This window comes from Oryctolagus cuniculus, chromosome 16 (assembly GCF_051225735.1).
Source record: "Oryctolagus cuniculus isolate XC-2025 breed Fujian yellow rabbit chromosome 16, ASM5122573v1, whole genome shotgun sequence".
Taxonomy (NCBI): Eukaryota; Metazoa; Chordata; class Mammalia; order Lagomorpha; family Leporidae; genus Oryctolagus; species Oryctolagus cuniculus.
In genome coordinates this window covers 15889438-15961526 of record NC_142882.1, presented here as the reverse complement: position 1 = coordinate 15961526, position 72089 = coordinate 15889438, and the positions used below count along the sequence as shown (strand labels likewise).

Genomic DNA, 72089 nt, shown 5'->3' with positions numbered 1-72089 from the left:
GCAGGTTTACAGAGCTCTGTCCCAGCAGTGCCCCAGGGAGGAATGAGAGTTCAAAGCATGTTTTCCAAAGCTGTTTTTCCCCATAATGGAGAGTGGCAGGTGCATAGCCTCAGGGCAGGGTGATGCCATGAATTCCTGGATGGGACAGAAATGAAGCAATAAAATATATAAAAGCCAGAGCTCTTCTGATCTCAGGGACATTAAGGCAAGGTTAAACACTGTGACTCCATTTGAAATGTCTTCCTTGTGGTTCTAGCTGTGTCCCTGTGTGAACCAGTATTTAGCACACACTATCTACAGCTTGAGGGCATACAGGAATCCTGGGACCAGTTATGTACTACACAGATATCTAGTCTCACTGCAGGGGGCTGAGACATCAGAGATAATACAGACCATTCTCTCCCAATATCAGCAGAGACTTCAGCCTTTAACTTTATGTTTGGTTCACTTGACATGTTGTTTTTTGTGATTTTTCTCAACCCACTCCTGAATTTTTCATACAGTTCACAGGACATATCTCCCTGGAAATGTTTTAATTCCATGAGGCCAAGTGTCTATAGAGATGGAGACTTGGTACTGGGTGGGTTTTTCCCCCTTTACTTCCTGGAACCAGAATCAGACATGATCCAGTTATCTTTTTTATCCAGGCCAATGGATAAAATGGAGAGAGACCGGTAAGTCCAACACTGAGTTATGTGTCAACTGTGGTTCAGACTGTGAGAGAGTGTGTGCTTGTACCTGTGTGTGGTTAATTGCACTTGGGAATTCTTAAAAAAGAACATATAGAGAAGTTGAAGGAATGCATGTCAATGAAGGCTGCTTGCTTCCCTTCTTTTGCCTTTCACAACCGTCCCTTTACATTTTCTGTTTGCTCTCCACTCCTGCAGAGAGTGAGAGATGGACATTTTTACCCACTCTATTGATTTCACCTCCTGATCAGCCTCCAAGAGTCTTGAAATGAATATGCAAGGTCTGAACTTAAGACCTGGCAGCCTTGTGTAATGGAAAAAAGAAGTAAACCTGTCAGCTTGCAGCTGACAACAAGTGCTGTAAGTAACCCAGCAGTGAATAAAAATCCCTGTACCAGGGAATTAATTGCAATTAAGCAAAAATGATTAAAAGCAAGAAACATTTCAGTTCAATGCTCTTAAGTTTCATTCAAATAAGTAAAACTACGTATGGAACAGTCTTCAGTAGCATATTTTTAAAATTATTTACTTGATAGGTAGAGTTACAGACAGTGAGAGGGAGAGACAGAGAGAAAAGTCTTCTGTCTGCTGGTTCACTCTCCAAATAGCCGCAATGGCCAGAGCTTTGTCAATCCAAAGCCAGGAGCCAGGAGATTCTTCTGGGTCTCCCACACGGGTGCAGGGGACCAAGGACTTGGGCCATCTTCTACTGCTTTCCCTGGCAATAGCAGACAGCTGGATGGGAATAGGAGCAGCTTGGACTAAAACTGGTGCCCATATGGGATGCTGCACCACAGGCAGAGGATTAACCTACTACGACACAGTGCCAGCCCCATCAGTAGCATATTTTTTGATTGGTCTACATAGTGTATAACAAATAAACCCTGTTTCTGAAATAAAAAAAAACAACTTTTGAATCACCTGTTTATAAAAAGTAACAAAATTTGACTATTTTAGGTAAAAAAATTCAAATTCTCTTTGTTAGAATAATACAGAATTGTGTGAAACTTGAGAAAAATGCACTTATCCTAAAATCAAACACTGAATTTTAGAAAATGTATAGGCATATTTCATAAATTTAACACATATTGAAATAACAATCTATTAACCTCAACATTTAAAAAGGGATCAATGCACCCAAACAACAGATGACTCCATAAATTGATTTAATCCCACGTAATCTATTGACAAGTATGTATTTGCTTGACATTCAAATTATGGATAAAATATAGAAATAAGAAAAAAGTTTGTAAGAAGAGGTGCAAAGGTATCCATTGTGTGAAAACAAAACATTCACACTCTTGGACAGGTAAAATTTGAGAGCCATTACTAAATCCCAAGAACTCATAATTTTGGTTAAGCTTTCTAGAAACATGCAGAAAATATTAAAGAATAAAGAGTGAAATGGTGAAATGGAATTCAGAGCTTGAGGAAAACAGTGAATAAAATAAAGTGAACATTGTAAATATTCTGACAATTTGACGTTCTGAATGAAATGCTCTTTTTTAAAGCAACTATGTTTGAACAAAATTGCTTCTGTGAATGTTGGTATATTAAGTGGAAAATTACAGAAAGGGCTCATAAAAATGGCTTTGGTGAATAAATTAGAGATGCTTCCAAATGCTAAAATGACTGACAAGTCAGATGGTGTTCAATTATTTCAAAAGGTACTGAAAACAGTGATGCTTGCCTCTTGGGTTCCATCCTTAAGTAGAAGTGAAATCCCATGTTGGGACACATCAAGGCTTTCCTGAAGGGCTTGGGAAGGTGAGTGTGATCATGGGCACGGTTTGCTTCAGAGGAGTCCAATGGCCATTCCATGATCTTCTAGAGCCCTTGGAACCTCACTCACACCTCCTCCATGTGCCAGAGCCTCAGCTCATCACTGAATGGAAGCCTGAGTCTGACCATTGCTGCTTCAGGGCATGGCTGTGGTGTTGCTCTTAATTCCATACTCTCTCCCTTCTTTTTGATGCTGCCCCTCTCTTTAGGTGGCTGTGGAAGAACTACCAATATGTGCTGGCCTTCTTCTTTGCCATCCAGGAGATCAATAAGGACCCCCAGCTCCTCCCCAACCTGACCCTGGGTTTCCAACTCTACAATTCTGTAACCAGTGGTCACTTCACCCTGAGGAGCACTCTGCACTGGCTGACTGGAAAGCATCATCTCATCCCTAACTACACCTGCCAGACACAAGGCAAGACAGTTGCCATCATTGCTGGAACCACATCAGCATTTTTGGCTGAAATTGGAACGATGTTGGAGCTCTACAAAACCCCACAGGTAAATGGGTTGTGAAATCTGGTGAGAAATACTTCCATCTCCCACCAGATCTGTTACATCTGGGGCAAGGTCCTGTGGAAGCCAAGTGACATATTCCACTATTAGTTGAAAAAGATTTTGGGGAATTCCTTAGACTGAGAAAGGGAAGGAACAGTGGAAGCTGAGAGCCTCCACCAAGATACTCTTCTGGGGCCAATGTATCCATCCCCACCTCTTGGGAATATAGATTGTTGACTGTTCACAGGAAATACCCACAGCACAGAGATGTCCTAGGATGACTCCATGTTATACATGGATATATGAAGACCTGGGACAGTACTTTCCTTTGGATTCCATGGAACATAACAGCCCCAATGATCATTAAAGAGTGTTTGGGGCTGAGTTACAGTTGCATGAGATTTCACACCCTTCCAATCCTGACTTCTTCACATTCAGCAGATTCCTTCACAGCATTCCCAGTTCACTTTCCATGTGCAACAAAGAGATTTAAATCTTACTGTGTGTTTCATGAACTGAGAAACAATGAGACACACACAGTGTACACCCATTCACTAGTTTAGTCAACAAATACCCACTATGGTTCTGCTGCTGACTGCCCTTGAAAAACTGAGGGGCCTGGAACTCAATTCAAATCTCCCAATTAGGTGTCAGGAACCCAATTACATAATCCATTCAAGAGACCTCCAAGGGTCTGCATTCACATTCTTAGGATTCTTAAAGGAAACCCACTTCAAACAGGTGGCAATCTACACACATTACCAGCAAACTCACAGTAGAGTAGCATAGGAGGATTCTGGTCTGAAAAGCAAGTTTAAGAAAACTCAGAGATGAGGCCGGTGCCGTGGCTCAATAGGCTAATCCTCCACCTTGCGGCGCCGGCACACCGGGTTCTAGTCCCGGTTGGGGCGCCGGATTCTGTCCCGGTTGCCCCTCTTCCAGGCCAGCTCTCTGCTATGGCCAGGGAGTGCAGTGGAGGATGGCCCAGGTGCTTGGGCCCTGCACCCCATGGGAGACCAGGAAAAGCACCTGGATCCTGGCTCCTGCCAGGATCAGCGCGGTGCGCCGGCTGCAGCGGTGGCCATTGGAGGGTGAACCAACGGCAAAGGAAGACCTTTCTCTCTCTGTCTCTCTCTCTCTCACTGTCCACTCTGCCTGTCAAAAAAAAAAAAAAGAAAAAAAAAAAGAAAACTCAGAGATGGTAGTTGAGTGTTTTCTTCAAGGCAATTTAGGTTATGACAGAAAAATTAATGAAATTCAAGCTATCAAGAAATCAACACAGTAAAAGGTTGTTTGGCTCAGAGGAAACATTAACACCAGTTTCAATGGGGGCTATCTCCAGATGTAACATGGGGTGAAAAGTGGGAAAAACCAATGTCCTGGTCCAAAATCCATGCACTCTTCTTCCCTCAAATGAATATGAAGATTTACAGGTATCTTACACATTTTTGCATGCTGTGAATGAGGATATCCATTCCAATCCTGAAAGCAATAAGCATTGAAGCATGGATTTCTCTGAACCCAGATGATAGAACATGGTCTTCTCTACCCACAAACCTCAGATCATCATGGTTTTCTTTCCATTCAGATCACATACGGTCCTTTTGATCCCATGCTAAGTGAGAGAGACAAGTTTCCATCGCTCTATCAGATGGCCACTAGTGACAGCTCTCTGGCCTGTGGAATGCTCTCCTTGCTACTACATTTTGGCTGGATTTGGGTGGCGATCTTTGTATCTAATGACATGAAAGGAGAGCAGTTCCTCCAGGATATTGAAGCTGAGATGGTAAAGAAAGGTGTCTGCTTGGCCTATTCAGTAAAGCTCCCTGACGCTAAGTCAAGGTATGAAGAAAGTGAAATCTCTTTCCTAGAGGGGATCCGAATTGCATCAGCAAATGTGCATATTCTATATGGTGATGTGAGGAGCCTCTATACCATGGAATTTCTAAGCAAATACTATTTAACCCTGGGGAAGGTGTGGATCATGGCTGCAAAGTGGGAGATTGTTGTGAAGGAGACACACAACATGCTGCACTCTTTTCATGGAGGCTTCTCATTTTCACACCACAAGGGAGTAATTCCTGGCCTCAACCACTTTGTCAAGACAGTGGACCCTTCCCACTACCCAGAAGATTTCTTCCTCAGTCAACTATGGCTTCATGCTTTTCACTGCTTACCTCCTGGGTCACTTTGTGGAACAATTGGAGTCTGCCCACCAAATGCTTCCTTTGAGTTTTTCCCAGGACACATTGACATGCTGACCATATCTGACTTCAGCTATTTCATCTACAATGCTGTGTATGCAGTGGCCCATGCCCTCCATAAGATGCTTTCAGAGCAAATAGAAAAGGGATCTCCAGGAGATGCAGCTCAACCTAGGATTCTTCCATGGCAGGTAAACATCTCCCAGAACAGGACATGCACTGAACACCTGATGGCATTCTCAGGTATTTTTATTGCATTACCATATGACCGTGTTTTCATGTTGAGAATGGCATGATCAGGTATGATGGAAAGTGGGCTCTTTCATACCTCACTGTGTTTAGATACATCTGTAATAGTTATCTGTGTTTGGAGGATTTGTTATCTGCTATTGAACATTTTAAAAAACAATTTCTGCTATGGAACATGTTGAAAATATTTAAAAACAGTATAAATACTATGAAATGCACATAAGTCTACAGATAAATAGTTTTGGACATCTGATCACACTGATAACCAATGCCAAAATATAGAACATAGCATTACTAATACCTAAATAGAGCTCTATATCCCCTACTCAATTTCTTTTTTTACACGTGATAGAGGAGCATATTGTCAATAACATGGTATGCTGCAGGGAAACAATATGAAGATTACATAGACAGTGATCAGACAACCACACCATTTTATACTCTATATATTAACTAGCACAAATAAGAGAAAACAAGATGTTTTTGTAGGCCTGGCTTATGTAATTTACTGTAATGTCCTCCAGTTTTAAATGTCAAGATTTCATTTTTCTCATGGATAAGTAATATTCAAATATATATATATATCACAAATATATATATATATAGATAGATAGATATCAGAATTCCATCACCCAGTCATCAGTTGATGAACATTTAGATGATTCCACATCTTAGGTATTGTGCATTGAGCTGCTATAGAATTGGGAGTGCAAGTGACTCTTTCATGTGCTTATTTGTTTCCTTTGGACGCATTCACTAGAGTGAGAGAACTGGGCCATGTGGTAGAACTAGTATTGGTTTTTTGAGGAATTTCTCTACTATCTTCCATTATGGTTGTGCCAGCTTACAATCATTCCCATCGAATGTATTGGCATATTTTTTTCCAGATCCTCATCAGAATTTGTTATTTTTCAAATTTTGGATAATACTCATTCTTGGCGGAGTGGAGTGAAATCTCACTGTAGTTGTTATTGGCACTTCCCTAATGGTTAGCAGTCCTGATCATCTTTTCATATTTCTCTTGGCCATTTGTATTTCATCCTTTGAAAAATGCCTGTTATTATCCTTAGGTCATTTCTTAACTGGATTTTTGGTTATGTTGTTGTTAAGTTTCTTGAACTCCTTATACAATCTGGAGATTAATACTTTATTGGATCCATGTTTTGCAAATATTTTCCCCCATTCTGTAAGTAGTGTCTTCACTTGGATGAGTGTATCTTTTGCTGAGCAGAAGTTACTTAGCTTAATGTATTTTGTTGCCTTTATTGCCTTTATTTCTTGTATCTTATCCAAGAAATTGTTTCCTAGGTAAATGTCCTGCAGTGTTTCCCCAGTATTTGCCTCTTATAATTTGATGGTTTTGGATTTAGGCTTAGATCCTTGATAAAATATGAGTTGATATTTTTATAGGGTGTAAGGTAACAGTCTGAATTCAAATCTCTGCAAATAGAAATCCAAATTTCCCAACACTACTTATTGAAGAGACTGTCTTTTTCTAGGGAGTGAGTTTAGTTCCATGCAGCATTTTCAACTCAGACTCTATAATGACAGATCATAGAAGAACAATGTTTCTCACTGTAGGATGAAATGCTATAAAGTGTCTTTTTTTTGACAGGCAGAGTGGACAGTGAGAGAGAGAGACAGAGAGAAAGGTCTTCCTTTGCCATTAGTTCACCCTCCAATGGCCGCCGCGGCTGGCGCGCCACGGCCAGCAGGCTGCGGCACCGTGCTGATCCGATGGCAGGATCGGATCCAGGTACTTATCCTGGTCTCCCATGGGGTGCAGGGCCCAAGTACTCGGGCCATCCTCCACTGCACTCCCTGGCCACAGCAGAGAGCTGGCCTGGAAGAAGGGCAACCAGGACAGAATCTGGCGCCCTGACCAGGACTAGAACCCGGTGTGTCGGCGCCGCAAGGTGGAGGATTAGCCTAGTGAGCTGCGGCGCTGGCCTATAAAGTATCTTAATACAGCTCATTACAAAGACTGGAAAGAAGATAATGATCAAAAACTACTCTTTTCTTTGGAATGATTGCAAAGCTAGGAAATATGGACTATGTTGTATCCCACAGCAGCTAAAAATCTTTCTGATTTTAAAATATCCCCTATCATCTCAAAAGGTAGCATTATATGCAATAAAAATGAGTCAAAGTGCAGAGAGAGAAATAAAAGTCATGACACCACGGCTCACTAGGCTAATCCTCTGCCTGCGGCACTGGTACTCCAGGTTCTAGTCCCGGTTGGGGCACCAGTTCTGTCCCAGTTGCTCATCTTCCAGTCCAGCTCTCTGCTGTGGCCTGGGATGGCAATGGAGGATGGCCCAATTGCTTTGGCCCAGCACCCACATGGGAGACCAGGAGGAAGCACCTGGCTCCTGGCTTCAGATCAGCGCAGCACACCAGCAATAGCAGCCATTTGGGGGGTGAACCAATATAAAAGGTAGACCTTTCTCTGTCTCTCTCTCTCACTGTCTAACTCTGCCTGTCAAAAAAAAGTCATGGCACATTATTATTAAACTTTACTAAGGTGAAAATATTTTACAATAAATTACACATATACATCATACATAATTTTATAAGTTTAGAATTACCAAGGGCAGCCAAGGATGTACAAGCTGATTTGGGAAAATGTTTATTAAGAAAAATTATGCTTCAATTTTTAATTCATTTAATTAAATTCAACTGCACATTAGCAGGAAGCTGAATCAGTAGTAGAAAAGCTGGGATTTAAACTGGCACTCACAGGGGTTTTGGGCACAGTGGAAAGTGGCTTCACCTGCTGCACCACAAGACAGCACAAATTTCTTAAATGAAGAAATGTTTTCTAATATAAAAGAATAGATTTTATGTATTTCATTGATACAATTCTAAGAAGATAACCATCCTTTTTTTCCTTTCTCAATCCCCACTACTTCCTTTCCTATTTTCCTTTTAATTTTTGCAATAACATCATTTCCATTTACTTTAAGTTGCAGGGTTAATACACTACTAATCATAAGTTCCACAAGTGAAAAGTAGAAAGACTACTACTCCACAGGAATTTACACAAGGGTGATAAACACAAACCAAATCCAGAGAAGACAGTTTCATTTTTATATATTGTGGGTTTTTCTTCCATTCTATAAATAGTACCTGTCACCAAAAAAAATTATTTGATATTTTCTTTATGGAATGGCTATATTTTGTTATGCATAATGGTATCCAGCTGAATCTATTTTTTTTTAAAAAAGAGAGAATTTCATAATTTTGGGGGGGTAGGATTAAACTTTTAAAAGTGCACACAGTTGCACTCCCCTGTGGAACCATCACAATGATCAAGATATCTCACATACAAAGCCGTGTTGTTCTCATGTGGAAGAACTAAGATGAGCTTTCCTAAATCTCTGACTAATCCTTCATGGTCAGCCACCTTGTGGGACACATTCTGTGATTTCTCTGTTTGGATTCAAATGCTCCCCATCATTTTAATTGGGGAGAGGCAGAATTCCCCACACTTGAACCCACAATATGGTGACCATTCAGACAAAACTCAGCCTTTACCAAATAGACTCTCTGAGGATAGAGAGGAGGGGAAAGCAGGATTTCTCATGTGCACCTCCCACCTCTCATCTGAATGTTCTCCCTCTTTCCAATTGTGCCTCCCCTCCAGCTTCATCCACTTCTGAGGAAAATCCAATTTACCAACAGTGCTGGGGAGGATGTTTCCTTCCATGAAATGAGACACCGTATGGCACACTATGATATCCACAACATTGTGAATTTTCCCGCTGGATTTCGTTTGCTGATTAAAATTGGGGAGTTTTCCTCTGAGAGTGCACACGGCCAAGAGTTGGTCCTCAATGAAGACATGATAGAATGGCCTGTTGCATTTAAGGAGGTGTGGATCCATGGGAATATTGGATACATATGGAGGTTCTGAATAGAATCTGAGAGGAGATTATGTGTGAGAATTTAAATAAGCATTCAACTCTCATTTCACATCTTGGCTTCCAAAGTTATGGTGTTCCTTACACATATAAGAACCAGTGTGTATTAGAAGTGCACATGTGTATTAGATATTGTTGTTTTTTACTTTTGGCATATTTATGCATCCTGAGGTTGAGTGACTAGAATGAGCAAGGTTAAGGAATGGAGACAGAGATCAATATACAGAAATAAATTACTAAATGCATGTATACACAGATTCTAAAATTTTATTTCAACTTTTTTTATTTATATAACTTGAAAAAATTTCATGTATTATATATATATATATATTTATAAGCATAGTGATATTTTAATCACTTGGTGAGAGTCATTATTATGTTTTGATGCAGTATGAACACAAGTAAATTATGAGTTGACTATTTGTAGAAACTATTCCCATTTTCCTTTGTCATTGTGCTTGTGAATCAGTTCAGTTTTTCTTCTGAATATCACCACACAGCTCTGATAAAAAATTTATCATCATTGTGCTGTTGATACACCCCAGGCAATTTTGTGGCTGATTTTTATGACTATCGTATGTTATACCACAAATGCATTGGTAGAATCAGGAATTGATGCTCTCCCTGGGTCTAGACATTTAGAAGTAGATCAATGCGCAATCCATGGTTTGTAACATTTGCTCATCTTTTACTTGTAGGCTTGTCTTTTTTCTGAGTAGCTACTAATAGACGTGTACTTAGTCATCATATTTTTTGGATATTTTTTCTTGCATGTAAAATCTACTCAATAAAGGAAAGAGACATGTAAAATAGTCTCAGACATACACATTCTGAGAATGATTACCACATAAAAACTGAACTGAAAAGATTTCAGAGGAAGCAATTCAATAAAGAGACAAATGCCCAGAAGCATAGATCCAGTGATGAGCAAAATTAAACCCATCAGGTGCCCTCATAATATTTGGCAGTCAATTGACAAACCTGGAATGAGCATCTTAGAAACTCCAATGGGATGTATGAATAAAATCAACAAATACAGACTGGGGAGGACATAATGATGACCTTGGGATGAAAAGGCAGTTAGAGACATCCTATCACAGTGCTTAATGTCATGCAAAGCAATAACCATCACTTCTCTTTCCCCATCAGACTCCTCAGTCTTTGTGTAGCCAGAGGTGTGGTCCAGGATTCAGGAAAATACCACAGGAAGGAAAACATGTCTGCTGCTATACTTGCGTTGTTTGTCCAGAAAGAGACATTTCCAATCATACAGGTAGAAAACATATAACTTACCTGTGAGAACCCCAGGTTCTGAACTGTTTCTTGATAAAAAGTAAACCAAGAATATTTGCGATGAGATAATAGTCTTCACTCATTATTTCCATTCCCTTGTTGTATGCTCACTATTGCCATCTCATTAAGTGTAAGCTGTTGTCTAGTGGTGCTTATCCCCTCAAGCTCAATGCTGACAATAATTCTATCTGTCATCCTTCTTTCCCATCCAATGATGGACAAGACTCTCAAATTGAGATCTAAGGTCTAAACAAGAAATACAATATTTGTGTTTTTAAGGATATCTAGAAGGCTTGAAATCAAAACTTTTTAATAAACAACTGATAAGCAGGTAGCTACTTCACATGAATTGTGATGGGAATACTGTATTACTTTCTGTGCTGCCTCTTTGACATAGTGCATGGTGTGCAGTACACATAATGAATGCAACCACGTTTCCTTTATGTACAAACCAGTAGAAGAGGAAAAACAAGATTCAATATAGAGACACAGCATCCTAAAAATGCTGCAACTTGCTAACTCAAAAAACATTTAAGGAATGTTAAACATCAAATAAAATATCAAAGCCAAATGTTTTGAGAAATGTAAAAGTCTCATTGGTAAATAGTTCCACTGTTCAATGTAGAATAAATATGGTATTAATAATTTGAATTCTTCCAAAGGATGTTTTAATTCACATAATCTTTGCTCAAGAAATATTTTGATTTCAGTATCTTCAAACAAGCTATATATAGTTTCAAGTATAAAGAAGATAACAGAAAAATGACTTCAAGTTTCTGTGAAAACACTCAACATGCAGAAAGTTAGTGAAAGAAAGAAAACTAAAGTATCATGCATTAACCCATTGTACAATATACCCTTGCCTATGTATTCCTGGGGTATCTCTGAGACAGGTGCCAGAAGCACCTACATTCTATTAAAAGTAAACAGTATACATTGAAAAGAATTGAAAGAGAGAATTCCTCTAAATTTTTGCAAATGTTCATATTCCCTCTTTTTACAAAATATATTTATTTATTTGTTTCAATATTAGAGTTACAGATAGAGGGAGAGTGTAATAGAGAGGGAGAGAAGATACAGAGAAAATCTTCCATCAGGTAGATTCACTTTCAAGATAGCTGCAATAGCTGGTTATGGGCCAGGCCAAAGAAAGAAACCAGGAGCTTCTTCCAGGTCTTGCAGAGGCCCAAACATTTGAGTCTTCCTCTGCTGGTTTCCTAGGCACATTGGCATGGAGATGGTTTGGAAGTGAAGCAGCCAGGACATGAACAGGTGCCTGTATGAGATGCCATCATCGCAAACAGTGACTTTAACCACTACATCACAAGTCTTGTCCCAGAAGCTTGTATTTTTGCATGAGCACCAAGGATAAAAGCAAAGTAGGACTCTTACTGCAAGTATAGCCCTACTAATAACATTTTTTTATTTAAAAAAAAAAGATTTATCTATTTTATTTGAAAATCAGAGATTCAGAGAATGAGAGAGAGAGAGAGAGAGAGAGAGAGAGAGAAAATTTCAATCTAATTGTCAGGCCCCAGATGGAAACATTGGCTCAGGCTGGGCCAGGCAGAAGCCAGGAGCCAAGAGCTTCCTTTGGGTCTCCCACATGGGTGTGGGGGTCCCAAGTACTTGGGCCATCTTCTGCTATTCTTCCTAGGCAATTAGCAGGGACCTGGATTGGAAACTGATCAACTGGGACACAAAACAATATCCACATGGGATGCTGGCATTGTAGGTGGTGGCTTTACCTACTATGCCACAACAATGACTCTATTTTTGTTTGTTTGACATTTGAAAGAGAGACATATTCACCAACTGGCCTATTCTTAATGACTTTTCTCATGCTGTAGCAGCAGAAGTGCATTATTTCAAGTGAGACAATGTGGTGTACAATTTGGTGTTCACGTGAGATAAAATGGTGAAAAAGTCATGCTTTCAGGTTAACAAGAATACCTAGTTGTGTTTCGGTAACATGATGAAAATACTACTTACTTTCTTATAACCTCAGAAAGATAAACAGCTACAGTTCTCTTTTATTCAAGCACAGTATCACAACAGATATATGGAAATACTGACAAGATGAGTCCATGTAGGAATTAGAGTAGAGAAAAATGTACGGAGGTCTCAGGAATGACACATGATTTATATAAGTCATCTCCATTTGAGAATAAGTGAGAAAAACCTTAACACTGATGACCCCAGATAAATACTATAATCCATGTGAATAAAAGGATTCTCCTGAGAAAGTAACTGGGGGCTGTAGTGAAGAGGGCTCGGAAGAATCCATGCCCATATGAAATACAGGAAATTCATCATTTTATAGAAATTAAAACACTAAAATAAAATCTCTGTGCGATAAGATGAGTTCACAGAGCCCCATGTGCCTAGGTGCTTGTTTGAATGAATTTCTGCCAAATGGAAATGGGCATTCTCACTGGATTAGGAATGCAGGAATTTTCTCTAGTGTTTCTTGGTATCCATCACTACAGGCTGGACTCAATGTGACATTGCAAAGGTGACCATATTTCTTAACAGGGATAGAGGAGAAAATTATGAAATGGAAACAGAGTCTTCCTTTTTCCCACAGATGCAGAGCAGTGTATCCCGTGTGCAGATGATGAGTACCCAAACATGGAAAGAAACCACTGCCTCCCCAAGCTGGTGACATTCTTAGCTTTTGAGGAATCCCTGGGGATGGCTCTGGCCTGTGTGGCTCTGTGCTTCTCTGTCCTCACAGCTGCAGTCCTCTGGGTCTTTGTGAAGCACCGAGACACTCCCATCGTCAAGGCCAATAATAGGACCCTCAGCTACATCCTGCTCATCACCCTCCTCCTGTGCTTCCTCTGCTCCTTACTCTTCATTGGCCGTCCAAACACAGCCACCTGCCTCCTCCAGCAAATAGCATTTGGTCTTGTGTTCACAGTGGCTGTTTCTACTGTGCTGGCCAAGACCATCACTGTGATTTTGGCCTTCAAAGCACTGAAACCTGGAAGAACAATGAGGCGACTGCTGGTATCAGGAGCTTCTAACTCCCTCATTCCCATCTGCTTCCTGATCCAACTGGCTCTCTGTGGCATCTGGTTGGGAACCTATCCTCCCTTTATTGAGTTAGATGCACACTCTGAGCATGGCCACATCATCCTGGTGTGCAATAAGGGCTCGGTCACTGCCTTCTACTGTGTCCTGGGATACCTGGGCTCCTTGGCCCTGGTGAGCTTCACTGTGGCTTTCCTAGCCAGGAACCTGCCTGACACGTTCAATGAAGCCAAGTTCCTGACGTTCAGCATGCTGGTGTTCTGCAGTGTCTGGGTGACCTTCCTGCCTGTCTACCACAGCACCAAGGGGAAGGTCATGGTGGCTGTGGAGGTCTTCTCCATCTTGGCCTCCAGTGCAGGGCTCCTGGGCTGCATCTTTGCCCCCAAGTGCTACATTATACTCATAAAATCTGATAAAAATTCTTTGAAAGCTTTAAAGAACCAACACAGTTATGCAGGATCCTAAAGCATTTTTTCTTGAGTTTCTTCACATTTTCAAATTTTGTAAACAGAAACCAAAGGATAGTGGCATTCCAACACTGGAAAATAAGCAAAACTAAAAACCATCATTGGTTAGACATTTGTCCTAGCAATTAAGATGGGTTTGTGTCACATGACAGTAGCTGAGATTCCCAGGAAAATAAACCTTTTGAGTGAGTGGTGACAACTCAGAGTTATTCAGTTCCTGTCAGTCAATTTTTTTCTTGGCTTCTGGCTCTGGCCTCAATCCAGGCTCAGCCACTGTGGGCATTGAGAGGTGAAGCAGTGAAAGGTTGTTCTCTCAACAATCTCTCTCCTTCTCTCTGTTTCTCTTTCTGCCACTCAAAAAACACAATTCAGGATAGAAATATTTTCATATAACATAAAAGGAATCACTGTTTTAGTACTGAAACAGAACTGGCCATCAACTTATAAACAGCAATCACATTTTATATGATAGGGCTATCCCTAAAAATGTGCACACTAACTAACTTCCTTTTTGTTTATCAATTTAGATGCTATATATGTTCATATTTGACAACACATTTCAGTTATACATTCTTTATGTTGCTTCTCTGAAGGTCATGGGGAATTTGTCATTTTGTGCTTATAATTTAAGTGGAATTAATTTCCCAAATATAAAAGTCAACTAATCCTTGAACATTCTTTTCTTTGGATGCTGTATTGTTCATAAATCTCTTAGTAAATAATTACTGTCTGGCTAATTGGAAATGGTATATTTATCACTTATGTAGGTAGTTTTCAGGATTACATAGGAGTGATGCTATAATTGTCTGATCTATCATTTGACTGCTAACTTTGCTTAGAGTTTTTATTCCAGGAGACAATGATGCTATTTTTGAAATTCACACACCCCACAAGATCCACTGAAGTAAATAGAGCAAATAGAAAAGGGATCTCTAAGAGATGCAGCTCAACCTAGGATTCTCCCATGGTAGGTAAACATCTCCCAGAACAGAACATGCATTGAACACCTGTTGGCATCCTCAGGTATTTTTATTGCAGTTCCAAGTGATCAGGCATGATGGAAAGTGGGCTCTCTTTCATACCTCACTGGGCATAGATATATCTGTAGTTGTTATCTGTGTGTGGAGGATTTATGATCTGCTATTGAGCATTTAAAAAAACATTTCTGCTATGGAACATGTTGAAAATATTTAAAAACTGTATACATACTAAGAAATGCACGAAAGTCTACAGATAAATGAGTTTTCATCATTGCATCACACTCATAATCAACACCCAAATTCAGCACATATTATTTTAGGTCTGGCTTATATAATTTACTGTAATGACCTCCAGTTTTAAATGCCATGTATACATTCTTTCTCATGGCTGAGTAATATTCCATTATATATATATATATATATACATGTACATATATTTTTATGTATGTATATGTGTATATGTGTGTGTGTGTGTATATATGTCACATTTCCTTCATACAGTCATCAGTTGATGGACATCTAGATGATTCCACATCCTAGCTAATGTGCATTGAGCTGCTATAAACATGGGAGTATAGGTTATTCCTTCATGTGCTGATTTCATTTCCTTTGAATGCATTCCCAGGTGTGGACAGCTAGACCATATGATACAACTAGTATTGCATTTCTGAAGACTCATTCTGCTATCTTCCATTATGGTTGTATAAGCTTACAATCTTTCCCATCAACAATATATTTAGGGACTTCTTTTCAAGATCCTCACCAGACTTTGTAATTATCCACATTTTTCACATTCTAAGTGGGATGGAGTGAAATCTCACTGTAATTTTTATTGGCACTTCCCTGATGATTAGCATCCAAGTGCTTGGGACCCTGTAGTCACATGGGAGACACAGTTGAAGCTGCTGCATCCTGGGTTGGCTTGGCCTAGTCCAAGTCCTTGCAGCCATTGTGGAGTGAATCAGCAGATGCAAGATCTGTCTCTTCTTTCCCTCTCTGTATCTCCCTCTCTCACAGTAACTCTGATTTTCATAATTTTTAAAAGTTTAACAAAATTGAATGAACTATCAGTTGATTTTGGTGTTATGAATCAGAAATTTAAGCATAATTTTTCTTAATAAACATTTTACAAAATCTGCTTGTACATCCCTGGCTGTACCTGGTAGTTCTAAACTCATAAAATCATTTATGCTGTGTATGTGCAGGTCTATTTGTATAGCATTTTCATCTCAGTAGAGTTTAACAGTAATATGCGTGAGTTTTATTTGTCTCTCTGCACTTTGACTCTTTTTTCTTGATAATACCGGTACCTTTTGAGATGATAGGGGAAATATTTTACAACCAAAAAAGATAATTATGAATGTCCTGATGGTAGTTAGGATCTGGACAGTATGTATTAGCCCTGACTTTCTGAGTCTCCTGACACCTTTGTGGGATGGCCAATTCTTTAAACAACTATCATCTTGTCTTCACTAATTTGAACCAAGGACTTCATAAATAACAATAATCTTTGGAAACATTCTTGGCCTATATACTTACTTTTCTAGTTATGAGGCTACCAAATCACAACTGGTGCGTCAACTATTATTGTACTTAAACACAGAAATTACATAATCAAGTAAACATGCTGATGTCCATTTACATATATGTATATGCAGATTATATATATTTCTTCTGTGAGACATTAAATTTATTTGATTTACTCAAATAACTTGATCAGTATATTTTCCTGTACATAAATGGAGAAATTCCTAATTGTGTTCTACAATGGGTATTAGATTTATGTAAGCTAGAGTTAAAATCAAGAAAAATCCATATATAATCCAATGGGTGTACCCTGTGCTTATGTGCATGCTTAGTGATCTTGTAAATAATAATAGGCTCACAACCCTTCCTTACTCTTTGTGGCAGGCTTTCTATATGACATCACTTCCTGTGTCAGAGTCATTTTATGATATAACATTGACCCCACTTCTATTTTCCCCATCAGGGTCTCACAGAGAGCATGGGCTACAGTGTATAGCATTATAGAGGAGATAGCTGCTGTGGGATACACCATAGTCCATATTTCCTGGCTTTGCAATACTTTCAAAGTAAAGTGTGGTTTTGATCATTACCTTCTTCCTAGTCCTAGTAATGAGCTGCTGTATTAAGATATTTTATAGCATTTCATCCTACAGTGAGAAACAGTATTCTTCTATGATCTGTCATTATATAGTCTGAATTGAAAATGTTACATGGAGCTAAACTCACTCCCTAGAGAAGGAGTCTCTTCAATAAATGCACACATTTGGATTTCCACATGCAGAGATTTGAAATTGGACTGCTACCTTACAACCTATACAAATATCAACTCATCATTTATCAAGGATCTTAGCTAAAAACCTGAAACCATCAAATTACAAGAGGCCAACACTGGGGAAACACTGCAGGACATGTGCCTAGGCAATGATTTCTTGGATAAGACCCCAAAACTGGCCGGCACCATGGCTCACTAGGCTAAACCTTCGCTTGTGGCACTGGTACTCCAGGTTCTAGTCCCGGTCGGGGTGCTGGTTCTGTCCCAGTTGCTCATCTTCCAACCAGCTCTCTGCTGTGGCCCAGGAGGGCACTAGAGGATGGCCCAAGTGCTGGGCCCTGAACCCGCATGGGAGACCAGGAGGAAGCACCTGGCTCCTGGCTTTGGATCCCCATAGTGGCCATTTTGGGGGGTGAACCAAATGAAGGAAGACCTTTCTCTCTGTCTCTCTCTCTCACTGTCTAACTCTGCCTGTCAAAAAAAAAAAAAAGACCCCAAAAGTACAGGCAATAATGGCAACAATAGACACATGGGATTAAATCAAGCTAGGTAACTTTTGCTCAGCAAAAGATATATTCATCAAAGTGAAGATACAGCTAACAGAATGGGAGAAAATATTTGTAAAATATGCATTCAATAAACTATTAATACCAAGATCATATAAGGAATTCAAGAAACTTAACAACCACATAATCATCATTCCAATTAAGAAATGAACTGGGGACAGTGCTGTGGTGCAGCAGATTAATGCCCTGGCCTGAAGCACCAGCATCGCATATGGGCACCAGTTTCAGACCCAGCTGCTCCACTTCAGATCCAGATCTCTGTTATGGCCTGGGAAAGCAATAGAAAATGACCCAAGTTCTTGGACCCCAGCACCCATGTGGGAAACTTGGAAGAAGCTCCTGGCTCCTGTATCCTTGCTTCAGAACTGCACAGCTCAGCCATTGTGGCCAACTGGGGAGTGAACCATCAGATCAAAGACCTCTCTCTCTCTCTCTCTCTCGCTCTCTCTCTGCATCTCCTTTCTCTGTGTAACTCTGACTTTCAAATAAATAAATAAATCTTAAAAAAAGAAATGAACTAAGGATATGAACAAGCATTTTTAAACGGATGAAAAATAAATGGCCAAGAGACACATGAAAAGATCTCCCCATCATTTTAATTGGGGAGAGGCAGAATTCCCTACACTTGAACCCACAATATGGTGACCATTCAGACAAAACTCAGCCTTTACCAAATAGACTCTCTGAGGATAGAGAGGAGGGAAAAGCAGGATTTCTCATGTGCACCTCCCACCTGTCATCTGAATGTTCTCCCTCTTTCCAATTGTGCCTCCCTTCCAGCTTCATCCACTTCTGAGGAAAATCCAATTTACCAACAGTGCTGGGGAGGATGTTTCCTTCCATGAAATGAGACACCGTATGGCACACTATGATATCCACAACATTGTGAATTTTCCCGCTGGATTTCGTTTGCTGATTAAAATTGGGGAGTTTTCCTCTGAGAGTGCACACGGCCAAGAGTTGGTCCTCAATGAAGACATGATAGAATGGCCTGTTGCATTTAAGGAGGTGTGGATCCATGGGAATATTGGATACATATGGAGGTTCTGAATAGAATCTGAGAGGAGATTATGTGTGAGAATTTAAATAAGCATTCAACTCTCATTTCACATCTTGGCTTCCAAAGTTATGGTGTTCCTTACACATATAAGAACCAGTGTGTATTAGAAGTGCACATGTGTATTAGATATTGTTGTTTTTTACTTTTGGCATATTTATGCATCCTGAGGTTGAGTGACTAGAATGAGCAAGGTTAAGGAATGGAGACAGAGATCAATATACAGAAATAAATTACTAAATGCATGTATACACAGATTCTAAAATTTTATTTCAACTTTTTTTATTTATATAACTTGAAAAAATTTCATGTATTATATATATATATATTTATAAGCATAGTGATATTTTAATCACTTGGTGAGAGTCATTATTATGTTTTGATGCAGTATGAACACAAGTAAATTATGAGTTGACTATTTGTAGAAACTATTCCCATTTTCCTTTGTCATTGTGCTGTGAATCAGTTCAGTTTTCATGTATTATGTATATATATATATTTATAAGCATAGTGATATTTTAATTACTTGGTGAGAGTCATGTTTTGATGCTGTATGCACACAAGTAAATTATGAGTGGACTTATCCATCACCTATTTGTAGAAAAAATTCCCATTCTCTATATTTTCATTGTGCTTTCCAACCAGTTCAGTTTTTCTTCTGAATTGTACCTCATAGCTGTGTTGAAATACCCTAGACAATTATATGGGTGATTTGTTTAACTGTTCTGCATGATTACTAACTTAAAACCTGAGTAGCACCCTTACTGCAAGTATGGCCCAAGTAATATCATTTCCTTTCTTTTTTAAAAAAGTATTTATTTTATTTGAAAGAGTTACAGAAAGAGAGAGAGAGAGAGAGAGAGAGAGAGAGAGAGAGAGAGAGAGTCCATCTACTTATTCATGCTCCAGACAGACACAATTGCCCAGGTTCAGCATGGCAGATGCCAGCAGCCAAGTTTACTTGGGTTCAGGGGACCCAAGCACTTGGGCCATCTTCTGCTGCTTTTTTCATTTCATTAGCAAGGAGCTGGATTGATATGGATCTACTAGAACACAAAACAATGTCCAAATGTGTTGCTGGTATTGCAGGTGGTGGCTTTACCTGCCATGCCACAATACTGAAGATATTTTTGTTTTTTACATTGACATATGATTGAAAGAGAGACAAATTCACCAGCTAGCCTGTTCTTAATCTTTTAAACAGGTCTTCTCCATTTGAGTATAAGTAAGAAAAACCTTAAACCTGATGACCCCAGATAAATATTCTAACCCATGTGATTACAAGGCTTCTCCTGAGAGACCCTGGGGACAGTAGAGAAGAGGGTTTGGAAGACTCCATGCCCATATGAAATACGGGAAATTCATCATTTTATAGAAATTAAAGCACTGAAAGAAATATCTCTGGGTGACAAGATGAGTCCACATAGCCCTATATGCTAAGGAGGTTGTTTGAATGAGTTTCTGCCAAATGGAGATAAACATCATACCTGGAACAGGACTGCTGAAACCTCCTCTATTGTTTCTTGGTATACATCAGAGCAGGCAGGACTCACCACAACATTGCAAAGGAATGTTTCCTTAACAAGGAAGAAAGAGCAAATTGTGAAATGGAAACACAGAGTCTTCCTTTTCCACACAGATGCAGAGCAGTGCATCCCATGTGCAGATCACGAGTACCCAAACCAGGAAAGAAGTCGCTGCCTCCCTAAACTGGTGACATTCTTAGCCTTTGAAGAATCCCTGGGGATGGCTCTGGCCTGGATGGCTCTGTGCTTTTCTATCCTTACAGCTGTGGTCCTCTGGATCTTTGTGAAGCACCAAGACACTCCCATCGTCAAGGCCAATAATAGGACCCTCAGCTACATCCTGCTCATCGCTCTCCTCCTGTGCTTCCTCTGTTCCTTACTCTTCATTGGCCATCCCAACACAGCCACCTGCATTCTATAGCAAATTACATTTGGCCTTAGGTTCACAGTGGCTGTTTCCACCATGCAAGCCAAGACCATCACTGTGATTCTGACCTTCAAAGCACTGAAACCTGAAAGAACCATCAATTTCTGGTATCAAGCACTTCTAACTTCATCATACCCATATACTCCTTGTTCCAACTGGCTCTTTGTGGCATCTGGTTGGGAATCTCTCCTCCCTTTATTAAGTTAGATGCACTCTCTTAGCATGGTCTTATTATCCTGGCATGCAGGAAATTTTCCTTCCCTGCCTTCTATTGTGTCCTGGGCTATTTGGTCTCCTTTGCCCTGGCCAGCTTAACTATGGCTTTCCTAGCCAGGAATCTGGCTGACACATTCAATGAAGCCAAGTTCAGCATGCTGGTGTTCTTTTTTTCTGACAAGCAGAGTGGACAGTGAGAGAGAGAGAGAAAGGTCTTCCTTTTTCCTTTGGTTCCCCCCCCTCCAATGGCATCTGTGGCTGGCACGCTGCGGCCAGTGCACCATGCTCATCCGAAGCCAGGAGCCAGGTGCTTCTCCTGGTATCCCATGTGGGTGCAGAGCCCAAGGACTTGGGCCATCCTCCACTGCTTCCTGGGCCACAGCAGAGAGCTGGACTGGAAGAGGAGCAACCGGGACAGAATCCGGCGCCCTGACCAGGACGAGAACCCAGGGTGCTGGCACCACAGGTGGAGGATTAGCCCATTGAGCCACAGTGCTGGCCTTTTTTTTTTCATGCTGGTGTTCTGCAGTGTCTGGGTGACCTACCTGTCTGTCTACAAACGGGAAAGCCATGGTGGCCATGGAGGTCTCCATCTTGGCCTCCAGTACAGGGCTCCTGAGCTCCATCTTTGCCCCCAAGTGTTATATTATACTCATAAAACCTGATAAAAATACTTTGAAATGTTTAAAGAACCAACACAGTTCTAGTGGATCCTGAAAGTTTTTTCATGAGTTTCTTCACATTTTCCTACTTTAATCAAAAAACAAAGGGCAGCAGCATTTCAACCGTATCAAATAAGCAAAACTATAAACCATTGTTGGTTAGGAAGTTAGCCCAGCTATTAAGATGACCATGTCCCACATGACAGTAGTTGTGTCTGTAACTGGGCTATGACCCCTCACCCCACTCCAGATTCCCAGGAAAATAAACCCTTTGAGTCAGTGGTGACAACTCAGAGCTATTGGGCCCCTGTCAGTTTACATTTTTTCTGGCTCTTGGCTCTGGCCTCCATCCAGGCTCAGCCACTGCAGGCACTGAGAGGTGAATCAGTGAAATGTTGTTCTCCAACCATCTCTCTCTTTCTCTCTGTTTTTCTCTCTCTGCCTCTCAAAAAATACAATGCATACTAGAAGTATTTTAATATGAAATAAGAGTAATATTTAAAACTGAAACACAGGAGACCAAGTTTTAAATCAAGTTGTAAATAGCAATGTCATTTTATGATAGGGCTATGCCTGAACTTATAGACACTGTTTACTGCTTAGGAGATTTGTCATTCTATAAGACTGCTGTGTGAACTGCTTCCCATGTTCAAACATTCTCACTGTTCTAATTCTTTTTTTAAACTTTTATTTAGTAAATATAATTTTCCAAAGTACAGTTTATGGATTACAATGGCTTTTCCCCCCCATAGCTTCCCTCCCACCTGCAACCCTCACATCTCCCGCTCCCTCTCCAATTCCATTCACATCAAGATTCATTTCGCATTATCTTTATGTACAGAAGATCAATTTAGTATATATTAAGTAAAGATTTCATCAGTTTGCACCCAGACAGAACATAAAGTGTAAAATACTGTTTCAGTACTAGTTATAGCATTAATTCACATTGCACAATACATTAAGGACAGAAATCCCACATGAGGAGTAAGTACACGGTGATTCTTGTTGACTTAACAATTTGACACACTTGTTTATGATGTCAGAAATTTTCCTAGGCTCTAGTCATGAGTTTCCAAGGCTATGGAAGCCTCTTGAGTTCTCTGACTTCGATCTTATTCCAACAGGGTCATAGTCAAAGTGGAAGTTCTCTCCTCCCTTCAGAGAAAGGTACCTCCTTCTTTGATGGCCCATCCTTTCCACTGGGATCTCACTCACAGAGATCTTTCATTTAAGGATTTTTTTTTTGCCAGAGTGTCTTGGCTTTCCATGCCTAAAATACTCTGCTGGGCTCTTCAGCCAGATCCCAATGCCTTAAGGGCTGATTCTGAGGCCAGAGTGCTGTTTAGGACATCTGCCATTCTATGAGTCTGCTGTGTATCCCCCTTCCCATGTTGGATCATTCTCTCCCTTTTTTATTCTATCAGTTAGTATTCACAGACACTAGTCTTGTTTGTGTGATCCTTTTGACTCTTAGACCTATCATTATGATCAATTGTGAACTGAAATTAATCACTTGGACTAGTGAGATGGCATTGGTATATGCAACCTTGATGGGATTGTATTGGAATCCCCGGAACGTTTCTAACGCCACCATTTGGGGCAAGTCAGCTTGAGCATGTCCCAAATTGTACATCTCTTTCCTCTCTTATTCCCACTCTTTTTTTTTTATTTTTTTTTATTTTTTTATTTTTATTTTTTTATTTTTTTTGACAGGCAGAGTGGACAGTGAGAGAGAGAGAGACAGAGAGAAAGGTCTTCCTTTGCCGTTGGTTCACCCTCCAATGGCCGCCGCGGCCGGCGCGCTGCGGCCGGCGCACCGCGCTGATCCGATGGCAGGAGCCAGGAGCCAGGTGCTTTTCCTGGTCTCCCATGGGGTGCAGGGCCCAAGCACCTGGGCCATCCTCCACTGCACTCCCTGGCCACAGCAGAGGGCTGGCCTGGAAGAGGGGCAACCGGGACAGAATCCGGCGCCCCGACCGGGACTAGAACCCGGTGTGCCGGCGCCGCTAGGCGGAGGATTAGCCTAGTGAGCCGCGGCGCCGGCCTTTATTCCCACTCTTATATTTAACAGGGATCACTTTTCAGTTAAATTTCAACACCTAAAAATAAATTTGTGCTATGTGTCCCATGTTAGATATTTAAGAGATGTTTCCAAATACATGCATTTTTAAAATTTATAGAAGGCAATGAACCTTCTGGTAAATGTTTCCTAATGGTTGAAATTGCTTGCCAAGTTTTCCTTTGATATGGGTACTGTCAGTAAGCAATCTGAGACTTCCTTCCACATTTCTCTATTCTAAGCCTGGCTTTTTCCCTCATTTTTCTATTCTCTTCAAGGTGGAAACTGACTCTATGCTAAAAGATTCTCTAAGATTCAAAATTTTTTATTTAGTTCTTGTAAAAGGGATGGCTAACATTTTCTGTAATAATAGTATAGCAAAGGGACAGCTTAAATTATGATTTCATAGCTAGATTTACTTTGCCGTGGGCACAGTAAACAGAAAAACCTCCCATTCAGACCAAATAAAGGGAGTGAAAGTTTTAAAGTGATGACATAGCTTTCCTCATGGGCATTCTCTACCTCAGAAAAACACTACTAGAACATGCTAGTGACTATAGACTTCCAGTTTAGGCCACTGGAGACTAGGGATGGGACTTGAGCACTCCCTTGACTTGCATCCTCTGGTCTGTTTAAAAAAAAAAAAAAACAAGGATCAGAAGAAAGCTAGGTATCAGACACAATGTAAAGATAGGTGGCAGGCCTATTAACAGCGGCTCTCTTCAGTAATCTGCCCTCAAAGAGACCCAACAGGCCAGTCCATTGCAGTGGCTTTCAATGTGGAAAGCTAGGACTTCAGCAGAAAGTCAGCTTATGAAGAGCCTTGACAGCTCTGCCAGCAAAGAGGTGGATCATCGGAAATGGAACTGTCCTGGAGTTGAAAGACACCCAGGTCAGAGCCACATATCTTTCTAGCTCTAAGCTGAAAATCCCTTCACTCAGCCCAGCTTCCAAAGTAACCACTGCTGCTGAGGGGTTGGCCAAGTACAGCCGGTAATAGTGCAGACAGAAATGTAAATTTCCTGTTAGAGTTGCCAACTGCCTTTGCCTGGCCAGCTCTCCTCCCATGCCAGGTAGGTAATAGAAATCAACATGGTGTTTTCCCCAAGGAGGTTCACGCCTCCCTTGGGATGTGCCCATTGGGCAGAGATAGATAGGCCTGGGCCACATAACTGACAAGGCATTAAAGCCCAACAGATTATTATCTGGCCCCTTCTGTCAGTTTATATTTTCCTCCCAATTGGGGGACTTATTTGTGGCTTTGAAAGCACCTTTCTTAGGTTCTCCAATAATGACTATGTCTTTTGTTCTAGACCCTATCTAGCTCATCTGGGGCCTTGTTCCTTTGTAATTATAGCCTCTACTCTAACATCAATGCCTCTACTCCCAACCTGTGTGTATTTATGGTGCTCTAGCCCAATTAATGTTGCATAATTGTTCAGAATTTCTCTACAGACAAACCCCTCTATCCGAAAAAAAAAAAAAAAATGATGAGTGGCTTTTCTCCTGGACTTGGCTGGGATCAGCTTTAAACCACATCTGTCAAACAGTCCTCACAAGGGTCTAGAGACCACTCTCATTTCCTCTTTTATATGAGATCCTCTCATTACTTGTTTAATGCCACTCTTAGGATCATTAGTTGCTTTTCTCACCCTGTCTTTTATATTACCATGTCTGTTTAAGTGTTTACAGGAGGTGATAATGGAATTAACCAGGCCTTCAGCAACCAGGTGGTCAAACAAATGCTGCTACAAGGATATACTGGGCTCTCCACTGAGGAGAAGTGAAGTGGCTTGAGACATCACTCCATGCAGGCAGAGTGTACCTCATCACCCCATGTCAGTGGAAAGTAGCTCTAAACAGATAATCAGGGCCAGCGCTGCAGCAAAATGGGTTAATATCCTAGCCTTCAGTGCTGGCATCCCATATTGGCACCGATTCAAAACCCAGCTGCTCCACTTCTGATCCAGCTTCTGACATGGCCTGGAAAAGCAGTAAAAGATGGCCCAAGTCCTTGGGCCCCTGAACCCATATGGGAGACTCGGAAGAAGCTTCTGGATCCTGGATCCTGGCTTCAGATCAGCATAGCTCCAGCCATTGCAGCCATCTGGGGAGTGAACCAGCAGATGGAAGATTCTCTTTGCCTCTCCTTTTCTCTCTATGTAACTCCAACTTTTGATAGTTTATGAACTTAAATTAATCACTTTAACAAGTAAGATGGCATTGGTACATTCTACCTTGATGGGATTGAATTGAAATCCCCTGGGATGTTTCTAGCTCTACCATTAAGGGTAAGTCCGAATGAGCAGGTGCCAAATTGTACATATCCTCCCTCTCTTATTCCCACTCTTACATTTAACAGGGATCATTTTTCATAAATCTAAATGCCTAAAAATAATTGTGTGTTAACTAAAGAGTTCAACCAATGGTATTAAGTAGAACAAAATAAAAAACACTAAAAGGAATAAAATAGTAAGTTGTTCCTTGACAGCCAGGACAAGGGCTGAACAAGTCATTGTTCCTTTTAGTGTCCATTTTGCTTCAACAGGTTTCCTTTTAAGTGATCAGTTAGTTGTCACTGATCAGGGAGAACATATTATATTTGTCCCTTTCAGACTGGCTTATTTCACTCTGCATCCTATTGAATGGGGAAGAGTTGGAAGCATTTCCACTGAGATCTGGCACCAGATGGGAAGGCCCACTCTCACCACTGCTATTCAACATAGTACTGGAAGTTTTAGTCAGAGCCATCAGGCAAGACAAAGAAATTAAAGGGATACAAATTGGGAAGGAAGAAGTCAAATTATCCCTCTTTGCAGACAATATGATTATTTACTTAGGGGATCCAAAGAACTCTACTAAGAGACTATTGGAACTCATAGAAGAGTTTGGCAAAGTAGCAGGATATAAAATCAATGCACAAAAATCAACAGCCTTTGTATACACAGGCAATGCCATGGCTGAGAAAGAACTGCTAAGATCAATCCCATTCACAATAGCTACAAAAACCATCAAATACCTTGGAATAAACTTAACTAAGAATGTCAAAGATCTCTACAATGAGAATTACAAAATCGTAAAGAAATAAATAGAAGAGGATACCAAAATATGGAAAAATCTTTCATGCTCATGGATTGAAAGAATCAATGTCACCAAAATGTCCATTCTCCCAAAAGTAATTTATAGATTCAATGTGATACCAATAAAAATACCAAAGACATTCTTCACAGATCTGGAAAAAATGATGCTGAAATTCATATGGAGACACAGGAGACCTCGAATAGCTAAAGAAATCTTGTACAATAAAAACAAATCCAGAGGTATCACAATACCAGATTTCAGGACATATTACAGGGCAGTTGTAATCAAAACAGCATGGTACTAGTATAGAAACAGATGGATAGACCAATGGAACAGAATAGAAACACCAGAAATCAATCCAAACATCTACAGTCAACTTATATTTGAACAAAGATCTAAAACCAATTCCTGGAGCAAGGACACCTATTCAACAAATGGTGCTGGGAAAACTGCATTTCCACATGCAGAAGCATGAAACAAGACCCCTACCTTATACCTTACATAAAAATCCACTCAACATGGATTAAAGACCTCAGTATACAACCAGATACCATCAAATTATTAGAGAACATTGGAGAAACCCTGCAAGATATAGGCACAGGCAAAGACTTCTTGGAAAAGACCTCAGAGTCACAGGCAGTCAAAGAATGAATTAACAGTTGGGATTGCATCAAATTGAGAAGTTTCTGTACTGCAAAAGAAACAGGAAAGTGAAGTGCAACTGAAAGAATGGGAAAAAGTATTTGCAAATTATAGCACTGATAAAGGATTAAAAACCAGAATCTACAAAGAGATCAAGAAACTCCACAACTACAAACCAAACAACCCACTTAAGAGATGGGCCAAGGACCTAAATAGATATTTTTCAAAAGTGGAAATCCACGGGCCAGTGCCATGGATCACTTATTTAATCCTCTGCATGCGGTGCTGGAATCATATAAGGGAATCAGGCTCTAGTCCCTGTTGCTCCTCTTCCAGCCAATCTCTCTGCTGTAGTACGGGAAGTCAGTGGAGGATGACCCAAGTGGTTGGGCCCTTGCACCTGCATGGGAGGACAGGAAGAAGCACCTGGCTACTAGCTTTGGATCAGCATAGTTCCGGTCATAATAGGCATTTGACAGGTGAACCAATGAAAGGAAGATCCTTCTCTCCTTCTCTCTATCTGTCAAATAATAATAATAAAAAAAAGAAAATCCATATAGCCAACAGATAATAATAAGAAATATTATTTTAATTACATTATAATAATACTATTATAATTAATATAATTATAATGGTATTATAATAATTATTATAACATAATAATAATAATAATCCAAATAGCCAACAGATCTCTAGCCATCAGGGAAATGCAAATCAAAACCACAATGAGTTTTCACCTCACCCCAGATAGAATGGCTTACATACAGAAGTCAAATAACAACAGATGCTGGCAAAGATGTGGGGAAAAAGGCACACTAATCCATTGCTGGTGCGAATGTATACTGGTAAAGCCACTATGGAAGACAGTTTGGAGATTCCTCAGAAACCTGAACATAGCCTTACCACATACCCACCCATCCCACTCCTTGGAATTTACCCAAAGGAAATGAAATTGTCAAATAAAAGAGCTGTCTGCACCTCAATGTTTATTGCAGCTCAATTCACAATATCTAAGACATGGAATCAACCTAAATGCCCAGCAACAAAACACTAGATAAAGAAATTCTGGGATATGCACTCTATAGAATATTATGCAGCAGTAAAAAAAGATGAAATATGGTCATTTGCAACAAATTGAAGGATCTGGAAAACATGCTGAGTGAAATAAGCCAGTCTGAAAGGGACAAATATCATATGTTCTCCCTGATCAGTGACAACTAAATGAGCACTTAAAAGGAAACCTGTTGAAGCGAAATGGGCACTATGAAAAACAATGACATGATCAGCCCTTGTCCTAACTGTTGAGGAACAACTTACTATTTTATTCCTTTTAGTGTTTTTTGTTGTTGTTGTTGTTGTTCTACTTAATATCATTGGTTGAACACTTTAATTAACACACAATTTTTCTTAGGCATTTAAATATATGAAAAAGTGATCTCTGTTAAATCTAAGAGTGGGAGGAGATATACACTTTGGCACCTGCTCATTTGGACTTGCCCTAATGGTAGATCTAGAAATGTGCAGGGATTCCAATTCAATCCATCAAGGTGGCATGTACCAATGCCATCTCATTAGTCAAAGTGTTCAGTTTAATGTTATAATTGATCATAATGATAGTATTAAGTCTCAAAAGCAAAGCATAAACAATACTAGTGTATGCTAATAATAACTGAAGAATTAAAAAGGAGATAATGGTCTGACATGGGTAGCAGGATACACAGCAGACTTATAGAATGGCAGCTGTTCTAAACAGCACTCTGTCCTCATAATCAACCCTTAAGACATTTGGCTCTGGCGAAAAAGCCCTTGAGACTTTCATAGGTATGGAAAGACAAGACACAGTGCCAAAAAAATAACCTAAATGTAAGATGTCTGTGTGCGAGATCCCATCAGAAAGAATGGACCATTACAGAAGGAGGTAACTTTCTCTGAAGGGAGGAGAGAACTTTCACTTTGACTATGGCCTTCTCCTAATAAGATAGGAGTTTGTGAACACAAGAGGCTTCCATAGCCTTGGCAACTCATGACAAGAGCCTTGACTGATTACTGATGTCATAAATAAGAGTGTCAATTGTTAAATCAACAGCAGGGGTCACTGTGCACTTACTCCCCATGTAGGATCACAGGTTTTTTTTTTTTTTTTTACTTTTATTTAGTAAATACAAATTTCCAAAGTACAGTTTATGGATTACAATGGCTCCCCCCCCATAGCTTCCCTCCCACCTGCAACCCTCGCATCTCCATCTCCCGCTCCCTATCCATTCCATTCACATCAAGATTCATTTTCAATTATCTTTATATAAAGAAGATCAATTTAGTATATATTAAGTAAAGACTTCATCAGTTTGCACCCAGACAGAACATAAAGTGTAAAATACTGTTTGAGTACTAGTTACAACATTAATTCACATTGCACAATACATTAAGGACAGAGATCCTACAAGAGGAGTAAGTGCACAGTGACTCCTGTTGTTGACTTAACAAATTGACACTCTTGTTTAAGGCGTCAGTAATCTCCCTAGGCTCTAATCATGAGTTGCCAAGGTATGGAAGTCTTTTGGGTTCACCGACTTCGATCTTATTTCAACAAGGTCATAGTCAAAGTGGAAGTTCTCTCCTCCCTTCAGAGAAAGGTACCTCCTTCTTTGATGACCTGTTCTTTCCACTGGGATCTCACTCGCAGCGATCTTTCATTTAGGGATTTTTTTTGCCAGAGTGTCTTGGCTTTCCATGCCTAAAATACTCTCCTGGGCTCTTCAGCCAGATCCCAATGCCTTAAGGGCTGATTCTGAGGCCAGAGTGGTGTTTAGGACATCAGCCATTCTATGAGTCTGCTGTGTATCCCCCTTCCCATGTTGGATCATTCTCTCCCTTTTTTATTCTATCAGTTAGTATTCGCAGGCACTAGTCTTGTTTGTGTGATCCTTTTGACTCTTAGACCTATCATTATGATCAATTGTGACCTGGAATTGATCACTTGGGCTAGTGACATGGCATTGGCACAAGCCACATCGATGGGATTGTATTCGAATCCCCTGGCACGTTTCTAACTCCACCATTTGGGGCAAGTCAGCTTGAGCATGTCCCAAATTGTACATCTCCTCCCTCTCTTATTCCCACTCTTACATTTAACAGGGATCACTTTTCAGTTAAATTTCAACACCTAAGAATAACTGTGTGTTAATTACAGAGTTCAACCAATAGTATTAAGTAGAACAAAAAATTTGAAAAGGGATAAAGTATTAAATTGTACATCAACAGTCAGGACAAGGGCTGATCAAGTCACTGTTTCTCATAGTGTCCATTTCACTTCATCAGGTTTCCTTTTTGGTGCTCGGTTAGTTGTCACCGATCAAGGAAAACATATGATATTTGTACCTTTGGGTCTTGCTTAATTCACTCAGCATGATGATTTCCAGATTCCTCCATTTTGTTGTAAATGACGGGATTTCATTTTTATTACTGCTGTATAGTATTCTATAGAGTACATGTCTCATAATATATTTATCCAGTCCACTGTTGATGGGCTTTTGGGTTGATTCCGGTCTTAGCTATTATGAGTTGATCTGCAATAAACATTGAGGTGCAGATAGTCTTGTTTTTTCCAATTTAATTTCCTTTGTGTAAATTCCAAGGAGTGGGTTGGCTGGGTTGAATGGTAGGGTTATATTCAGCTTTCTGAGGAATCTCCAGACTGACTTCCACAGTGACTTGACCAGTTTGCATTCTCACCAACAGTGGGTTAGTGTCCTTTTTTCTCCACATCCTCACCAGCATCTGTTGTTGGTAGATTTCTGAATGTGAGCCATTCTATCCGGGGTGAGGTGAAACCTCATTGTGCTTTTGATTTGCATTTCCCTGATTCTAGTGATCTTGAATATTTTTTCTTGTGTTTGTTGGCCATTTAGATTTCCTCTTTTGAAAAATGTCTATTGAGGTCCTTGACCAATCTCTTAAGTGGGTTGTTTGTTTTGATCTCTTTGTAGATTCTGGTTATTAACCCTTTATCTGTTGCATAGTTTGAAAATATCTTTTCCCATTCTGTCAGTTGCCTCTTCACTTTCCTGACTGTTTCTTTTGCAGTACAGAAACTTCTCAATTTGATGTAATCCCAAATGTTAATTTTGGCTTTGACTGCCTGTGATTCCAGGGTCTTTTCCAAGAAGTCTTTTCCGGTACCTATATTTTGCAGGGTTTCTCTAATGTTCTCTAATAATTTGATGATCTTAGGTCGTAGATTTAGATCTTTAATCCCATCCAAAATAGGCACAAAAAACACAAATACCTTGGAATAAACTTAACCAAGGATGTTAAAGATCTCTACGATGAGAATTACAAAATCTTAAGGAAAGAAATAGAGGAGGCTAACAAAATATGGAAAAATCTTTCATGCTCATGGATTGGAAGAATCAATATCATCAAAATGTCCATTTTCCCAAAAGCAATTTATAGATTCAATGTGATACCAATAAAAATACCAAAGACATTCTTCTCAGATATGGAAATAATGATGCTGAAATTCATATGGAGACACAGGAGACCTCAAATAGCTAAAGAAATCTTGTACAATAAAAACAAATCCAGAGGCATCACAATACCAGATATAAGGACATACTACAGGGCAGTTGTAATCAAAACAGCATGGTACTGGTACAGAAACAGATGGATAGACCGACCAATAGAACAGAATAGAAACACCAGAAATCAATCCAAACATCTACAATCAACTTATATTTGATCAAGGATCCAAAACCAATCCCTGGAGTAAGGACAGTCTATTCAATAAATGGTGCTGGGAAAACTGGATTTCCACGTGCAGAAACATGAAGCAAGTCCCCCAACTTACACCTTACACAAAAATCCACTCAACAATCAGTATTTATTAAGATTTTTTGGACAACGTGGCATCCCCACAAGGAACACTGCTTGACCATGCTCCTCCTGTTTCTGGGAAAGAAACCTCACTTAAATCACAATGCCAAGAAATATTTGTTAAACAATCAATAGCCAGGGCAAACAGAACGTGAAGCATGTTAATTAGATGTCTTAGCAAATAAGAACACTTACATTGTCTGCACATTGATAAATAGAAATTAATTCAGTCTCCAGAATTTTAGGAATAGCAATTTAATATAAAATAACATTGCTGTTATAGCCTTGATGCACATCCGAGGTTTGATTTACACCATGATTTACTTTACTCAATTTAAAATTTTTCCCTAAACTCCATTACTAACTCTGAGAGGGAGAGAAAAAGAAGTTTAGTGATAGAGACAAAGAGAAATCCTATTCAATGCCTCATACCTCCTCAACCCCAGTGCTTGTTCCTGGGTCGAGGCTACAACCAACAACAGGGAGTCAGACCCAAGAATTTTACATGGATGGCCAGGACAAAGTTACATGAAGATTCACCACTTCCTCCAGGGCCCTAGGAATCAGTAGCCCAGGTCAGGAGCAAAAACCAGAGCCAGAAACTGATGCCATTCTCTCAGATCACTAGGCTAAACACCCAACCCACCAGTTATATTTAAAGGAAAAATCAATTTCATTTCCTTCATATAGCTTAAATGCCACTTCAGTCTGGATTATCGGTCCTAAACTCTGAATATGTGACAGCTAAACAAGTGGAAATCTTTAGAATCCCTTAGAACTTGCTCTTTTCTTTAAGTCTTTCAAAGAATTCTTTTCAGGCCTTATGAGAATAATGTAGCACTTGGGGAGGAAGATGCAGCCCAGGAGCCCTGCACTGGAGGCCAAGATGGAGAAGACCTCCACGGCCACCATGACCTTCCCCTTGGTGCTGTGGTAGACAGGCAGGAAGGTCACCCAGACACTGCAGAACACCAGCATGCTGAAGGTCAGGAACTTGGCTTCATTGAATGTGTCGGGCAGGTTCCTGGCTAGGAAAGCCACAGTGAAGCTTGCCAGGGCCAAGGAACCCAGGTAGCCTGGGACACAGTAGAAGGCAGTGGCCGAGCCCTTGTTGCACACCAGGATGATATGGCCATGCTCAGAGTGTGTATCTAACTCAGTGAAGGGAGGAGAGATTCCCAACCAGATGCTACAGAGAGCCAGTTGGATCAGGAAGCAGATGGGAATGAGGGAGTTAGAAACTCCTGATACCAGCAATCGCCTGATAGTTCTTCCAGGTTTTGTAAGCTTGAAGGCCAGAAGCACAGTGATGGTTTGGCCAGCACAGTAGAAACAGCCACTGTGAACACAAGGCCAATGCTATTTGCTGGAGGAGGCAGGTGGCTGTGTTGGGATGGCCAAGGAAGAGTAAGGAGCAGAGGTAGCACAGGAGGAGGGCGATGAGCAGGATGTAGCTGAGGGTCCTGTTATTGGCCTTGATGATGGGAGTGTCTCGGTGCTTCACAAAGACCCAGAGGACTGCAGCTGTGAGGACAGAGAAGCACAGAGCCATGCAGGCCAGAGCCATCCCCAGGGATTCCTCAAAGGCTAAGAAGGTCACCAGCTTGGGGAGGCAGTGGTTTCTCTCCATGTTTGGGTACTCGTGATCTGCACATGGGATGCACTGCTCTGCATCTGAGGAAAAAGAGAGACTCAGGATTGATACTTAATTGCTGCCTTTTTCTGTCCAGGAAAGGCGTCACTTTTGCACTGCCACTTTGAGAACAGACTGACTCTATCATATACCAAGATGCACTAGGGTAACTCTGCATTCCCAATCCAGGGAGAATGCTCTCTTCCTAGAATCAGTGGGTGCTCCTAGCTTTTGTCTCAGAGACAATCTGGACACACACAAGCACCTATGTGATGAGCTACGAATTCCCATATGATGGTAATTTTTTTTTTTTGTTTCTTGTTTCATATACTTAGTGGGTGTTGCACATCACTCTGATAAATTATTTGTTATAATCTTTACACCTGATAAATGTATTCTTTCTCTGAAGTGTGAAAAATTAAGTGCTTTCTACTGCTGCATTAATGGTCATTGAATTATTATTTTTGAGCAATAAAAACTATTTTTGGGCCGGTGATGTGGCTCAGCAAGTTAATGCCCTGGCCAGCACCCCATACAGGTGCCGGTTCCATTCCCAGCTGCCCCTTGATCCAGCTCTCTGCTATGGTCTGGGGTAGCAGTAGAAGATGACCCAAGTCCTTGGGCCCCTGCACCTGCCATGGGAGACCTGGTAGAAACTCCTGGCCCCTGGCTTCTGGTCAGTGCAGCTCTGGCCATTGCAGCCATCTGGGGAGTGAACCAGCAGATGTAAGACTTCTTTCTCTGTCTCTACTTGACCCTGTAACTCTGTCTTTCAAATAAATAAAATAAATCTTTTAAAAAGTATTATCTGCTCTGTATTTTGAATAATGGAAGCATTTTCTAATTAGTGTATGTCTACTTTACATAATTTGATATATTTGGCTTTCATAGGTAATTCCTTAAATGTTTATCTTGTGCAAAGACCCTTTTTAATGATGCCAATCTGCATCCTTTATGATTATATATTGTCTTCATATTTCACACGCATAATGCTAAATATGGTACAAGAGTAATAAAACATTTCTGTATCAACTTGCACCGTCCCTGTACATTGCATTTATGCATGAAAATACATGGATTTGCTCTTCTAAGGAAGCATAACTAAGCTTGGTGGTGATGCTTTTTACATGTATTGCCTAGATTTAAGCACAGCCCATTGGAAGAGCTCAGATTAGGACTGCCTCTCTCAGAATTGGAGGGTAAAATAAGATGTCTTGTCAAATCAATAGCACAATTAAGCCCAAAAGGATGAGCGCCACCAGAAACCAGTCTACTCATAATGTGGTAGACATAGCAAGCGATCATAAAATGGATGTATGGAGATAACAAGTGAATGTTTGTATTCATAGCAATGGTTCACTACAATCTCATTACAAAAATTCTTGGTTTTTTTCATTTTTTGTTTTTGTTTTTGTTTTTTTTTAACTTTTAATTAATAAATATAAATTTCCAAAGTACAACTTTTGGATTACAGTGGCTTTTCCCCCCTATAACCTCCCTCTCACCTGCAACCCTCCCATCCCCCACCTCCCACTCTCTCTCCCATCACATTCCCAATCACAATTCACTTTGGGTTATTTATTCTTATTTTAAATTTTTATCAATGTAAAGAGAACAGATTTCATATATTTTATAGAAACAACTCTAAAATGGTAGCCATACTTCCCTCCTCCCTTCCCTCCCAGAATACTCCTCCTTCCTTCCTTCCTTCCTTCCTTCCTTCCTTCCTTCCTTCCTTCCTTCCTTCCTTCCTTTCTTGTTTTAACTTTTACAATAATACAAATTCAATTGCTTTATAACCACAGACTTAATGCACCATTAGCCATAATGTTCAAGAAGTAAAATGTAGAAACAGCACACTGTTCCACAGGGGTATAGAAAAGAGCTAAAAACATAATGAAATCCTAAGATGTCAATTTAATTCTTAAGCAATGCTTTTTTGTAGTCTATATTAACTACTAAATATCAGAGAAAACATATGATGATATTTATCTTTTGGGGACTGGATTATTTCACTGAGCATAATGGCTTCCAGTTGCATCACTGTTGTTGCAAATGGCAGGATTTCATTCCTTTTTTGGCTGAGTAGTATAATTATGACAGTGGAGATATCAGTAGAAATGGATACGGTTTCTACCTGTCTGATTGGAAATGTCTCTGTCTGTGCAAAAAGTGCAAGTATAGCAGCAGACAGGTCTTCCTTCCTGTGGCACTTTCCTGAATCCTGGGCCACAGCTCTGGCTACACACAGATTGAGGAGTCTGAAAGGAAAAAGTAGAAACATTCATCTTGATTATTGGCCACATTGATAGAATTTCAATGCTTAACCCCTCACAACAGAAAATGTGACCTTCAGTTTAAGGTCATCTCTGTGTCTCCTCCGACCCCTGCCATGTCATCATTAGCTAGGTGGCTAACTTGGAGCTTCTGTGGTCATCAGTGTACTTTGTCAACATGTACCAAATATTACAAATGTACTTAACCACTTTTATTTCACACATCACCAACTAACATCCCCTGCCATTTATCTCTTATTGAACCACTATATCCAAAATATGTTTAATGTGGGTTTCTATGTGGCAATGATTCTGAAAACTAGAATGTCTGAGAAAAAATTGACCATGAACTCATACTTAGTTGATTAGAATATTTTATAGCACAGATAAAAGAAACAAAAGACATGATATGGAGGCACATCACTGAGAGTAACTATGAAAAATTCAGGTCAACATAGAAATGGTTAGAATGTGTTACGAAACAATAATTGTGTTTAGTACATTTCTGATATTTTCCATTCAGGCAGGCCATTAATTTTAGAGATAAACACATCACTTGGGTCCAATGCATTGTTGTTATATTTGGTCATGCAGAAAATATCATATTTTGGAAACATGACAAATTATTGTCAATATCAAGATGTTATGTAGAATAAATTGTGGAAGACTGAGTAGCATGTGAAATGAAAAAAGGAAATGCTATCTACAAAGAGGTGAATGATAAGTCAACCCATAGTCCACTGTGTTCATCATGCATCACAACATAAAGACCCTCACCATATGTGATTAAGGTCTTCAGAATATATAGATATATTTAGTATTTATGTGTCTATACACTAATCTCTCTATTTCTTTTCATTTATAGCCTTCATTCTATTCACTAAACATCTACAAAATATATGTGTTCAAATTAAAAAAAATAAATCAGGGGCTGGTGCTGTGGCACATTAGGTTAATCCTCCACCTTTGGCACTGGCATCCCCTATGGTCACTAGTTCTAGTCCTGGCTGTTCTTCTTCCAATACAGCTCTCTGATGTGGCCTGGGAAAGCAGTAGAAGATGGCCCAAGTCCTTGGACCCCTTTACCCATATGGGAGACTGGATGGAAGCACCTGGCTCCTGGCTTCAGATCAGCACAGCATGGCCATTGCAGCCATTTGGGGAGTGAACCACTGGATGGAGGACATTTCTCTCTGTCTCTCCCTCTCACTGCTATAACTCTACCTCTCAAATAAATATTTTTTTTTATCTTTTATTTAATGAATATAAATTTCCAAAGTACGACTCATGTGTTACAATGGCTTCCCCCCCCCATACCGTCCCTCCCACCCACAACCCTCCCCTTTCCCACTCCCTCTCCCCTTCCATTCACATCAAGATTCATTTTCGATTATCTTAATATACAGAAGATCAGCTTAGTATACCTTAAGTAAGTATTTCAACAGTTTGCTCCCACACAGAAACATAAAGTGAAAAATAATAGATGATTTTTTTTAAATGATGATGAAATCAGATCAGACCTATTGTCATGTTTAATCCCAGTGAGAGTCAAGTTGGGAATTGATAATTTCTTTCCTTCTTTTTTTTTTTTTTTTTACAGATCAGTTTAGTGTACATTAAGTAAAGATTTCAGTCGTTTGCACCCCCATAGAAACACAAAGTGAAATATACTGTTTGAGTACTCGTTATAGCATTAAGCCTCAGTGTACAGCACGTTAAGGACAGAGATCCTACATGAGGAGTAAGTGCACAGTGACTCCTGTTGTTGACTTTACCAATTGACACTCCTGTTTATGGCATCAGTAATCTCCCTATGCACCAGTTATGAGTTTCCAAGGCTATGGAAGCCCCTTGAGTTCTCCGACTCTTATCTTGTTTAGACATGGTCATAGTCAAAGTGGAAGTTCTCTCCTCCCTTCAGAGAAAGGCACCTCCTTCTTTGAAGACCTGTTCTTTCCACTGGGATCTCACTCACAGAGATCTTTTTGCCAGAGTGTCTTGGCTTTCCATGCCTGAAATACTCTCATGGGCTTTTCAGCCAGATCCGAGTGCCTTTAGGGATGATTCTGAGGCCAGAGTGCTATTTAGGACATCCGCCATTCTATGAGTCTGCTGAGTATCTCACTTCCCATGTTGGATCACTCTCCCCTTTATTTATTCTATCGGTCGGTGTTAGCAGATACTAGACTTGTTTATGTGCTCCCTTTGACTCTTAGTCCTTTCATTATGATCAATTGTGAACTGAAATTGATCACTTGGAGTAGTGAGATGGCATTGGCACATGCCACCTTGATGGGATTGAATTGGAATCCCCTGGTATGTTTCCAACTCTACCAATTGGGGCAAGTCAGCCCGAGCATGCCCCAAATTATACATCTCTTCCCTCTCTTATTCCCACTCTTATGTTTAACAGGGATCACATTTCAGTTAATTTTCAACACTTAAGAATAACTGTGTGATAATTACAGAATTAAACCAGTCATATTAAGTAGAACAGACAGAAAAACTACTAAGAGGGATAATGTATTAAGTTGTTCATTAACAGTCAGGGCTATGCTGATCAAGTCACCATTTCTCATAGTGTCCATTTCACTTCAGGAGGTTTCCTTTTTGGTGTTCAGTCAGTTGTCACCGATCAGGGAGAACATATGGTATTTGTCCCTTTGGGACTGGCTTACTTCACTCAGCATGATGTGTTCCAGATTCCTCCATTTTGTTGCAAATGACTGGATTTCGTTGTTTCTTACTGCGGTATAGTACTCTAAAGAATACATATCCCATAATTTCTTTATCGAGTCTACCGTTGATGGGCATTTAGGTTGGTTCCAGGTCTTGGCTATTGTGAATTGTGCTGCAATAAACATTAGGGTGCAGACTGCTTTTTTGTTTATCAATTTAAACTCCTTTGGGTAAATTCCAAGGAGTGGGATGGCTGGGTCGAATGGTAGGGTTATATTCAGGTTTCTGAGGAATCTCCAGACTGATTTCCATAGTGGCTTGACCAGTTTGCATTCCCACCAACAGTGGGTTAGTGTCCCTTTTTCCCCACATCCTCGCCAGCATCTGTTGTTGGTAGATTTCTGTATGTGAGCCATTCTAACCAGGGTGAGGTGAAACCTCATTGTGGTTTTGATTTGCATTTCCCTGATTGCTAGTGACCTTGAACATTTTTTCATGTGCCTGTTGGCCATTTGGATTTCCTCTTTTGAAAAATGTCTATTGAAGTCCTTGGCCCATCTCTTAAGTGGGTTGTTGGTTTTGTTTTTGTGGAGTTTCTTGATCTCTTTGTAGATTCTGGTTATTAACCCTTTATCTGTTGCATAGTTTGCAAATATTTTTTCCCATTCTGTCGGTTGTCTCTTCACTCTCCTGACTGTTTCTTTTGCAGTACAGAAACTTCTCAATTTGATGCAATCCCAATAGTTGATTTTGGATTTGACTGTCTGTGCCTCCCGGGTCTTTTCCAGAAATTCTTTGCCTGTGCCAATATCTTGAAGGGTTTCTCCAATGTTCTCTAATAACTTAATGGTGTCAGGACGTAGATTTAGGTCTTTAATCCATGTTGAGTGGATTTTTGTGTAAGGTGTAAGGTAGGGGTCTTGCTTCATGCTTCTGCACGTGGAAATCCAGTTTTCCCAGCACCATTTATTGAATAGACTGTCCTTGCTCCAGGAATTAGTTTTAGATCCTTGATCAAATATAAGTTGGCTGTAGATGTTTGGGTTGATTTCTGGTGTTTCAATTCTGTTCCATTGGTCTATCCATCTGTTTCTGTACCAGTACCATGCTGTTTTGATTACAACTGCCCTGTAGTATGTCCTGAAATCTGGTATTGTGAAGCCTCTAGCTTTGTTTTTGTTGTACAAGATTGCTTTAGCTATTCGAGGTCTCTTGTGCCTCCATATGAATTTCAGCATCATTTTTTCTAGATCTGCGAAGAATGTCTTTGGTATCTTGATTGGGATTGCATTGAATCTATAAATTGCTTTTGGGAGAATGGACATTTTGATGATGTTGATTCTTCCAATCCATGAGCATGGAAGATTTTTCCATTTTTTGGTATCCTCTTCTATTTCTTTCTTTAAGGTTTTGTAATTTTCATCGTAGAGATCTTTAACGTCCTTGGTTAAGTTTATTCCAAGGTATTTGATTGTTTTTGTAGCTATTGTGAATGGGATTGATCTTAGCAGCTCTTTCTCAGTCATGGCATTGCTTGTGTATACAAAGGCTGTTGATTTTTGTGCATTGATTTTATATCCTGCCACTTTGCCAAACTCCTCTATGAGTTCCAATAGTCTCTTAGTAGAGTTCTTTGGATCCTCTAAGTACAGAATCATATCGTCTGCAAAGAGGGATAGTTTGACTTCTTCCTTCTTGATTTGTATTCCTTTGATTTCTTTTTCTTGTCTGATGGCTCTGGCTAAAACTTCCAGAACTATGTTAAATAGCAGTGGTGAGAGTGGGCATCCCTGCCTGATGCCAGATTTCAGTGGAAATGCTTCCAACTTTTCCCCATTCAATAGGATGCTGGCTGTGGGTTTTTTTATAAATTGCTTTGATTATATTGAGGAATGTTCCTTCTATACCCAATTTGCTTAGAGTTTTCATCATGAAAGGGTGTTGAATTTTATCAAATGCTTTCTCTGCATCAATTGAGATGATCATATGGTTTTTCTTCTGCAGCCTGTTAATGTGGTGAATCACATTGATTGATTTGCGAATGTTGAACCATCCCTGCATACCAGGGATGAATCCCGCTTGGTCTGGGTGGATGATTTTCCTGATGTGTTGTTGTATTCTATTGGCCAGAATTTTATTGAGGATTTTTGCTTCTATGTTCATCAGGGATATTGGTCTGTAATTTTCTTTCAGTGCTGCATCTTTCTCTGGCTTAGGGATTAAGGTGATGCTGGCTTCATAGAAAGAATTTGGGAGGATTCCCTCTTTTTCGATTGTTCTGAATAGTTTGAGAAGAAATGGGATTAGTTCTTTAAATGTCTGGTAGAATTCAGCAGTGAATCCATCTGGTCCTGGGCTTTTCTTTGTTGGGAGGGCCTTTATTACTGTTTCAATTTCTGTTTCAGTTATGGGTCTATTTAGGTTTTCGATGTCTTCATGGTTCAATTTTGGTAGATTGCATGTGTCCAGGGATCTATCCATTTCTGATAGGTTTTCCTGTTTGCTGGCATACAGGTCCTTGTAGTAATTTCTGATGATTCCTTTTATTTCTGTGGTGTCTGTTGTTACGTTTCCTTTTTCATCTCTGATTTTATTGATTTGGGTCTTTTCTCTTCTTTTTTTAGTTAGTTGGGCCAATGGGGTGTCAATTTTGTTTATTTTTTCAAAAAACCAGCTTCTCGCTTGGCTGATTTTTTGTAATGTTTTTTTGGATTCAATCCTGTTAATTTCTTCTCTGGTTTTAATTATTTCTCTTCTCCTACTAGATTTGGGTTTGGTTTGCTGCAGTTTTTCTAGGTCCTTGAGGTGCGCTGAAAGCTCATTTATTTGGTACCTTTCCAATTTCTTGGTATAGGCACCTATTGCTATAAATTTGCCTCTCAATACTGCTTTTGCTGTATCCCATAAGTTTTGATATGTTGTCTTGTTGTCTTCATTTAGTTCCAGAAAGTTTTTGATTTCTCTTTTGATTTCTTGAATGACCCAGTGTTCATTCAGGAGCATGTTGTTCAGTCTCCATGTGTTTGCATACTTTCTGGGGTTTCCTGAGTTGCTAATTTCCAGCTTCATCCCGCTGTGGTCTGAGAAGCTGCATGGTATGATTCTAATTCTTTTAAATTTGCTGAGACTTGCTTTATGGCCTAGTATGTGGTCAATCCTAGAGAAGGTTCCATGCGCTGCTGAGAAGAATGTGAAGTCTGTAGATGTAGGGTTGAAAGTTCTGTAGATATCTGTTAGATCCATTTGGGCAATAATGTCAATTAAATCTGCTGTTTCCTTGTTGATCTTCTGTCCGGATGATCTGTCTATTTCTGAGAGTGGAGTATTGAAGTCCCCCAGTACTATTGTATTGGAATCTAAATCTCCCTTTAAGTCCCTTAACATATCTTTTAAATAGACCGGTGCCCTGTAATTAGGTGCATATACATTTATAATAGTTACATCTTCCTGTTGAATTGAACCCTTAATCATTATATAGTGTCCCTCTTTGTCTCTCTTAACAGTTTTTGTATTAAAGTTTATTTTGTCTGATATTAATATGGCTACACCTGCTTTTTTTGGGTTTCTGTTGGCATGGAATATCTTTTTCCAACCTTTCACTTTCAGTCTGCATGCCTCTCTGTTAGAGAGATGTGTTTCTTGTAGGCAACAAATAGTTGGGTTGTGTTCTGTGAGCCAGTCAGCTAAACGGTGTCTTTTAACTGAAGAATTCAGACCATTAATGTTCAATGTGACTATTGATACGTAGTGACTTTGCCCTGCCATTTTCCCGGAAATATTTTCTAGTATATGCTTTGAGCTTCCCATGCTCTTTTACTGGTAGGTGTTCTTCCTTTCCCTTCTTTCATATTGATGGCCGTGTTTCTGTGTTTCTGAGTGTAACACATCTTTAAGTATCTTTTGCAGGGCCGGACGAGTGGCCACAAAGTCTTTCAATTTCTGTTTGCTATGAAAGATCTTTATTTCACCTTCATTCACAAATGAGAGCTTGGCAGGATATAATATTATGGGCTGGCAATTTTTCTCTCTTAGCACCTGTGCTATGTCTCGCCATTCCCTCCTAGCTTGTAGGGTTTCTGATGAGAAGTCAGCTGTGAGTCTGATTGGAGATCCTCTGAGAGTAATCTGACGTTTCTCTCTTGCACATTTTAGGATCTTTTCTTTATGTTTCACTGTGGTAAGTTTAATTACCACGTGTCGTGGTGAGGATCTCTTTTGGTCATGTTTATTGGGGGTTCTATGAGCTTCCTGTACTAGGATATCTCTGTCCTTCTCCAAACCTGGAAAGTTCTCTGCTAGTATCTCACTAAAAAGGCCTTCCAATCCTTTCTCTCTCTCCATGCCTTCAGGAACTCCTAGAACTCGAATGTTGGTTTTTTTAATAGTATCCTGTAGATTCCCAACAATATTTTTTAGGTTTCTAATTTCCTCTTCTTTTCTTTGGTTTGACTGTATGTTTTCCTGTGCTCTATCTTCTAAGTCCGATATTCTCTCTTCTGCTTCACCCATTCTGTTTTTAAGGCTTTCTAATGTGTTTGTCATTTGATCTATTGAGCTCTTCATTTCATTTTGATTTCTCTTCACTATAACACTTTCCTGTTCTACTAGTTTCTGAGTTTCATTTTGACTCTTCCTTAAAATTTCGTTTTCACGAGAGAGATTTTCAATCTTGTCCATTAAGGATTTCTGTAGTTCAAGGATTTGCTTTTGAAAACTTCTAAATGTTCTTATCATAAATTTTTTGAAATCCGTATCTTGCATTTCTTCTATCTCATCATCTTCATACTCTTGGCTTGGGGTGTTTTGCTTATTTGGAGGCATCATAGTGTCATCGTTGATCTTGCTCCCTCTATTTCTGTGTTTGTTACTCGGCATAGTTAATTCTTCTTGTGTCACTGTGCGTTTTTTTTTTCTTTTTTTTTTTATTTATACTGTGTCCGTGTTAAGTGGACTGCCTGCTGTTGGAGGAGCCTTGGAGGCTTGAGATGGGTGCGGCCTGAGAGCTCTGCCTGGTTCTTCCAGGTTAAGGGTGTGCAAAGGTGACACCCTCAGGTTATGTGTGGTAAATCTCTCTCTTTTTATTTCTTTCTTTATTTTATTTATTCAGGGGGTAAGTAACACCGCAGGGCAGGGCTGTGCAGAATTGATGGTATTTAGCTTCCAGTCTTTGGCTCCTCTGGACTCCCACTGGGTTGCCTAGGCTACTGAATTGTAGTGACTCAGTTCCTTAGCTCTCCCCCATTGATATGTAAATTCAGAGAGCAGGCCTGCTCTTTGTCTCTTGGGAATTCTTCTAGCCTTGCAGCCTTGTAACCTTTGCAAGGTTAGGGGGAAGAGAAACCCCGAAGCTTTTTTTTTTTTTTTCCTTCTTTCCAGTAGTGAGTTTGCTGCACTTTCCGGCCCCCCTCTAGATTCTGACCCCCGTTTCCCCACCAGTGTCTCGGGTTATTGAGCTCACCTCCCCTTCCAGCGCCGATGTGTGGACTCGGAGCCCTGAGCGTCCCAAGTCTCCCCGCTGTTCTCTGTGTGGCATGCACTCGCCTTGGAGCACTGGGGCTTCTGCGGCTCGGTCCCGCGACTTGGCTTCCGCGCGGTGGGCGACCTTGTTCTCCCAGTAGGCCTCCGATTCACGATTCCCGTGCAATTTTTTCCTGGTTCTTTTTTCTGCGGCTACCGTAACTCCCCTTTTATTAAACTAAATTTTCCCGGACTATCGGTGCGCGCCCTCACTATTCCGTCATCTTGGCTCCGCCAAAAATAAATAAAATTAAAAATAAATTAAAAATAAATCAGTAGATTATTCCAAGTTGCACATTCATTCAACATGCATTACCTAAGACTATATAAGGATTACCTCTCTCTATATATAAGAATACATAATATATATTACCTATATACAGGATAACCTACATATATTTTATATATATATATATAGGGTTACCTATATATATATATAATATGTAAGGATTATATATATATTATAAGGATTGTAATATATATATTATAAGGATTATAATATATATATAATAAGGATTATATATATATATAAAAATATGTAAGGATTAGCTACATATATAAGTATTACCATGTATTTGGAAACCATGATGTGAACTGAGACTCTGATGCTTACATAAAGGCTTCGTAATTAATCTACTCCCAAGATTCTACTCAGACCTCTATGTAGGCCTGTGGTATTGAAAGGGATCCATACCTCTTTGAATGCAATAGGCCATTCTATCATCTCTTCATTGATGACCAAGGCTTGATCATGTGAACTCTTAGAGAAAAACTTTCCAATGTTGACCATCAACCCAAGGCCCACAGGAAAATTCACAATATTCTGGATATCATATTGTACCACATCGTGCCTTGTTTCATGGAAAGATATGTCACTTCCAGCACTGTTCCTAAACTGGATTTTCTTCAGGAGTGGGTGAAGCTAGAGGACAAACATAATTGTAAGATGTACAGCATTCAAGTTTAGGTGCTAGAGATGGGATTAAAATGGTGGAGAAGGGAGGGTGATGGCTGCTGTAGTCTAGGAGAACATAGTTTAAGAAAAAGTAGAAGGACTGCAGGCTCAGGGAAGTGTTAGGAAGAAAACAGCAGAGGAAATTCTACACAAATTGGAGGGACACAGTGGACCTATGTGGAGGGTAAGGACATGCACAACTCAGGACCCCAGCAGCTGAGAGCCTCTGCACCAGTGTTGGAGAGTGAGGTGAGACCAATCCGCAGGAGCCAAGCAACTGGCGAAAAGCTGCAGGAAGAGCTTAGAGGGAATCCAGCTTGGAGTCCCATGGGGGATAGTGTACCTGCCAAACTACAGGAAAATAAACAAAGTAGGGGGCATGTTTTCTCTCTTTCCAATTACTCTGCAACTGTGTCCTGTAACAAGCTGATAGAGAACAGGCATAACCTTGGACATACATAACAGCTGCACCAGCAAACAGCCAAGCAGAGACTCCTGAGTCTGGTGAGGAGGACAGGGGGCTGAGTGCTTGTGACTGTGGGAGGCTTGTGTGCAGGATTGTGTTGTGTTCTTACCTGAGCTTCTTCTAGAGTTCAACAAAGTAATCTTAAAAGTCACATTATTAATGCTTTTAAAATTTGACATAAGCCTATTTTTTAGATACACATTTTTCTAAAACTGAAGATTTCCAGCAGTCCCTGTTGATCCAAAACAAGACAAACATATAAGAGGACTCAGCCTGTGGCTGAGACTTTGGGCACTCACTGCTGGAGGTGCCATATGATCAGGGCTCCCTGGTGAGCTGGCCAGGGACATTGTTGGAGAATCTGAGCTTACACCGAGGACTGCACAGATCCTCTGTGTGGTCCTTATGGCAGAGCAAACAAATAATATACACACTGGAGCTAGCACCCAGTAACTGGTCTCCTTTGAGTAGAGGAGCTCAGCTGAGTCTACACCAACAGACAAAAACAAACCTATCTGATCAAAAAAAAAAAAAAAAACAAGAGAGAAAGAGATAGAGATTTACTATGCCAAACCTGGGTGTGTCACCTCAGTTACAAACCTCACCCTGGAACACTGAAAAGAGCTTCCTGGACATATCTACCACAAAGCTCTAGGGATTTCCTGGAAGCAGACATTCCATTAATCCACACATAGTCCAAAGATGAAAGCCACCACAGTGATAAAACACAGAAACCAACTAGTATCTCCACAAATGACGATCAACAAATGCACCAGTTCAAGAAACAGAATAAGAAAGACACTATGATGGCCACAAAAGTACACAACACTTCAATACTAGATTGTGAAGACAATGAGATTGAAGAAATCCCAGAAATGGAATTCAAGTTACAGGTTATTGAGTGGTGTACATGCACTAAGCAGTCACTTCCCAGGCTCATAATCCTCAGGGATTCTTCTTAGGAGAGACTTAGTTGGGTTTGGGTGGTCACCATGTCATGGGTTCATGTGAGGGGAACTATTCTATCATTGCCTGAAGAAATGATGGGAAGTGATTTGATACAAACAGTAAATTATATTAGCTGGCTTAGGCATGCACTCTGCTGTATCCATGACCAGGAAGGAGGTTTAGTTGGGGCTTTAGGGAAGGTAAGCTTTGCACTTAAACATGGGTCTGTCATGGATGGGTGTGCTAAAGGATAATTTTAATGATGGTAACCAGTTGTGTTCTTACCTGAGCTTCTTCTAGGGTTCAACAAAGTAAACTTAAAAGTCAGAATATTAATGCTTTTAAAATTTGACATAAGTCTAGTTTTTTAAAGATATACATTTTTCTAAAATTGAAGATGTCTAGCAGTCCTTGTAGATCCAAAACAAGACAAACACATGAGTTATATGTGTTAAATTATCTATACTTAGAATTTTATATCTCACTAATGCTTAAAATTGATACCATGTGGGTTTCTTTCCACTCAGCTCTCCTATAGAAACTTAGTTGAGAATTTGATTAACTTTTTAAACCTTATCTGGCAGTATATGACAAAAACCATGGAGTTCTACTTCAGTAAAAAAAGTGCAAATATATTAGGGCTTCATGCCTGTCCTGTTCTGGAGGAGGTTTACCTGCCAAGGGAGAAGCTTAGGTTGAGCTGCATCTCCTGGAGATCCCATTTCTACTTTCTCTAGAAACATCTTATGGAGGGCATGGGCCACTGCATACACAGCATTGTAGATGAAATAGCTAGAGTCAGATATGGTCATTATGTCAATGTCTCCTGGGGAAAACTCTAAATAAGTGTTTGGTGGGCAGTCTCCTATTTCTCCACATAGCGACCCAGAAGGTAGGCAGGTGAAAATGTGAAACCATAGTTTAGTGAAGTAAAAGTCTTCTGGGTAGTGGGAAGGGTCCACTGTCTTGAGAAAATGTTTGAGGCCTGGGATTTCCCCCTTGTGTGGTGAAAATGAGAAGCCTCCATGGAAAGAGTGCAGTACGTGGTATGTCTCATGCACAACAATGTTCCACTTTGCTACCATGATCCACACCTTGCCCACAGTTAAAAAGTATCCTCCTGCAAAGTCCACATTGATGAGGCTCCTTACTTCACCATAGAGTATGTGCACATTTGCAGAAGAAAGGCTGATCCCAGTCATGAAAGTGATATCAGTGGAGGCATACAGTCTCTTAGTGGCAGGGAGCTTTTGTGTGAAGGCCACACAGAGACCTTTCTTTACCATCTCTGTCTCGAAGTTCCGAAGGAACTGCTCTCCTTTCATATCATCAGATACAAAGAGCGCCACCCAAGTCCAGCCAAAATGCAGCAACAAGGAGATCATTCCATGGACCACAGAGCTGTCACTGGTGGCCATCTGATAGAGTGAGGGAAACTGGTCTTTATCATTTAGCAGAGGATCGAAAGGGCCATAGGTGATCTGAAAGCCAAAGTAGTCATGACTGTGAATTATCTTTGTTGGGGTAAGGCTGAGATATTCTCTCCAAGGGAGGCCTTTGAGGAGAATGTTACTGGGTAAAAAGAAAGATTGCTCTAGAGATAGCTGAATTCTGTTATTCTGCACACAAAGAACACCATGCTTCTCATGTCCTTAGCCTTTGGAATAAAGGTGATAGCATGAAAATGTGTCATATCCCTATTTTCTCTTCACATCCTGCAGTGCAAACTGGGAAGGCATCAATTCTGAATGCAATACCACCAAGATAATATCCTGCTCTCTCTCACCCAAATGTGGGATAGAACCCATGTGGCATGTAAACCATGACAAAGTCTGTATGGATCTCCTGATACACTGGATTTCATTTCTTTTCACAACATCACATAACTTGTCATGAAAATCACAATTACTCACTCTGATTTTGGTGAAATAATTTTTCCAGCTTAGAATCCTCTTATGCGACTGAAGTCTTTTTTTTTTTTTTTGGCAGTAATGGGCCTATATTGCTGATGGTGTGTACTGGGTCTTATAAATCACTGATTTGCTAATGCAGATCCTGGGAGGCAGCTGTAATGTCTTGATTAATTGAAATAGTTAACCCTCATGGAAGACCTGAACAGAATTCCTATACCCAGGGCCTACAATTGCCAGACTCCCAGCATATTAGTGAGTGTACCAATGAATGGAAGACCTCTGTTATGTCTCTTTCTGCCTCTCAAACCAAAATGTTAGGAAAAACAATCTGTGATGTCAGGAATTGTAAATAGAACACTCAGTGAGATTCTTCTGAAGGAATCTTTCAGTGCAGGTGAGTGAGGGAGGTTTGGATGATGGAGTCCAGGAACACCCATTTCACTGGAACTGAGCCTCGAACACTCTTAGCAAACTTAGGGAAGGCATGGTCCTCTGTGATGTCCCAAAGGAAAAGCAAATGTCCAGGTTTTTAAATCCCCACATCTACATTATCACCTGTGGATGCCACCTTGGACAGTACACTTCTTGGTGCTGTGGAAATTACCTTTGAGATACTGAGCTGTGAATACAATGAAGTCAATAAATCCAATGGTAGGGATGGATATATTGGCCCTAGGTAGGAATCTGAGTGGAGACCCTCAGCATTCACTGCCCCTTCCCTTTCTTCCTACCTCCTTCCTTCTGTTAATAATTTCACAGGACAGGGTTTTCCCACTTAAAATCATGGTGGGATATATATTCTTGTTTTTTTTTTTTTAGTATTGGATTTCTTTTTTTTAATTTTATTTAATGAATATAAATTTCCAAAGTACAGCTTATGGATTACAATGGCTTCCCCCCATAACGTCCCTCCCACCCGCAACCCTCCCCTTTCCCACTCCCTCTCCCCTTTCATTCACATCAAGATTCATTTTCGATTCTCTTTATATACAGAAAATCAGTTTAGCATACATTAAGTAAAGATTTCAACAGTTTGCTCCCACACAGAAACATAGCTATTGTGAATTGAGCTGCAATAAACATTAATGTGCAGACAGCTTTTTTGTTTGCCAATTTAATTTCCTTTGGATAAATTCCAAGGAGTGTGATGGCTGGGTTGAATGGTAGGGTAATATTCAGATTTCTGAGGAATCTCCAGACTGACTTGCATAGTGGCTTGACCAGTTTGCATTCCCACCAACAGTGGGTTAGTGTCCCTTTTTCCCCACATCCTCGCCAGCATCTATTGTTGGCAGATTTATGAATGTGAGCCATTCTATCCAGGGTGAGGTGGAACCTCATTGTGGTTTTGATTTGCATTTCCCTGATTGCTAGTGATCTTGAACATTTTTTCATGTGTCTGTTAGCCATTTGGATTTCCTCTTTTGAAAAATGTCTGTTGAGGTCCTTGGCCCATCTCTTAAGTGGGTTGTTTGTTTTGATGTTGCGGAGTTGCGCGATTTCTTTGTAGATTCTGGTTATCAACCATTTATCTGTTGCATAGTTTGCAAATTTTTTTTACTCATATTTAATGAATATAAATTTCCAAAGTACAGCTTATGGATTACAATGGCTTCCCCCCCCATAACTTCCCTCGCACCCACAACCTTCCCCTTTCCCACTCCCTCTCCCCTTCCATTCACATCAAGATTCATTTTCAATTCTCTTTATATACAGAAGATCACTTTAGCATACATTAAGTAAAGATTTCAACAGTTTGTTCCCACACAGAAACATAAAGTGAAAAATACTGTTTGAGTACTCATTATAGCATTAAATCTCAATGTACAGCACACTAAGGACAGAGATCCTACATGAGGAGTAAGTGCACAGTGACTCCTGTTGTTGACTTAACAAATTGACACTCTTGTTTATGGCATCAGTAATCATCCTAGCCTCTTGTCATGAGCTGCCAAGGCTATGGAAGCCCCCTGAGTTCACCGACTCTGATCACATTTAGACAAGGCCATGGTCAAAGTGGAAGTTCTCTCCTCCCTTCAGAGAAAAGTACCTCCTTCTTTGATGACCTGTTCTTTCCACTGGGATCTCACTTGCAGAGATCTTTCATTTAAGTTTTTTTTTTCCCCCAGAGTGTCTTGGCTTTCCATTCCTGAAATACTCTCATGGGCTTTTCAGCTGGATCCGCATGCCTTAAGGGCTGATTCTGAGGCCAGAGTGCTGTTTAGGACATCTGCCATTCTGTGGGTCTGCTGTGTATCTCACTTCCCATGTTGGATCATTCTCTCCCTTTTTTATTCTATCAGCTAGTATTTGCAGACACTATTCTTGTTTATGTGATCCCTTTGGTTCTTAGTCCTATCATTATGATCAATTGTGAACAGAAATTGATCACTGGGACTAGTGAGATGGCATTGGTACATGCCACCTTGATGGGATTGAATTGGAATCCCCTGGTATGTTTCTAACTCTACCGTTTGAGGTAAGTCCCGAATTGCACATCTCTTCCCTCTCTGTTTCTAATTCTACCATTTGAGGTAAGTCAGCTTGAGCATGTCCTGAATTGCACATCTCTTCCCTCTCTTATTCTTGGTTTCTACATTGCCTTTTCAACACAGATGAGAGAATGGTGTTAGGAAAAACTTAAACATTCTTCTCTGAAATTCAGAACACACATACCTGTGGGGTTTTGTAGAGCTCCAAAAGGGTTCCAATTTCAGCAGAAAATGTTGCTGTGGTTCCTGCAATGATGGCGACTGATTTGTCTTGTTTTTTGCAGTTGTAGTTAGGGACAAATATACCCTGTCCTGAGAGCCAGTGCAGAGTGCTCCACAAGGTGAGCTGATCACTGGGAAAACCATTGTAGAATTGGTAACCCAGGGACATGTTTGGTAATAAGTAGGGATTCTTATTGATCTCTTGGATGGCAAAGTGAAAGGCCAGGGCATGTTGGTAGTTCTTCCACAACCACCTATGAAGAGGGTCAGATTCATGGAAAGGAATGAGTTCTTCAGTGCAGATGTGGGAAAGAAGCAAACTGCCTATGCACACACTTCTCTTCATGAACTTTTTAGACAAGCCTTGATGTACCTCAATATGGAATCTGAGTCTTACTCAGAGACAGAAATCAAGATGCAATTTTTGTTTTCTGTTAGTTCTGAAAGAGTTTAAATGGCAACTGATTTGCCAATTGTTTAAATATTATCCCCTCTAAACGCATTCACCTGAATTAATTTTTCATGTTCCATTTCTGCAATTTTCTGCTCTGATGTATCAAATCTTGTAAAAGAAGCCTCATTAAATTATATTTACTTTGAAGCCGGCACCGCGGCTCACTAGGCTAATCCTCCCCCTTGCGGCACCGGCACACCGGGTTCTAGTCCCGGTCAGGGTGCCAGATTCTGTCCCAGTTGCCCCTCTTCCAGGCCAGCTCTCAGCTGTGACCAGGGACTGCAGTGGAGGATGGCCCAAGTACTTGGGCCCTGCACCCCATGGGAGACCAGGATAAGTACCTGGTTCCTGCCATCAGATCAGTGCGGTGCGCCGGCCGCAGTTCAACCTTGAACAAACTCAACTAACAAAGATGTTCCACAAGGAATGTTGCAATCAAATTGTCAAAAGCTAATATTAGGGGGCCGGTGCTGTGGCCCAGTGGGTTAAATCCCTGACCTGATGCACTGGAATTCCAAATAGGTGCTGGTTCTAGTCTTAGCTGCTCCTCTTCTGATCCATCTCTCTGCAATGGCTTGGGAAAGAAGTGGAAGATGGCCCAAGTGCTTGGGCCCCTGCACCCATGTGGGAGACCCAGAAGAAGCTCCTGGCTCCTGGCTTCAGATAGGCCCAGCTCTGGCCATTGCAGCGATCTGGAGAGTGAACCAGTGGATGGAAGACCTCTCTCTCTGTCTCTACCTCTCTATGTAACTCTGTCTTTCAAAAAATTAAATAAATCTTTTTTAAAAGTTAGTAATAGATGATTCATCATTTAAAAAAATCATCTATCATTTTTCACTTTATGTTTCTTTGTGGGAGCAAACTGTTGAAATCCTTACTTAATGTATACTAAGCTGATCTTCTGTATAGTAAGATAATCTAAAATGAATCTTGATGTGAATGGAGGGGGAGAGGGAGTGGAAAAGGGGAGGTTTGTGGGTGGGAGGGATGGTATGGGGGGGAAGCCATTGTAATCCATAAATCGTACTTTGGAAATTTATATTCATTAAATAAAAGTTAAAAAAAATGTCCTACATGAAGGACCTCAGTGGTTGAGACCCCAGTGGAAAGAAGTGGTCATCAAACAGGGATGTACTTTTCTCTGAAGGGAGGTGAAAACTCCCACTTTGCTTATGGCCTTGTCTAAATACTGATGGAGTTTGTGGATTCAAAAGGCTTCTGTAGCTTAGGCAGCTTATGTCAAGAGCCTAGGGTGATCACTGACATCACACCTAAGAGTGTTAAATGTTAAAATAACAATAAGAATCACTGTACACTAACTTCCCACGCAGGACCTCTGTCCTCAAAGAGTTATATTATAATTATATCTTAAGTGCTCACAAAAGATGTATCATTATTGGGTGCGTCTTTAAAGTTAATTAAGTTTCTAAAAAAAAAGTGAAATTAACTTCAAGATGCAATGACTTTGAATAGCCCTTTTCTTGATTGTTGAGGAACAATTTTTTTGTTTTATTTTTTGTTTGTTTTTTTAATGCAAATTGTTGAACATTACTTGGTATAGCATTGATCTTCAGTGTATAAAGTTAATTGAAAATAGATCTTAGTGGAGAATGGGACTGGGAATGGGAGATAGAGGAGGAGGAAGGGTGGGAGAGTGGATGGGAGGGCGGGTATGGTGAGAAGAATCACTATATTCCTAAAGTTGTACTTATGAAATGCATGAAGTTTGTATTCCTTAGATAAAAGGTTTCTTTGAGGAGAAAATAAACAAATGTATATGATTGTGTCACAATAAAATTTTATTTATAAAAAAAAAGTTAGTAATAATGAGAGGATCCAAAAGAGTGAAACAAAAGCATTAAGGTTCACTTAGGTTATTAGCAAACTTCTCAGCAAAAACTCCAGAAGAGAATGGGATGCTATATTCAAGGTCTGGGGAAACAAAATTTCACCCAAAAATACTATATCCAGTGAGCTACCCCTTCAAAGTGAATCAGAAATAAAATCTTTCCCAGACAAGTGAAACTGAGACAACTCATCATCACTACATAAGCATCACAAGTAATTCTGAAGGGAGTCCTGTATTAGAACTAACGGATCATAATAATCATCATGAAAACACATTATAATGCAAAATTCAGTAATATAGCAAATTCATAAGAGAAAGAGCAAATCCAAACTTATCATGACAGAAAGCTACCAAAACACAAAGCTAAATAATGAGAGGCACAAACAGAGATTTTATAAAACAGGAAGTAAGACATCAACCAAACCACATCAGTTAGTTCTCACCTTTCAATATTAACTTTGAATGTAAGCGGATTTATTCTCCAGTCAAAAAATACAGACTAACTGAATGGATAAGAAACTATACTCAGGGCTGGCACTGTGGTGCAATAAGTTAATCCTCCACCTGCGGTTCCGGCATCCCCTACAGGTGCCGGTTCTAGTCCCAGCTGCTCCTCTGCCAACCCACCTCTCTGCTATGGCCTGGGAAAGCCATACAAGATGGCCCAAGTCCTTGGGCCTCCACACCCACAGGAAAAAGCTCGTGGCTTTGGATCAATGCAGCTATGGCTGTTATGGCCATTTAGGAAGTGAAACAATGGAAGGAAGACCTTTCTCTCTGTCTCTTTTTCTGTCTGTAACTCTACCTTCCAAATAAATAAATAAAATATTTAAAAAAGAAACTATACTCAACCCTACATTACTCATTAGAAACTCATTTCACATTTAAAGATACACATTCACTGAGAGTAAAGGATTGAAAAACATAATGGATACAAATAGAAAGAAAAAAGGATCATGAGTACATGTACTCATATCAGGTAAAAACAGATTTCAATCCAGAAATTAAAAAAGAGATAAAGAAGATTATATATTAATAACAGGATTCATTCAGCTAGAAGACATAACAATACATATATATGCATATATACAATAAAAACCCAAATATGTAAGGCAAATATTATTATAAATAAATGGATAATTGTAATACAATAATAGTGATGCACTTCAATATCTCACTGTCATCAATGGACACATCATTTAGCCAGAAACTCCGCAAAGGTATTTAAGAGAGGCAGACCATGGAGCAAATGAACAACACAGGCATTGACAGAACATTGTAATTAAATACCACAAGAATACACATTCTCCTCATTAGCACACCAAACACTATCCAGGATAAACCACACATTGGGTGACAATCGGTTCTCAGAGTTTACATATACAACACTTTCTTCATCTACTCTTCGTTACTATTATGGATTGAGCTTCAATAAACATTAGAATTCATGTATCACTTTCATAGGCCGACTAAGCCAGACACAGAAAGACAAATAACACATTTTCTCTCATATGTGAAAGTTAAGATATGCAGAGTATAAAAAATGTATGTATGTCATATTGTTTGGAGTATAAAATTATAAATATTGACTTCTCTGAATTACACCATCTATATAATATAGCCTTATTTCTACAGTTTATGATCATTGTAATGAGTCCCACATTATGTCATATTAATATACTGGCTTTAATAAATATAGTATGTGTGTATATGTAATATATATATATACATAAAATAAATTTGGCAAACTGGTAAAAACTATTAAATCTAAAAAATGAACTATAGTTTTTAAAAATATCTTGAAGCATAAAATGAAAACACAGCTTGTCAAATATATTTATTCTACCAAAAGCAGAATTAAGAAATTTCAGAAATAAATGCATACATTAAAATATAGAAAGATTTCAGATAAAACAATATAACAATGTATTTTCAAGGACTTAAAAAGCAAGAACAAACCAAACTCCAAATTAGAAGGAGGTGAAAAATCTGAACAAAAATAAGTAAAATTGAAACTAAAAAAATGCAAAAGATCAAGAAAACAAAAAACTGGTACTATGTACAGATAAACGAAACAGACAAAACTTTACTCAGGACAACAAAGGAAAAAGAGGAAAAGCTCAAATAAAATTAGGGATGAAAGGGGAAACATCATAACTGATACCACAGAAACACAGAGAACCATGAGAAACTATTACAAACCACTCTATGTAAGCAAAATAGAAAACTTTACGGAAATGGAGAGGATCCTCGGTACATACAACTTGTCAAAATTACATCAAGAAGATATATAGGGGGCTGGCACTGTGGTGTAGCGGGTAAGGCCATCACCTGCAGTGCCAGCATCCCATATGAGCACTGAATTGAGTCCTGGCTGCTCCACTTCCAATCAAGCTCTCTGTTATGGCCTGGGAAAGCAGTGGAAGATGGCCCAAGTGCTTGGGCCCCTGCACCGGAATAGAAGACCTGGAAGAAGCTCCTGGTCCCTGGCTTCAGATTGGCACAGCTCCAGCCATTGTGGCCATCTGTGGAGTGAGCCAAGAGATGGAAGACCTCTCTGTCTCTCTCTGCCTCTCTGTAACTCTGCCTTTCAAACAAATGAATAAATAAATGTTTTTTTTGAAAAGAAGATATATAAAACCTAAGATTGTTAAGCAAGTAATAACAATAAAGCAGTAATGAAAAATCCTATCAAAGAAAAACCCAGGGCTCAATGTCTTCAAAACTGAATTCTATAGGACAGTTAAAGAAGAAATAACTCTGATTCTTCTCAACTGTTCCAAAATATTGAAAAGGATGGAACTCTACCGGCATCACTCTGATACCAAAATGAAACACAGATATAACAGAAGAAAAAAAAAACACTACTGATCAATATACTTAAAAAACACAAGTGCAAAAATTTCCAACAAAATGTTAGCAAGCTGAATCCAACACTACAACAAAATACCATAAATTGTGATCAAGTGAGATTTAACCCAAGAATGCCAACTGGATTTAACATTCACAAATCACATATTGTTGTAAATCACATCAACAGAATGAAAAAAATCTCAATGATCATTTAAATAGATGCAGAAAAATATCTGATAATATTCAACATTCATTCACAGTTTTTTTTTTTTTTAACAAACTAGATACAGGAAGAACATACATCAAAATTGCAATGGCTCTACATTTAAAAAATAGCTAATATCATATTGAATGGGGAAAATCTGAAATCATTTTCCCTCAAACCTGGAAGAAGAAAATGACATTCAGTTTCAGCACTCTTAATCAATACAGTATCAGAAACAGCAGCAAGAGAATAGCAGAATGAAAAAGAAATAAAGAACATCAGAATTGGAAAGAAAAAAGTCAGATGTCCATGTTAGCAGATATCACGAGGAAAAAAAAAACTACTCCATCAATAATCTATTAGAATTGATAAATCAATTCAGTACATTCACAAGGCACAGAATCAACAAAAACCAGCATTTCAATATACTAATAATTATCTTGCTAAATGGAAATCAAGAAATAAATCTCTTCTGTGTATAAAGTTAATTGAAAATGGATCTTAGTGGAGAATGTAACTGGGAATGGGAAAGTGAAGAAGAGGAGGGGTGGGAGTATGGGTGGGAGGGCGTGTATGGTGGGCAGAATCACTACATTCCTAAAGTTGAAATTTATAAAATGCATAAAGTTTGTAATCCATAAATAAAAAGTTTCTTTGAAAAAAATAAAATAATGGTTCTCACTTAGGGAAAAAAAAAAAAAAACACTACTTGGGCTTCCTGCAACCTATAGCAGAGTGCCAGTGTTTGAGCTATGGTCTGCTTCTGATTCCAGCTACCTGCTAATGCACACGCTGGGACACAGCAGTGATAGCTCAAATACTTGGGTCTCTGCCGTCCTGGATTGAATTCTGAGCTGCTTCTGTGGCCTGGCCCAGCCCGGCTATTGCTGGCATTTGAGAAGTAAACCAGTAGATGGAAGATATCACTTTCCTGTCTCTGTTTCTCTGCCTTTCAAAGAAAATGAAAATAAATAAAAATAATAAATAATAATTTTAAAAAGAAAGTAATCTCACTCACAGTAGCTTCAAAAATTAAATATTTAGGAATAAATTAACCTGAAAAGGTAAAGTTATCTAGAATGCAAATAATAGTGAAATTTATTAAACATTTATGAGAGGCATCATTACAGACACACAAAAAAATGGAAGGTTGTCTCTTGTTCATGGATTAGAACAATTAGCTGTGTTAAAATGCTATCTAAAGATTCATCGAAATCCCCATTAAAATTCTAGTGACTGAAAAAAGTAAAAGAGGAACATTAAAGAAAGGAAGAAAAAAAAGAAACAAAGAGAAAGAATTCTAGTGACATTATTTATAGATTTAGAAAAACAGGGGCTGGCACTGAGGCTCTGGCATCCCATATGGGCGCCGGTTCTAGTCCTGAATGCTTCTCTCCCAATCCAGCTCTCTGTTGTGGTCTGGGAAAGCAGTGCAAGATGGCCCAGGTCCTTGGGCTCCTGCACCCATGTGGGAGACCTGGAGGAAGCTCCTGCCTCCTGGCTTTGGATCGGCACAGCTCCTGCCATTGTGGCCATCTGAGGAGTGAACCATCGGATGGAAGACCTCTCTCTCTCTCTCTCTCTCTCTCTCTCTCTGCCTCTCCTCTTTCTGTATAACTCTGACTTTCAAATAAAGAAAAAAAAAGAAAAGAAAAACAGTCTTAAAGTTCATATGAAAGCACAAAAGACTGAGAATAGAACAGGAATTTTAAGAAGAAAAATGGCTTCCATTTGTGTACGGAGTCAACAGCTCTGAGACTGGGCAGAGACAGAAAGACCTTCCCACCTGCTGGCTCACTGCCCAGGGGCCTGCAGCAGCTGTGACTAGGCTAGGCTAGAGCCAGCACCCAAAAGCTGTATTTGCATCTACACAGATAGTCATGGGAGTCAGTACTTGGATCATCATCTCTCAGGATGAACATCAGCAGGAAGATGGACCAGGTGGAATAACCAGGCTCTAACAAGGTGTCCTGAAGAAAGGGCCTCTGCTGTGGCCAGGGATTGCAGTGGAGGATGGCCCAAGTGCTTGGGCCCTGCACCCCATGGGAGACCAGGAAAAGCACCTGGCTCCTGGCTCCTGCCATCGGATCAGCGTGGTGCGCCGGCTGCAGCACGCTGGCCGCGGCAGACATTGGAGGGTGAACCAACGGCAAAGGAAGACCTTTCTCTCTGTCTCTCTCTCTCTATCACTGTCCACTCTGCCTGTCAAAATAAATAAATAAATAAATAAATAAATAAATAAATAGAAAGAAAGGGGACGTGCTCCCGAGATTTTGCACGAGGAAACTCTCCTGGATCGAGTGGCTGTGAATTGAAGGACCTACTGGGAGAACAAGGTCGCCCACCGTGTGGAAGCCAAGCCGCGGGAGCTGCGGGAGCCGCAGGGTCTGCACACCAGTGCAGGAAGGGGAGTGCATGTCACACAGATGCCAGCGGGGAGAGTTGGGACGTCCAGGGCTCCCAGTCCACACATCGGCGCTGGAAGGGGAGGTGAGCTCAATAACCTGAGACATTGGCGGGGAAACGGGGGTCAGAATCTACAGGGGAGCCGGAAAGTGCAGCAGACTCACTACCAGAAAGAAGGAAAAAAAAAAGGTGGGGGGTTTCTCTCTCTGCCAACCTTGCAAAGGTTGAAAGGCTGCAAGGCTTGAGTTTGCAAGAGACAAAGAGCAGGCCCCCTCTCTGGATTTACATAACAACAGGGGAGAGCTAAGGAACTGAGTCACTACAATTCAGTAGCCTAGGCAACCCAGTGGGAGTCCAGAGGAGAAACGGAGCCTACACAGACTCTTTGGGTAGAAGCCAGAGACTGGAAGCTAAATACCATCAATTCTGCACAGCCATGCCGTGCGGTATTACTTACCCCCTGAATAAATAAAATAAATAAATAAAAAATAAATAAATAGAGATTTACCATGCATAACCTGAGGGTGTCACCTTTGCACACCCGTAACCCGGAAGAACCAAGCAGAGCTCTCAGGCCACACCCATCTCAAGCCTCCAAGGCTCCTCCAACAGCAGGCAGTACACTTAACATGGACATAGTATAAAATAAAAAAAAATTAAAAAAAATGCACAGTGATGAAAGAAGAATTAACTATGCCATGCAACAAACACAGAAATCGAGGGAACAAGATCAAAGATGGCACTATGATGCCTCCAAATAAACAAAACACCCCAAGCCAAGATTATGAAGACAGTGAGATAGAAGAAATGCAAGATACAGATTTCAAAAAATTTATGATAAGATCATTTAGAAGTTTTCAAAAGCAAATCCTTGAACTACAGAAATCCTTATTGGACAGGATTGAAAATCTCTCTCATGAAAATGAAATTTTAAGGAAGAATCAAAATGAAACGCAGAAACTAGTAGAACAGGAAAGTGTGATAGTGAAGAGAAATCAAAATGAAATGAAGAGCTCAATAGATCAAATGACAAACACACTAGAAAGCCTTAAAAACAGAATGGGTGAGGCAGAAGAGAGAATATCAGACTTAGAAGATAGAGCACAGGAAAACATACAGTCAAACCAAAGAAAAGAAGAGGAAATTAGAAATTTAAAAAATATTGTTGGGAATCTACAGGATACTATTAAAAAAAAACAACATTCGAGTTCTAGGAGTTCCTGAAGGCATGGAGAGAGAGAAAGGATTAGAAGGCCTTTTTAGTGAGATACTATCAGAGAACTTTCCAGGTTTGGAGAAGGACAGAGACATCCTAGTACAGGAAGCTCACAGAACCCCAATAAACATGACCAAATGAGATCCTCAACATGACACGTTGTAATTAAACTCACGACAGTGAAACATAAAGAAAAGATCCTAAAATGTGCCAGAGAGAAACGTCAGATTACTCTCAGAGGATCTCCAATTAGACTCACAGCAGACTTCTCATCAGAAACACCACAGGCTAGGAGGGAATGGCGAGACATAGCACAGGTGCTAAGAGAGAAATATTGCCAGCCCAGAATATTATATGCTGCCAAGCTCTCATTTGTGAATTAAGGTGAAATAAAGACCTTTCATAGCAAACAGAAATTGAAAGACTTTGTGGCCACTCGTCCGGCCCTGCAAAAGATACTTAAAGATGTGCTACACTCAGAAACACAGAAACACGGCCATCAATATGAAAGAAGGGAAAGGAAGAACACCTACCAGTAAAAGAGCATGGGAAGCTCAAAGCATATACTAGAAAATATCTACAGGAAAATGGCAGGGCAAAGTCACTACGTATCAATAGTCACATTGAACATTAATGGTCTGAATTCTTCAGTTAAAAGACACCAATTGGCTGATTGGCTCAAAGAACACAACCCATCTATTTGTTGCCTACAAGAAACACATCTCTCTAACAAAGATGTTTGCAGACTGAAAGTGAAAGGTTGGAAAAAGATATTCCATGCCAACAGAAACCAAAAAAAAGCAGGTGTAGCCATATTAATATCAGACAAAATAAACTTTAATACAAAAACTGTTAAGAGAGACAAAGAGGGACACTATATAATGATTAAGGGATCAATTCAATAGGAAGATGTAACTATTATAAATGTATATGCACCTAATTACAGGGCACCGGTCTATTTAAAAGATATGTTAAGGGACTTAAAGGGAGATTTAGATTCCAATACAATAGTACTGGGGGACTTCAATACTCCACTCTCAGAAATAGACAGATCATCCGGACAGAAGATCAACAAGGAAACAGCAGATTTAATCGACACTATAGCCCAAATGGATCTAACAGATATCTACAGCACTTTCAATCCTACATCTAAAGACTTCACATTCTTCTCAGCAGTGCATGGAACCTTCTCTAGGATTGATCACATACTAGGCCATAAAGCAAGTCTCAGCAAATTTAAAAGAATTAGAATCATACCATGCAGCATCTCAGACCACTGCGGAATGAAGCTGGAAATTAGCAACTCAGCAAACCCCAGAAAGTATGCAAACACATGGAGACTGAACAACATGCTCCTGAATGAACACTGGGTCATTCAAGAAATCAAAAGAGAAATCAAAAACTTTCTGGAAGTAAATGAGGACAACAACACAACATATCAAAACTTATGGGATACAGCAAAAGCAGTATTGAGAGGCAAATTTATAGCAATAGGTGCCTATATCAAGAAATTGGAAAGGCACCAAATAAATGAGCTTTCAGCGCATCTCAAGGACCTAGAAAAACTGCAGCAAACCAAACCCAAATCTAGTAGGAGAAGAGAAATAATTAAAATCAGAGAAGAAATTAACAGGATTGAATCCAAAAAAACATTACAAAAAATCAGCCAAGCGAGGGGCTGGTTTTTTGAAAAAAATAAACAAAATAGACACCCCATTTGCCCAACTAACTAAAAAAAGAAGAGAAAAGACCCAAATCAATAAAATCAGAGATGAAAAAGGAAACGTAACAACAGACACCACAGAAATAAAAGGAATCATCAGAAATTACTACAAGGACCTGTATGCCAGCAAACAAGAAAATCTATCAGCAATGGATAGATTCCTGGACACATGCAATCTACCAAAATTGAACCATGAAGACATCGAAAACCTAAATAGACCCATAACTGAAACAGTAATTGAAACAGTAATAAAGGCCCTCCCAACAAAGAAAAGCCCAGGACAAGATGGATTCACTGCTGAATTCTACCAGACATTTAAAGAACTCACTCCAATTCTTCTCAAACTATTCAGAACAATCGAAAAAGAGGGAATCCTCCCAAATTCTTTCTATGAAGCCAGCATCACCTTAATCCCTAAGCCAGAGAAAGATGCAGCACTGAAAGAAAATTACAGACCAATATCCCTGATGAACATAGAAGCAAAAATCCTCAATAAAATTCTGGCCAATAGAATACAACAACACATCAGGAAAATCATCCACCCAGAACAAGTGGGATTCATCCCTGGTATGCAGGGATGGTTCAATATTCGCAAATCAATCAATGTGATTCACCACATTAACAGACTGTAAAAGAAAAACTATATGATTATCTCAATTGATGCAGAGAAAGCATTTGATAAAATTCAACACCCTTTCATGATGAAAACTCTAAGCAAATTGGGTATAGAAGGAACATTCCTCAATATAATCAAAGCAATTTTTTTTCTTTTTTTTTAATCTTTTATTTAATGAATATAAATTTCCAAAGTACGACTCATGTGTTACAATGGCTTCCCCCCCCATACCGTCCCTCCCACCCACAACCCTCCCCTTTCCCACTCCCTCTCCCCTTTCATTCACATCAAGATTCATTTTCAATTATCTTAATATACAGAAGATCAGCTTAGTATACCTTAAGTAAGTATTTCAACAGTTTGCTCCCACACAGAAACATAAAGTGAAAAATAATAGATGATTTTTTTAAATGATGATGAAATCAGATCAGACCTATTGTCATGTTTAATCCCAGTGAGAGTCAAGTTAGGAATTGATAATTTCTTTTTTTTCTTTTCTTTTTTTTTTTTATAATCAAAGCAATTTATAAAAAAAAACACGGCCAGCATCCTATTTAATGGGGAAAAGTTGGAAGCATTTCCACTGAGATCTGGCACCAGACAGGGATGCCCACTCTCACCACTGACATTTAACATAGTTCTGGAAGTTTTAGCCAGATCCATCAGACAAGAAAAAGAAATTAAAGGAATACAAATTGAGAAGCAAGAAGTCAAACTATCCCTCTTTGTAGATGATATAATTCTTTACTTAGAGGATCCAAAGAACTCTACTAAGAGACTATTGGAACTCATAGAGGAGTTTGGCAAAGTGGCAGGATATAAAATCAATGCACAAAAATCAACAGCCTTTGTATATACAGGCAATGCCACGGCTGAGAAAGAACTGCTAAGATCAATCCCATTCACAATAGCTACAAAAACCATCAAATACCTTGGAATGAACTTAACCAAGGACGTTAAAGATCTCTACGATGAAAATTACAAAACCTTAAAGAAAGAAATAGAAGAGGATACCAAAAAATGGAAAAATCTTCCATGCTCATGGATTGGAAGAATCAACATCATCAAAATGTCCATTCTCCCAAAAGGAATTTATACATTCAATGCAATTCCAATCAGGATACCAAAGACATTCTTCTCAGATCTAGAAAAAATGATGCTGAAATTCATATGGAGGCAAAAGAGACCTCGAATAGCTAAAGCAATCTTGTACAACAAAAACAAAACCGGAGGCATCTCAATACCAGATTTCAGGACATACTACAGGGCAGTTGTAATCAAAACAGCATCGTACTGGTACAGAAACAGATGGATAGACCAATGGAACAGAATTGAAACACCAAATCAACCCAAACATCTACAACCAACTTATGTTTGATCAAGGATCTAAAACCAATTCCTGGAGCAAGTACAGTCTATTCAATAAATGGTGCTGGGAAAACTGGATTTCCACGTGCAGAAGCAAGAAGCAAGACCCCTACCTTACACCTTACACAAAAATCCACTCAACATGGATTAAAGACCTAAATCTATGACCTGACACCATCAAGTTATTAGAGAACATTGGAGAAACCCTTCAAGATATTGGCACAGGCAAAGAGTTTCTGGAAAAGACCCGGGAGGCACAGGCAGTCAAAACCAAAATCAACTATTGGGATTGCATCAAATTGAGAAGTTTCTGTACGGCAAAAGAAACAGGAGAGTGAAGAGACAACCGACAGAATGGGAAAAAATATTTGGAAACTATGCAACAGATAAAGGGTTAATAACTAGAATCTACAAAGAGATCAAGAAACTCCACAAAAACAAAACAAACAACCCACTTAAGAGATGGGCCAAGGACCTCAATAGACATTTTTCAAAAGAGGAAATCCAAATGGCCAACAGGCACATGAAAAAGTGTTCAAGATCACTAGCAATCAGGGAAATGCAAATCAAAACCACAATGAGGTTCCACCTCACCCCGGTTAGAATGGCTCACATACAGAAATCTACCAACAACAGATGCTGGCGAGGATGCGGGGAAAAAGGGACACTAACCCACTGTTGGTGGGAATGCAAACTGGTCAATCCACTATGGAAGTCAGTCTGGAGATTCCTCAGAAACCTGAATATAACCCTACCATTCAACCCAGCCATCCCACTCCTTGGAATTTATCCAAAGGAATTTAAATTGGCAAACAAAATATCTGTCTGCACCCTAATGTTTATCGCAGCACAATTCACAATAGCCAAGACCTGGAACCAACCTACATGCCCATCAACAGTAGACTCAATAAAGAAATTATGGGATATGTATTCTTTAGAATACTATACTGCTGTAAGAAACAAAAAAATCTAGTCATTTGCAACAAAATGGAGGAATCTGGAACACATCATGCTGAGTGAAATAAGCCAGTCCCAAAGGGACAAATACCATATGTTCTCCGTGATCGGTGACAACTGACTGAACGCCAAAAAGGAAAGCTGTTGAAGTGAAATGGACACTATGAGAAATGGTGACTTGATCAGCATAGCCCTGACTGTTAATGAACAACTTAATACATTATCCCTTTTAGTAGTTTTTTTTTGGTCTGTTCTACTTAATATGACTGGTTTAATTCTGTAATTATCACACAGTTATTCTTAAGTGTTGAAAATTAACTGAAATGTGAACCCTGTTAAACATAAGAGTGGGAATAAGAGAGGGAAGAGATGTATAATTTGGGATATGCTCAAGCTGACTTGCTCCAAATGGTAGAGTTAGAAACATACCAGGGGATTCCAATTCAATCCCATCAAGGTGGCATGTACCAATGCCATCTCACTAGTCCAAGTGATCAATTTCAGTTCACAATTAATCATAATGAAAGGACTAAGAGTCAAAGGGAGCACATAAACAAGTCTAGTACCTGCTAACACTAACCGATAGAATAAATAAAGGGGAGAGTGATCCAACATGGGAAGTGAGATACTCAGCAGACTCATAGAATGGCAGATGTCCTAAACAGCACTCTGGCCTCAGAATCAGCCCTAAAGGCATTCGGATCTGGCTGAAAAGCCCATGAGAGTATTTTAGGCATGGAAAGCCAAGACACTCTGGCAGAAGATCTCTGTGAGTGAGATCCCAGTGGAAAGAACAGGTCTTCAAAGAAGGAGGTACCTTTCTCTGAAGGGAGGAGAGAACCTCCACTTTGACTATGACCTTGTCTAAACAAGATAAGAGTCAGAGAACTCAGAGGGCTTCCATAGCCTTGGCAACTCATGACTGGAGCATAGGGAGATTACTGATGCCATAGACAGGAGTGTCAATTTGTAAAGTCAACAACAGGAGTCACTGTGCACTTACTCCTCATGTAGGATCTCTGTCCTAAGTGTGCTGTTCATTGAGATTTAATGCTATAACGAGTACTCAAACAGTATATTTCACTTTGTGTTTCTATGGGGGTGCAAACTGTTGAAATCTTTACTTAATGCATACTAAACTGATCTTCTGTAAAAAAAAAAGATTGTAAATTCCCAACTTGACTCTCACTGGGATTAAACATGACAATAGGTCTGATCTGATTTCATCATCATTTAAAAAATCATCTATCATTTTTCACTTTATGTTTCTATTTGGGAGCAAACTGTTGAAATCTTTACTTAATGTATACTAAGCTGATCTTCTGTATATTAAAATAATCGAAAATGAATCTGGATGTGAATGGAAGGGGAGAGGGAGTGGGAAAGGGGAGGGTTGTGGGTTGGAGGGACGTTATGGGGGGGAAGCCATTGTAATTCATAAGTCGTACTTTGGGAATTTATATTCATTAAATGAAAGTTAAAAAAAAAACTCAAATTGGAGGCATTACTATTCTTAAAGGAATTATTTTCTTCTGATTCCACTTACAAATCTTGATGCAATCATTTCACATAATAACGAATGCAATATAGTATAGTGTCAGTTTATGATATATACATGTTTTAGAATATTCATTTGGTTCAACTAAAGTGAATAACAGTGCATGTTTATCAAACATTTTAGAAACAAAGGACAACTTTTAAAAACCAATGATAAAGTAAGATTGAATCTGGAAACTAGTTTCTGCAGGCAAAAGAATATTTATGGTTGCTCCACTTGGGAATTTTTTTCTGATTGTTTAAATTATAGAAAATGCCAATGGTACAAATAATACCCAGAACATTGAGGAACAAATAATACTCCTTGCCTGCTATGAGCCACCAGAAAGATCTTCATTTCAAAAGCAGACTTAGATATTAAGATATTATGATGATAACAGTATACTATGCACTGCTATAAGCTCTTCCATGGATAAAATGTGAAAATAATATGCAGCCAAAAACCCAGTCAAAAAGATCACAAAGACATGAATCAGTTTACAGAAAATGTCCAGAATAGACAGCTCCACAGAGACCAAGGATGGATTAGTGTTATCCAGCACAGGAGGGAAGGTCAGAGGGATGGGGATGCACTGAAAGCAGGTATTTAGATTTTGAAGGGGAGATGAACGTCTCCTAGTTAACAAGCAAGTATTTGGCAATAAGCACTGAAAGTTTTATGAAACGGCATACCTCGTGTCCTATTAATTAGCCCAATTATCTGAGTAAGAAAAAATATGCAAGCTTTATTAACTAAATATGATCATTATATATTACTCAAAATCACACACAATTAGTGATTTCCTAAATATGCACATTGAGTAAACAGGTGTGTATTATTAACATAAAATAAAACTTGGTTGGCATGGAAACAGTAACACTATCCATCAGTTATAGGGAAATACATTCATGATATATTGTTAGGTATGGAAGTGTAATTGAGGAGAAACTTAGTCTGTCTGCCTATAACAGGGCTTACCTTGGTTGAGGCCTAGAACATTCTAGGACACAACAAGCACATGATGGTTGACACTCTTCAGCACACAGGGAGGGTGGCCAGACATGTTTTGGGCTGGAGGACATAAGGCAGAGTACAGAGTTTGGCCTCTAAACTTGTGGCATAAACAGAACTCTCCTCTGGGACTCATGAACAAGGCAGGTCCTCACTATCCCTACACAGAGCCCCACCACTGGCAGAATGCAAACAGAAATCAGCTGCCACCTAAGCAGAGAATCCACAAGCATGAAACATTTTCCATCACATGTGCCATTTCACATTGGGACTAGCAATGAAGAAAATACAAAGAGGTAAGGAAACTCAAAGTGAAACAGTGAACAAGAACGGAAGTATTTAACAGTACACGTTAGAAGTAATTACAAGGCGTGATTCTGACCCAAAGATCAGCACCCCCACTTTCTCACTAGCACAACACTATCTGCGGAGGTAGTAGGTGCTATACACGAGAAAGAACTGACAAGGACAGACTCACATCATTTAAACAAATTGCACACTGCAAAACTCTCCTATCACATGAGCATGTGGATCTCTGGGGCAATTGAGAAGCAAACTCCTCTGCTGGCACCAACAAGGTGTGTAGACACAGGCCTTTTATTAAACCCCTCCTTAAGCACCAATGCAGTGACTGAGTTACCAGACACACCACTAATGCAAAGCTCAGAATTCACACAGTTTCTGCATTGTTTCTGGAGAAGAAAATATCATATTTTGAGAAGAAGCCATTAACTATGTATGGGAAATTATTTCCCTTGCTTCTGATGTTCAGGATCAGGGTTCAAATGCCTCCAGTGTAGTAGGATTTAATTATTGATCTGTGAGGGTACCGGGTCTGCCTCATGGCTTCAAGTCACAAGCAAAATGAGTATTGTCCTTATCGGCAGTGGCTACCTAGACTAAGGCCCTCCCAACATTGACCTCAGGACATAGTCTTAGGACTCCTGTGTGCTTTCTTCACAGGTGCTAGCAATAGGGGACCTGAGGTCCCAACCATCTCACTGACTCCAAGAACAGAACCCCAGGGCTTAATTACAGAGACCTGGCCAATGGAGTAGGCACAAAAATTGTGATGCCTCTCCTATGTCTCTGAAGGAGTCAGAAAGCAAATGGAAATGAAAGGTAGTGAAATGTTAAAGAAAGGAGAGGACCTTAGCTTTCATGGAACTGTGTTTCTGCCATTCTTAGAAGAATTATCAGAACTCGCAAGAGGTGTTGAACACACGCAGACATGAACATATACTGAAATGCAGGCATAACAACACTTAACAGCTAGAGAATATCTAAAATATAGTGGATAAGATTGAAATTGACATTTTGAAATTTGATGGCTATTTACAGCCTGTGGATTACTGTTGAGGAACAGTGTTTTTTCCCTCATCTTATTTGCTTACTGTAGGGTTAATCTTATAAGGGAAAAGTAAATTGAAAATAGATTTGTAAAATTAGGAGTAGGAATAGGAAAGGAAGAAGGGTGAAGGCAGAGGAGGGAGGGAAGGATTATTATTCCTGATTCTGTATATATGAAAGCAATGAAATATGTGTACCTTAAATAAAACTTAAAAAACACATATACACACACCTTGAACTTACCAAGATGCCACCATGTTATACTCAGGCTTGAGTAAAAAGGATAACCGGATCATGTCTCTTTCTGGTTCCATGTAGTACAGGGGAAAAAACACTCCCAGCACTAGGTCTCCATCTCTGAAGACACTTGGCTTCAGATACTCATGGCAGTTCTCAACAATTCTGTCCTGTGAATTAGATAAAGCCTGCAGGAGTAGGTAGAGAAAAATCAGAGGCAATGACATGTCACTGTCTCCCCAAACTATAGTGAGAGCCTTAAGTCTCAGCTGAGAGGAGGAGACACAGAGCTGGATCAGGTCTGAGGGCTCATCAATCAGCAGTGACAGTGGAGCTCTGTGTAGAGCACAGCTGACTCCAGGTATTGACGTGTGCCCTCTGCCTGTAGGAACCTGTGTGCCAGTCTGGTGAGCTAGACCAGAGCACAGCTAGAAGCAGAATGCAGAGTTCAAAGCAAGACACAGTGCTGAGACCTGGCTCTGAGTGTCCTGTAATCAGAGCTGCTCTGGGTTCCCTGTATTTTCAATGCTTCCCATTTGTCTCATCCAAAAACTCAGGGGATCCACCTGCCGGAGGCTCTGCACCTGTTGTCCTCCATTATGGGGGAAAACCCTTTGGAAAAACATGTTTTGCACTTGTCTACCTCCTTTGCCTTTAGGGTTACATCATAGTCCAACAAGGCTTTGGCAATCATAGCATCTTGGTACAGAAGCTCTGTTAAATAGTATGCACAGTGGCCAAGGGTTTTGTGAGTAGACAGCTTTGAGGAATTTGGCAGGGTTAGAAAAAGTTGGTGTTGGAATAACCAAAACACCCAGCTGCATCTTCCCACATGATGCTGTAGACATTAGGTGAAGGGCTGACATCAGTCACAGATGACTTCTGACACCACAGGAATGTTCATCATTATCGTGCCTAATGTCACTCCCAGGGCCACGGTATCCTGCTGCCAAAAAAATGGGCTTCCTTATTAATAAGTGAATAAGCCCTGCACTCGTGGCTCACTAGGCTAATCCTCCACCTTGTGGCGCTGGCACACAGGGTTCTAGTCCCAGTCAGGATGCCGGATTCTGTCCCTGTTGCCCCTCTTACAGGCCAGCTCTCTGCTGTGGCCAGGGAGTGCAGTGGAGGATGGCCCAAGTGCTTGGGCCCTGCACCCCATGGGAGACCAGGATAAGTACCTGGCTCCTGCCATCGGATCAGCGTGGTGCACCGGCCACAGCATGCCGGCTGCGGTGGCCATTGGAGGGTGAACCAACGGCAAAGGAAGACCTTTCTCTCTGTCTCTCTCTCTCACTGTCCACTCTGCCTGTCAAAAAAAAATTAAAAAATTAATAAGTTAATAAGCCATATTCTAGAGAGAGGAAGTACTCTGTCCTCCACACCTACTCCTCCCCCACAGCTGAGCTCCCCACCCATCATCCTGATGCCCTCCACATAGAGAATGCTTGAGTCACTAAGCTCTCAGCATCAGTGATTTCAATATGACAACAGAAAGAAACTGTGTTGGTTCTCAATCACTTATTTTCTGTTGTCATATTTATTTTCTCCCACTTTTCAGAGACAATAGAATGTCCTACATGTGTATTTTCATTTTGAAATTCACAACTTTAAATTATGTAGATGTATGTCTACTAGAGAATGATTTGATACCTGTACACAATGTTGAGTGGTATAATACAACTGTTTTGTGTTTCAGCTTAACTTCATTGCCTTATTTTTTCTTGTGTTGACCACACTTAAAAGTCTACTATGTCAACACTTTCTTAAGTATACAACATGTTGTTCACTGAGTTATCTCATGATTTGTGACAGTTCACTTGAACTCCTTGGTCTTGCCTAATTTTGACTGCTGTGATTAACAGGTTCTGAGTTTCCCACTTCCTAGTGTTTTAATCACAAAGCTCTATTTATTTTTTTCAAAAAATATTTATTTATATTAAAGTCAGAGTTACACAGAGAGAAAGAAAGGCAGACAGAGAGAGAGGTCTTCCATCAGCTGGTTCACTCCCCATATGTCCACAACGGTTAGAGCTGTTCCGATCAGAAGCCAGGAGCCAGAAGCCAGGAGATTCTTCCGGATCTCCCAGGTGGGTGCAGGGGCCCAAGGACTTGGGACATCTTCTACTGCTTTCTCAGGCCATAGCAGAGAGCTTGATTGGAAGTGGTGAGCCAGGACTCTAACCGGCATCCATATGGGATGCTGGCACTACAGGCGGCAGCTTTACCAGCTATGCCACAGCGACAGCCCCAAAAGCTATCTTTCTGAAGTTGACTTTGGACACCAGACCTAGGGGTGAGGAGGGGATATATTTATTTTTTGTGTGTGTTTGATGTATTTCATGCATCCAAATATCCTCAAGACTCATCCATGTTGTCAAGTAATAAGATTTTCCTTATTGTTAGGATTGGATAATATTGCATTGTATGTACAGACCACATTGTCTTTATAGATTTATCTGTTGATGGACACTTAGGTTGATTCCACACTTGGAACTTTTGCATACTGTTGCAATGAACATGGGAGTGCAGATGTCTCTTTCACATGCAAATTCCAAATCCTTTAGATATATAATTACAGGTAGCACTGGGACTGCTGGGTAATATGAAGGTTCTATTTCTCATCATACAATTTTCATTATATTTATACTAATTTACCTTTCTACCTTCATCCTTGT

The 72089-nt window shown here is 39.9% G+C and overlaps 1 pseudogene; it reads right to left on the bottom strand.

Moving 5' to 3' along the window:
* Positions 1-33290: 33290 nt before the first annotated feature.
* Positions 33291-69488, bottom strand: LOC127486825 (vomeronasal type-2 receptor 116-like; annotated as a pseudogene).
* Positions 69489-72089: the final 2601 nt, after the last annotated feature.